The 72,089-nt window shown below is 42.4% G+C and overlaps 1 protein-coding gene across 2 annotated transcripts; it reads right to left on the reverse strand.

Moving 5' to 3' along the window:
• Positions 1-4,282: 4,282 nt before the first annotated feature.
• On the reverse strand, positions 4,283-51,013 carry ST8SIA5 (ST8 alpha-N-acetyl-neuraminide alpha-2,8-sialyltransferase 5). 2 transcript variants are annotated; one of them, XM_023944140.2, is made up of 8 exons: positions 50,022-50,992; positions 34,812-34,919; positions 23,889-23,981; positions 21,368-21,454; positions 17,952-18,096; positions 15,593-15,705; positions 12,069-12,161; positions 5,465-11,127 (listed from the first exon to the last, which is right to left on the reverse strand). In XM_023944140.2, the coding sequence occupies exons 1-8, from the start codon at positions 50,150-50,152 to the stop codon at positions 10,665-10,667; spliced, it is 1,233 nt and encodes a 410-aa protein (XP_023799908.1). In that variant the 5' UTR covers positions 50,153-50,992; the 3' UTR covers positions 5,465-10,664. The 2 variants fall into 2 exon arrangements, with proteins under 2 accessions (XP_023799909.1, XP_023799908.1); XM_023944141.2 differs by lacking the exon at positions 34,812-34,919 and having other exon boundaries at positions 4,283-11,127; positions 50,022-51,013.
• Positions 51,014-72,089: the final 21,076 nt, after the last annotated feature.

The raw sequence follows: 72,089 nt of genomic DNA on the forward strand, positions 1-72,089 counted from the left end.
TGCATTTGTACGTGTCTTATCAGCTTCTTCTCTGTGACAAAGTTTAGCATCCGCCTAGTAAAATGTCTGCAAATCTATTTGGGTTTAATATTTGGAGTAAATAGTGCCTATTGACAGGATTTCTTACAGAACACGTCGTGTGTCTGTCAGCGTCTGTCAGTCTCACCCTTCTGCCTTCCAACTCTGGTGCTAAATTTCAACCAAGGCAGAGAACAAGACTTAAACTGCCAGAGGGCAGGCCCAGCTGGGATATTGGCAAGGAATTGCTGGCTGGGAGGGTGGGCAGGCCCTGGCACAGGGTGCCCAGAGCAGCTGGGGCTGCCCCTGCATCCCTGCAGTGGCCAAGGCCAGGCTGGACAGGGCTTGGAACAACCTGGGACACTGGAAGGTGGCCCTGCCCATGGCAGGGTTGGGGCTAGATGGGCTTTAAGGTCCCTTCCAACCCAGCCTATCCTGTGATTCCATGATATTTACCACCACACATCAGCACTGTCTCATGTGCTGCTGCCACAGCCCGTCCTGAAGCAATGGGAGGGCCTCGTGGCCTCTGCTCCCGTAAGGATGGAAAATCCAGGGATACCCCTTTGTTCCAATCACCTGCCTTGCTGTGTACAGCTCATTGTAAAAAGCTGCAAGGCAAGAAAGACCAAAGAGCCATGAAACTGTGAGTGCTAAGAAGAAAAAGAAATACATTTTAAAATGCATTTTCTGCTGAAGGTCAGAGAAACCTGCTTCTGGGACTGGTCTGAGAGTGATGCAGAGTGATGTGCAGAGACTCTGTCCAATTCTCCTGTCTCCCTTGTGCTTCTGGGAAGAAAAGGAATCAGAAAGATTCCCTCAGGCCATAATTAGCAGCCTTGAGATTGCTGTGAACCAAAGTTTTTCCAGAGCAGTGTGCTCCAGCAGAACTACATCCATATTACCTTGTAGAGAATGCAAACAAATTCCCAGAAAAAGGCAGGAGGAGCAGTGAAACTTATCCCACTGGAATAGGAGAAAGGAATTGGTGAACATAGCAAGCTGTACTGTGATATTTAAATGTTTAGATTGGGTACTATGAAAAAATGTTTCATGTCAAGAGTTGTAAAGCACTGGAGCAGGGCATCCAGGGAAGTGGTGGAGTCACCACACCTGGAAATGTTCTAAAAATGTGTGTGTGTGACACTTGAGGATGTGGCTCTTGGTGACCATGCTGGTGGTGCTGGGTTGATGGCAGGAATTAATGCTATTGAAGGTCTTTCCCAACAGTAATGATTCTATGATTCTATATTCCCTTCAAGGGGCTGTGGTTTAAAAACAACAGCAAATCTCAGCAGGAGAGAGGGGCACTTACATGTCCAACAATCTGGACTCAGTAGTTCTGCAACAAGCAACTGATTGTCCATCAAGGACAAAGAGAAATATCTGAGGGTGGTTAATTCTCATTCTCATCACCATCCAAAGAGCCTATTCAATCAGTTTCCACATAAGGAGAAATTGAAATTCATCACTGTTACAAATCCTTCCCCTGTGTTGCCACATGAAGGGAAGTTTGTGAGAGATTTATTAAAGACGTGATTGGGGAGACAGATCTGAAACAAAAAAAAACCCAAAACCCATTCTGAGTACATAGTACTTTATGAAACACCTATATGGGAAGTCAAAAATTTCATTAATCTCTTCAGAGGGAAGGGACACATATTCCATATTTACCATCCTGCACCACATGCTTATGGAAACCTCCAAAGAGCAGGGCATTAGGGACTCAGTTTTTTCATTTTATCGCCTGCTGGAGTCTGTGTTGAGCAGTAAAGATGGCAAATTACTTGCAAAATTATCAGGCTCCCTCAGTGCCTCAGCACTGCCCAAGGGAAATAACGTGCTTAGAAATACAGATGTCACCAAGATTAACTTCCAGTGCCTGAAAGGCATTTGTCTGCCTGACCTGAGTGCAGACCATGGCTTTGCCAAGTGCCACTCAGCAAACAAAAACGCTCACGTGAAACTCCAGCTCAGGCCCCTCAATGGCATTTCTCTCCCCTCATCTGGGGGAAGGGTGAACTTCCCCCTCCAAAACCTGACTCTCAGCCCAGCAAGGCTGAAAGACTGCTAAAACTGACACTGTTTGTAGGGCTGACAAAATCTGTTCCTTGCAAAAATAAACAGAAGTTGCCCCACAAAGGGAAAAACGGTGGATTTTTGCTCTTACTATTTCTAAAGATGCAATAAAACCCGGAGAAAGCTGGTTTGTGTGGATGAATTTTGTCACACTCTCTCAGGCCTGGCAGCACACCTTGTATCTGTATCTTGCATCTGGAAGGCCCTTAGTTCATCAGCGTGGCTGGGGTCTCAAAAGGCAGAACTGAATCCCAGGAATTCAGTGGAATTCCAAGACCCTCTTGTCCTTCCCCTGTGGGACCAGCTACCCCAACAGCAAGGACCTCTGTACAACCCAGAGGTTCTGTTATTGTCTCTGAGGTCTACAGAAGTCTATATTCATCTGCAACAAAATTCTCGTGCTCCCAGCTCTGGGTTAAAACCTGAAGTTGCTAAATCAAAAGTTTTAAGGTTCAGAAAAAAGTGTGTGGGTTCTGAAATCCTCCTCATAGGCTGCTTTAGCATTGACATCCTTGCAACCAACTCCAACTAAAAAGGTGCCTGTGGCAGCACTTAAACACACTTAATGTAGGGTTTTACCTCTCTGTGATGGACAATAGCTTCTTTATGGATTACAGTGTTCATTCTTCTGGCCAGATCCATTGGGATGACTAAAAAAAGGCTGAAGACGTAGAGGGAGAAAACAACTAGGTGATAAAATTATAAAATTACCTGACTGCTAGCACTTCACCACCCAGTAGAAGATTTGGGTTAGCAGTGCTAGGGAAAAAAAAAAAAAGTTTAAAAAAAAATTTAAAAAAAATAAAAGGAAAGCAGAAGATAAATGAAAATTCATAAAACTTCCATTCCAAGAGGTGCTCCCTGCCATGCCTGTGTTGGGAGAATGGAGGTCAGTACCCGCCCTGGCTCCATCTGGCAGGGCCCACAACCCAAAAACTTCTTGCTGAGCTTCCTGGGAGCTCATAAAAGCAGAAGGAACCACTTCATCACGAACACACAGGGCTGAAATCTGACACTCAGTACCACACAGCACTGCTGAGGCCAAAAATACAAGCTGTCAATACCAGCCTGAGGGAATACCAGCAGAAGGGCCATTTATTATTTCCCCTGTTTCTTCTGCTCTTTCCCTGAGTGCCCACTTCTGGGCACTGTCAGACTGTGGTGAAACATCTCTGTAATTCACTACAGCTTTTTATGGAGACTCTCGGAGCCAAGGCTGCAAATGCCACTGAGGAAAATGACGGATGCTGCAGGCTTTAGGAAATTAACCATTCTTTGATTGCTTGCTTAGCTGAGCAATTTGCAATGTGATAGACAGAAATTATATCATCCAGTGTCAATTTGTCTATTCATTTTTCCCTCTCCACATGCTTCCTCTCCTTGATTGAATAATCACTAACAATAATCACAAGCATCTGGGGGAAGGAAGTACATCCATCAGTTTTAATGTCAGCAAGAATGAGGGCTGGTTCCTTCAGCATTCACCACAGCTCTGCATCCTCAAAGTCATTTACATTTTCCCTATACCGGCACTAATACCCAGATTGTATTATTTCTGTTACGTACTCCCATTTCAGTTTATAATCTAGGAACAATAGAATGGCAATTGGGAAAATACCCAGTTTCAAAAAAATAGATGGTTGTTTCATCTGCTGTCATACGTTACCACAAATATTTTTATATCTATATTTTAATTCTCTGAGAATACTGATGGAAGTGTAAGCTTGAAAGGCTGAGGCTGAATAAGCCAGACCTGATCCAAAGAAGATGATTTTATATGAAGGATGAAGACAGTAAAGGATGGAGCTGTTAGGAAGGTGTAAGTAGGCAAATCCCAGGGATTGCAGAGGCTTTTCAAAGGCTGCCTGTGCACAGATTGCTACTTCCAGTAATAAATTACCTTTGTGTGTCTAGATATTTTATAGACAACAACCCAGAACATTCAAAATATCAAATTCGCAATTTGTATGGTTGCATAACCCTAAACATCCTTTTATATATATATATATATATATATAAATGGTGCTGTATCATAATATAATTCCACAGTGGCATTCTCTAGTTTTGTGAACCAATTTCTACCAGCTGAGCTTCCAACACCCCCTGTTCAGAGACACAGAACAGCAGAAAATACAAAATCAGTTTGAAGGCACAATAAGTGGCCCAAAGATTGCCTTTCCCAGAAAACTGTTAAAGTGGTTTGTTTATTCAATAGAATTAAACCATCTTTCAAACACAGTGACACAGACCAAAAAAGAACCAAAAACCCAAAAAAACCCTGATTACTGTTCTAGTTATGGCTTACAGCAATTGATAGGCTTTCTATCACAACCATAGTACAGCTACAGAAACAATAATAAGCCAAAATTACAGGGTGTAAGGTTGACAAAATAAAGGTCAGTCAAAGGATACAAGAGATTAACATCATCATAAAACCAACATTACTCTGCATGGATTTCTCCACCCCCGCTGCCCCTGGCTTACAGAAACAACAAACATAAAACAGCTTTATTTTTGTCACAGCCCGAGCTCTCCTAAAATGAAGACACGAAGTTTTGCTCCAGTATTCCCAAACTAAGCATTTGTTTCCCACCAGGTGAAAACCAGGGGTATATTCAAGAGGCAGCAGCTGTTCAGTACACTTTACATGGGCTCAATGCAGAGGCTTGATCAGGAACCTCATGGTTGAGAGCAAGGCCCAAAGATGAAGCAAAAATCACCAGATTTGAGTCCTGTCCCAGACAGGGAAGGGAGTTTTCCTCCTTTCCTTATCTCTAAGGGGACAGGCTCTAATGCACAAGAGTGTGTATCACTTGGCCAACACAAGGTCAACAAATAGGAATTAATTCTGCCTTTTCCACACTGCTAAGGCAATATCCAGAGTCTTCACAAGTCATATGGAGCACTGGAGATACTTCAGTGTCTTGGTCCATCAGACAGTTCCAGGTACAACAAACATCTCGAGAAGCAGCCAACACAGTATCTGATTTTTCTGGCTTAATTTGTCACTGTTTTACATGCTAACAGATTTTACAGTGATTAGTACAGTTAAAAATGTACATCAGCTTACCCAAAGATCAAACACTGAGAACATCTATGGCTTCTAAATAGAAAGTCAGACACATTGGTAACATATTTACATCTTTCAATCCTTGAAGCACTGAGGCAGATTTGTCTTTCTTTTGGCTTCCCACTATGGCCCAGTCCCTCACTTCTGACATTTCTTGGATGCTCAGAGCTTTGGGGAGCATTGGAGGTGCTGACAGCCTGGGACAACCTAACGCCTCTTGTACATTTGGATTTATCTTAAGTTTATTTTAAAAAGCACTTAAGTACAATTTCAATTTTGAATAATTTTTTTCCTTTCTTCTTTTTTTTTTTTTTTTCTGTTTCTTTTTTTTTCTTTTTAATACCATGCAGACAACACAGGATGCCAAGCAGGCTCACCCACATTAGACAGGATGATAACAAGACACAAAATGATGATAATCTGGGAGGTTTTTTTGGGAGATGCAGGTCACTGTCTTGACTTACAAGCACAGACATAAGGCTTGAATTCTCTTTCTGCTGAACCCAAATGTGAATATTGTGGTAGCTTCAAAGGTAGTGGGCTGCATCCTGCCCTGAACACATTCATACCACTGACAAATTCCACGCTGGTATTTTAAAGCAAGCAGAAAAAACCCCTCTTTTCCTGAGGCCTGTGGTTTTCACACAAACTGTCAGGTACAGAGGGCTCATGTATGATTTACAACTACCACGATGAAATGCTTTGCATAGATGAGTTTGAAAAGATAAATTGATGAAATCTGGGAGAGTGACAGTCACAACACTTCTGCTTCCAGAGAAGCTTGTTCTTTACTCACACCATTAAAAACGTGGTATTGCGGCTGCACTAAATGTCTCTATTTAGTGTTTAGAGACACTTTATGTCTCCAAAGCATATTAAAAAGTGTGTCTGAAATCAAGTGAGGGGGAAACAAGAGGCTGCTTTTCTTGCCCGTGATTAAGGCCCATTTCTGGAGCACACCAAAATTTCCACATGCTTCAGTGGATTTTGTAAAGGCCCTAAGCGTAAAAACTGACTTCTCTGGAGTGAACTGAAACCTCAGCTCACTCCAGAATTTCCCAGGGAACTTGACCCTCTAGGGATTGCCGAATTTCACTATTTCCTTTTTCCTGTACTTACAAAAGCTCCAAGGCTCTCTGCACACTCAAATGCGAGTGAGGTCAGGAAAAAGGCCCATTTCAGAGCGCTCCACGTTCGCTACCCAAGCAGACAAGCCACCTGGGCTCAGAAGATCAGAAAGGACAGATTCCTTCCCTCTCCACCTCTGTGCTTTTTGAAACCTCAGTTTCCCTCCCAGACAAAGCAGAGATTGCTCCTCACTGCCAGGGAGGGCTGAGCACGGGCAGCCCACCCACGCAGCTGCGTCACCACCAGCGCTCCTGCCTTCAAGGCTTGAGCAACACTTCCACTGATTCACCAAACTCCCACAGCGGGGACTATTCTCAGAGCTGGTTTCTTTCCATCTACTACATCTGGCCATCCCGAGTCACCTTTAATCCACCATCAGCCGAGGCTGCAAGAGGGTAGATTTTTGCAGGACTGGAGGAGCTACCCCTGATTGCTGCAAGCTGTGAAAGTTCATCTGTCGTCTGTGCCGTGTTATTCCACAGCACTAAAGGCTCTGGAGCAGCTCTGTGCTTGCAGTCTCCCATGCTCCCTGCACATTGTTTCTCCAGGAGACCACAGGCCTACTCAGCACAGTGCCTCTCCTCTTGGAGACAGCAGCAGGAGGAGCTGTCACGGCGTGGTTCTCCCTTTTGCAATTCATGAGCTGGCTTTGGCAGCTCTGTTGCAATCACAGGAAATATGCTAAAATATTATAATGGCCCTATCGCCATTGATGCCGCTCTGTCCGACAGCAAAGTTGGATTTCATAAATCAAAAGCAATCAGCTAAACTATTCCAGCTAAATACTTCCTTCCCTTTGATGACAGCACTGCCAGATTCATAAGCCTCCTCTGTTGACCTGACAATAAAGTCAAAGCAATCCTAGTTATGAATTCCAACTGAACTTGCATTGCCAGTGTACGCAGATATCAGGAACTTCTTAAGGGATTCTCCTAAATAATGTGAGGAATTGGGGATTAAACTACAACATTTTCTCTCTCCCTGTCTCAGGCTTCATATCCTCAGGAGCAGAGCTGAGATTACAGCTCAAGCTCAGGATGTGGTACCAGACAGCTGACAGCCTTTCTTCATGGACAGATCAGAATTATTGGTGGGGGGGATTTCTCTGCGGCCTGAAGCCTTTCCTCTGGGAAAGCACAAAGTGCTACAGACATCCTTTACTTGCAGCAAACACACCTGACAGCAGCAAAAACACACTTCTTATCAGTCAAGTGTCCAGTTGTTCAAAGGCTAGGATTGGATATTTGGAGCTTTGACTGCATGGGAGAAGGGAAAACAAAAACGGCCCCAAACTCAGACAAATGCTTGACTCAGTCGAAAGAAAATTTTCTTATGCTCTGCACAGAAAAGAATGATGGCAGAAAACAAGGAGGGTCCTTCTTTCTGCAAAAGCCCTTCTGCACATGGCATTTCTGACAAATGCCATAGTTTTGCAATCATTTTTTGAGCAACACCTGAAAAAGGAATCAGAATGTGAGCATGCTGTGATATGCACTTCATCTCAAGGACTATTTTATATATACATTTCATTAATCATCTTTCTGGCTTGTGAATCACTCCTTATATCTAAATGTACACCTATGTACACCTTCACAGAAATATCTGGGCCTGTTTCTGCAGTCCCTACACAAATAAAATACCCACCCACCTGAATGGGGGCTCTTTTCAGATAAATGTGGCAAGATTGGGCCTTTGGTGCATACGTGCAAGTATCCTGCACACACTTCTTAAAATCATTAAAAAAATATAGTAGCTATAGATTTATAAGCAATCAAAATCTAAACACAGTAAGACTGCACTTATTACAGTGAATTTACATTGCTCATCTACATGAAGCAAACAATGGAAAGGAAATGTCTGTGACCCTGTAATTACAGATTAACTGTAAATGCAGTTTTGCTTATCCTTTTGTCTCTCCAAAAGGATTTCTTGCAACTAAAAAGAGGGATTTGCACTATTTCTATCAACATATGGATGCTCCTCAAGTGCTTTCCCATCTTTTTTGAAGTGCCTTTTGCAATGTCTCAAACTCCTTTCAGTTGGTTTTGTTCACTTCAATCACCATAGTAAAGAAATATCTCTTACTAAAGAAGGTAACCTTAGCAGAGCAGCAGCAGCAAAGCAAACCTGAAGTCACTACTAGTCCCAAACTCAGGCAGAGTAAGGAGTAAGGGCTCTAAGTACCAGCTTCAGTGTCATTAATGCTATCATAAAACTTAATGCACAGCGAGACGGCCAACCTGCAGTGTCACATTGCTCTCTAAAAAGCACTTTCATCACAGCACTTCATTGTCAAAGCCCTTTGCACACAAATTTACAGAACACAGCAAAGACAAAGATCTCTTTTGCATATTGAATCAAGGAAACCATTTCACCTGCAGGTTCTTGGGTGTGCTGCCTATTTCACAGGTAGACAATACGAGGGGGTGCTCAATAACACGCAGTGTAACTCTAAGACCTAAAACACAACACCACAAATAATATATTAAGCTTAAGCACTGGTCCTTCCCCTGCCCCTGGCTGGTGCTTCCCAGGTGAGTTCTGACACCTTCATCAAGGATATGGGTTACTTCTAAGGCAATCAGACCTTGGGAGTCTAGTGTAAATTAAATACACTCTCACACACCATCCAGGTTACTGCTGGCCAGCAGGGACTTTTGAAATGGTGACCATCGTGCTTTCACTTCCTTTGTGATCATTTTATCTGTAGTGTGAGCAAGTTGCACAGCTCTTAGCACAGCACAGACGCTTTTAAAAGAAGCTTTGTGCATTCATGCATTGCAAAATCAAAATCCAAGCCCACATTTGGATTTAAACCCTCTCCCCCCAGCGCAAAAAAGATATCCCTCATACAGAAATCTAAACTTCAAATCCTTGATCAAAGATCTTGTAATCTACATAAGACAAGACAAGGCAACAGCCCTAGTGCTTCAGACTAAGAACTTAGACAGGGAAACTCTGTTCATTTGACTATGCCAGCACAGCTGAAACAGCAAACCTCACCTCCTGTGTATGCCACCACACCAGTATGAAGGGGCACATACCGGTGGGCTACTACAATAAAATAAACTCCAGCATCCTTATGGCATCTTTTCTGCTTCAGGATTTTGGCAGCTGTAACAGGTGAAAAATTAGCTTTGGCATACCTCACAGAGCTACACTGATGACATTTAAAGAATATACCCCCAGCCCTTTTACTATCCTAATAACATTCTCAATATACTAAAACGCCACGTTAAGACATTTGATGTCTCAAGATGCATAATTTTAAAATAAGCATCATAATCTAAGCCACAAAATAACTTCTCTGAATCTTAACTTCATTTCCTGACATCAACTTATTACAGATACCTGAAAGTGTTAACTCCACCTGCACAACAGAGAATCAACATTCAGGTACTTTTACAAAGTCTTCAATAAAAATCAATGAGGAAACTGGTTTTTTTTCTATCTTATGCTGAACCGAAAAATCAACTTGTAAAATATAACTATGTAATCCCCTTGCTCTTCATCTCAAGAAAACCTTGTGAAGGAGCTTGCTTCTTCAGCAAAGACTCCAGTGTGATGCTGAGATGGTGGCTGTAGGAGGAAGTGCACACACTGCCATGTGTTAGCCAGAAGGAAAGCATCACAGACAAGGAGAAAGGAAGCACAATCAGCAGAGGAGAACAGAAATGCAAGACGCAAGAAGGAAGAAGAAATAATCTCTAAAACAGTATCACAACACGATTCACACAGTTACCTGATGCTGTGAATGGGAGTTCAACGTTCTGTTCTATCCTGACTGAAAAAATTCATAAAGTGATTTTGTTTATTCCTAACGCATCTATATGCTATTTTTGATCAACACTTTGTGACGTTACAGAACAAAGATTTTAAGTTATATATCCCCATTAAGCTATAATGCTAAAGAGTATTTTCAAAAACCTAAAGGCCAGAGAACAGAGTGTTCAATAAAATCTGGCAATACCCCAAGGTACTCGATTCAGAAACCTATGTAAAGTCATACAGTCTATGCTAAAATCCTCCACCACTGTTTTTTCCTCAAAAGTTTAGTGCTTTTCTCCATAGTGAAATGATAAATATATTAATGTGCACTATTTATCCCTAAATGTATTGTAAATGTGCTTCTAATCTGATTTGCTTTCTAGGACAGCGTGTACCCTGGGGCACGGGAGTTTTGCTTCTCCTACACTGTTATGGACCCAACTCTGCTAGCAGGAAAGATGCTGGTATCCTAGATCTTATGGGATTCAATGCCTTGAGGAAATTTATATCAAACAATTATTGCATAATCTCGGGGTGTAACAAAACCTCCTACACCTTACACAGGCCATCGAGCTCCCGCCACGCTTTCTCAGTGTCCCTGTCAGCTGCAGGTCCCCGTGTGAACCCGCAGGATCCCCTTGCTGTGCATGTGGAGGAAATTGAATATTTCCGAGGGCATGGCGTGGAAGCCGGGGCGAGGCTTCACGTTGTCGTAGTAGTGGTGAGTTATAAAAATCCCTGAGGGGTTCATGGGGAAGGCCCAGAAGCCGAAGAGGTGCACCTCCTCGCAGAGCTCCATGGCCGCAGTCACCAGGATCAGCCCGGTGCTGACCCGCTTGGCCCGCACGCCCTGGCCGAGCCAGTAGCGTGAGACGTTGATGAGATACTGGGGGTGGAAGTAATAAACAGCCTGCTGGGACTCGAAGTCGTCCAGGACGTACTTGACCCGGATGGACACGTCCGTGTTGCGCGTGTTGTAGAAGGCCGGCAGCAGCACGGACGCGTTCTCGTACACCTGGAGCACGTCGTAGAAGGGCTTCCTCCACTTCTCCAGCTTGTGGAATCTGAAGGAGAGAGGGTGCGAGGGGTGGTCAGCCCATTCCCAGCAAGAAAACCCCAATGGGCTTTTAATTGAAATATTGCTGACACGGAGGTAATTGAGATGATGCTTCAGTTATATCAACGGGAATGTACTTAGATTTGTAGCTACAGCATCAGCATGAAATGCAGGGTGAAAATTCAGGCCATAAAAAAATTCATAATAACCTCGTGGGCATTTCTGATCATGTCTCAGTTCTCATGGTATTATTAGAAGTATGTAATTTTTCCATGCTACGTAGTGCACCATGCAGTGCAGAGCTGTATAAAGAAGTGCTGAACACCAAAGCTAGCATTTAAAATATCTAACTTTAACATTTTAAATAGAAATCCAAAATCAAAGAAATTATGTTGCTTGAGAAAAGAAACGTATTCCCCCATCAAGAAAGGAAAGCAGTCATGGGCCCAGATATGTCACAAGGTAGCACTGGAACATTAACAAATTTAAAATTAAAATCACCTAGTCAGTCTTGTCTACAGTAAAGTTTCACTGACATTTCTTTAAAACATGTGACAATTTGTGCTACTTTATTTACTTCATGATCTTAATTTTCCAATGTTTATGACTCTGATTCTATGACTTCAGCATTTCAGGTGGGATCCAGTTTCTTTCACCCTGAATGTTTCTAAGACATTTGACTGGGACTTGCAAACAGAGCAGTGGAAGGATGGATCTGTTGTTTTAATTTTAGCTCATTGCCTTTCCATTTTCTGTCATCAAAGTGCAGGTTTAAGTGTTTAACACATTACTACAACTTGTTACTTATTCAATTCAGGATGAAATGTATGATTCATAGTGATGGTATAAAGTTGGATTTGGGAAAAAATATTGTGCAACAGAATTAAGTTAAAGGTAAATTTGGGAAAGCAAGAGAAATGGAAATAATAAAAAAAATACAGAAATAACCTCTCAGTGATTATACTGGGATTGACAGTCACGACATCTGTCTTCACCCCAACGTCCATGAAGTATTTCTCAGATATAGGAGGCAAATTGCATCTATAAAAGAAAGAAATTAGTAAGAAAGTTAAAAATTTCCTTTCCCCTTTTCAGGACTAGAAAATATAATTTATTTAAGCATTTCTGCCAAGCGACAAATCTACAAACAGAGTGAGAATTTAAAATTGTATCAAAACATGCTGATGCCCAAACTATGCAATAAACTAACAAATTCTTGAGGGCTGTGTGAAGACCTCTCTTTTTCCCTCACCACTGAGAGATGACCCCTCTTTGCAGGTGTAGCCAATGCTCATTTTGCCTCCTAAATAGCAATTTACCTATTTACTCTGGCAGTTTAGGATACAAAATGGATTGAAGTTCCAAGGCCAATCAGCCCATGAAATCAAAGGATTGCTCTGCAGTAGCTGAGATGTATTCAATAATTAATAAACTATATCTAAAACACTGCCTTTAAGATGTTTTGGTTTATACCCAGGAGAATTTAGGGGAAATGTTCCACAAGAGACAAATCAATCCAGACCTAATTAATCCCAAACTATCTGCTTCGTTTCCTTTTCCATTTATAAGCATTTCCCAACACGGCAATAATAGCAGCAATTCTGACTCTACAAGTTCACCACAGGACATCAAAGTTATTGGAAGCAAACTGAAGAGATTTACAAGCCCTGACTTTGCCCAGCCTCCATTCACCTTGGCCTTGTCCTAAATACAGCATCTCACAGAATTTAGAGCATCCCTCAAGAGATACTGAAGTTACTGAAACTCACACTCGCAAGGTACCACACTGTCTTTGCTTCCAAAGGAAATCCAGCTGAGGAAAAACATCAGCATGTGCTTTCAGGGATAAAATATGTGGCCTGGAAACTGGTTTTAGACTCAGTTTAAGCTCGAGTTAGGCACAGAGTAACATTTTGAAAGCTTTCTGAAGTGATCTGCAAGCCTCCATTAAGACCATCACTGTTAAGAATCCCACATATCAAAAATACTGCTGTGCCTAATTCTCAAAGTTGTCCATATTTCTGAAGAGCAGGGCTGAGCAAAACAGAGAGAAAACTGTGATGGTATTTAGGATAAGAGATGCTTACTGTTTTCACAATACCACAGTTCAGCTGGCAGGATAATATCTCAAAGAGAGAGGACAGTTTGGAGAGCAGAAGAGTGCACAAAATTCCTTCAAGGTCCTTCTCATGCTCAGAAGGTTCACATCCACCTTACAGGTAGTCCATCTTTATCAGGTCAGAGAATTGTTTTTGGCTCTCCTTTTCACAGACAATACCATTTCTAGCAATTTCCTCTGCTGAAATTCCATTTCTTGGGCACCCAAGCACGGGGCATTGTGCTTATTAGATTGTATTTGAGGAAAGTCTTCAAATAATCAGTTTCAATATTTCTGAACAGGAAATTCACAACAGGATTGAGAGTGACTGAATTTTATAAGGCATTTTTCATAATGCCTTATAAAAACTGTCCCATCTACACAAACTGTACTTTTCTCATAAAACTACAAAATCTCACCCCCTCCAGGAGGAATCCCATCTCTAAATTCACTCAGTGTTTCACCACAGAGCTCTGCTCTGGCCAGTAGATGGAGACAGACAATAACTACTAGTAAACACAATTCTAGTGTGTATTTTATACATTCTATTGTAGTATATCTAATTGCTTTCAGAATTTACTTCCCAGAACAATCCTAGCTGCATGCTGCTAGCTGCATGAAAAGATTTCCCCAAGTGTCCTGAAGGTATTGCTGAATGTAATCAGGGCTGCATAAGCAGCTTGTGAAACGTTTTAAATTATTTCACTGGTGACCAAGATGATGATTTCTGATAGTTTGTCAAGTGGTGACTCGAAAGCAGATGTGTTCAGACCTGACCTTGAACACAAGCTTTACTTTAAAACTGATGTCAACAGACCTTGAGTTTTAAAATACTGGCACATATTTGTGTATAATCCACATTTTGGAGACGGCAAACCAGGGGTTTTTTTTTATAACTGATATATTTATTCATATTCCAGTTCTGACTAAACCCTCTATTTAATTATTACTGTTACCAAACACAACCAAATTTCTAAGTTCTGTAATAGTCTCCTTTTTTTACCAGTTTTGATACAGTTCAAGGAAGAGTAGCAGTAGTAAAGCAGGACATCTATTGAAAGTCCTTAAACATAAATGATATTTGCCAGACATATTTCAGCTTCTGCTTAAAAACTTGCCATCTCCATGTGTCACATGGGCTGCTCTTTTCATCCATACTTATGGTTGTGGTCCAACACAACAGCAGGGAATCCACAGTAATTATTTAATGCATATGGAGTACATTAGGCTTTTAAGAAAAAGAGTTACGTGAAGCCTGGACTTTCCTGCAGACTTTTTTTTTTTTCATTGAAAAGTAAGGTAATAGTTTTCTCTACAGTTGAAGTAAGAGGCAGACACAAGGGTCTGAAAACAATGAATGCTGAATGTAGGACCTGTAAAATTTTTCATATGATGTCAAATTAAATTAAGACTGCACTGAACCAAAATCTGATCTAATTTTTGCTGGTGTGAAGTCAGAGACATTAATTGTTTAATGCATAGTTATTCTAAACTATGACAACAACACAACCAAGATCAGAAAATAGGCCAACTGAAATAAAGAGATTTTTCTTTTCTAGAGAGCAAGTCATGAATCTGTGAGCTAGCGGTCATATGCCATGACCCAGGCAAAGAGCTTAACAGGATTTAGAGAGAGATTAGTCATGCATATGAATAATAAAAAAATCTTTCTCATATATATTAAGGATTATAAAACTGCTGCTAGACTCTCTTATCCAGGGACACTCATCATGGGACATCCCAGTTTGTGTAAAACCTGGATAATTCCACATATAGTGAGGAGCAATGAAGGCTCTTAAGCTTTAAAGTTATTCTGGTGACTCTGGAGGCTCTGGGTTGATTATTGATTACACCAAGTCCTGTTACTGAGCACCTGAGCTCTGCACCAGTCCAGAAACACACCTCTGAGGCACATCAGCTGTGAGCTATTAACATCTCACCAAGCTGCTTGTCACTCAATAGAGGTTGTACCTCTGGCTCAGGTCTGCCCCAAAAAATTATGCCCAGGTTCATGGGACATTGCTTATAGGCTAATATCCATAGAAGGATAAATCCACAACCTCAGTGGCAGGGGATATCCTGAAAGAGAGCAACACACTTTGCCAAAAAGTCAGTTATTAGCCTTATGAAGTTAGGGTAGGAATTAATTCCTCAAAGCTTAATTTTTTTTAAAAAATATCATAAATTAAGATGATTCAGAGTTTTTTGGTTTTCGGGGTTTTTTTTAAAACATGGCTTTTTGTACAAGAAGCAAGCTTGACATAGCCAATTTAGCAAATGTCATGTTTCCAAGTGAGGGAGAATAGCTTTTCAATGTTCTGTTGTCGTTAGGAAAGGCAAAAAAAAAGGAGAAAACTGGAGCTGTGGTGGTTACCGAAAGACGAAGTCTGCACTGTCAATCTCCCGGCCACATCTGCTGTTCTTCAGAATTCCTCCATTCCCAACCACTGCACATCTCTTAAACTGGGAGCGGTGGTACGGCATGTCCTGCAACAGTACGGCAAGGAAACAGTTAAAGACCCCAAAACATGCAGCCAGAAACTCTCTTTTTCACTTTTTCCCATTTTTCTTCTGCAGCTGCACCTTGATGCATTCACCACAGGATGCTGGCACTGGTTCTGGGGTGCAATATTGCCTGTACACAAAGTGATGGGATATTTTGCAGCACAGGCAGCAAACCCGAGTGGGAAGAAACCCATAACCTGTTCTATTTCCCCAGGTTCAGTAGCATAAGGAGTAATTTTAGACATTTGTTTTCCCCTTTGATTTCCACATCAGGGCACAAACCATAAATTAGTGTAGTTCAGCTCTTTTCTGACCTGCTTGCAAACTGCTGGCTCCTCAGGCTCTGTTGTCCTGCTTTTGGGAAGTCTGTGCACAGAGCTTCAGAAAAGCCCAAGAATTCTGTCAGACAGCACATCACAGAAAGCAGCCCAAATTTTAGTGCTGACCAACTCTAATTGCACTGACAGCATTAATGATAATTAATTAGCATTTGCACTACCAGCACTTTGTTCAGGCGCCTTTTTGGACTCGTGGAGGATGCATCTTCCTATAATCATTGGGCAGAACCCTGCCTTTTACACACACAGAGATGCAGCTGCTGCCGAAGCCAGAGAGAGTGAAAATCACATCTTGAGAACAAACTGGGCTGTTAGGGTGAGAGGGCTGTGACGCAGAACTGAGCCACGCTACACCTTATGAATATGTAGGGATGTGCTTATATAAGCATGAGAGTGCTCGTTTTTGGTACATACATATTTTATCAATAATCTCATGCTGCAAACTACAGAGGGATGCAGGAGTGGCTTGACATTTCTGGGTGATTATTCCCAGGATCTTTCCACGGCATCCATAAGCCATGAGGCAATTACACCTGTCTGAGGAAAGCAGCAGCTGTCTGGCAGAGAGGAAATATGGAGCTGTCTGTGCTTTATGCAGTGATTTCTTAACACAAAAGGTGCCTCAGCAGCCCTGGAAGGGAAATCAGAAGCCAGGTGCCCATGCTTAGCACAAGGCTTTTGCCTGTAGAGCATTGCTTCTGTGTTTTCAGCCCTTTATTTCCTACATGTGCCAGGCTGCAGTCCTGCTCCTGTGCAGGGAGGTGGCTTTGGTCACTGCCCAGTGACTCCCAAAGGCATTTTGGCATGTAATGACACCTTCACAGCATCCTGATCACACCTGGACAAAAAACACATCAGCTCTGGCAAATTCCTAGCAGATCTCAGGGATTCAGACTTTCATGCACTCATCTGCCTAATCAGGCAGGGTTTTGAGGATGATACTCCTGGACTTAGATGCATCCATTATTTGCATGTCTCCAGATGCCAAAGTGCTCTCCTGGATCCGAGCCTTCCCCCTGCTGCTGCCCCAGTTCCCCACGTGCACGTTCAGATAGCAGCACTTCCCTGCCTCTCAGCAGTGCTCGGAAAGCCAGAGGATTAGAAGTGGTTGCACCCTGAAGGACAGGTTAAACATCACAAATCTAACTGCTTAACCTGAATATACATCTGACTTTTCCACAGGGATAAATTTCAGCTAGCCCCTCCAAGTATGCTGCTGCAAATTGAAGGGGTGTGCCTTGTGATGAAGCCACATCAGCCCATTCCTGCATATTAGTCACTATGTGCAGAGGGAACTGCCCACTGATTATAACCTTGAATACCCCTGGAGGTCAAGTGTTATTTGCTGGAAAGGTTTTGAATAATAATGATGAATACATTTAAAAATTATGAAGCCTGCTCACAGATAATCTGCAAACAGAAGTATAAAAATAGTCACTGTGAATACGAATTATAAAATAAACATGCCAAAAAGAAAAGCAGACCTACCCCCAAATGTTGGATTTATTATATGTGAATATTATACTTCAAAAGAGTTCTGATCAGTAAGTGTCTCTTTTATTTAGCTTTCTTATTTCATTATCCACTTTGCCTCTAAGTCAGCAATATTCTGTAGGAAATTACACACACACACACACACACACACACACACACATATATATATACATGTATGTATGTATGCATTGTATGTATATATTTTGCAGATGACCACCAGAAAACAGGATAAGCATCTAAAGTATTTTATCAAAAAATAAAGATTTTCAAAATACAAGCAGTGAAAAAAAATGTCAAACAAGTTCTAAATACTTGGCTATAGGATAGTGCCTAATGCACTAAGTGTCTAAATGCCTGAAGTACAGTGAAGCTGATGCTGCAAATGGGCAGAGGCACCTTTGGAAACATTTTGAAGATTTCCTGGTTGATATGAAAGATTCCACTCGTGTCCACTTCATATTTCAGTTTAGTTCCCAAAGGAGTATTTTTCTGGGTGGTGAACAGAAAGGATGGGGCGTTGCAACACCTCGACAGAGTAGACCTGTGAAATGAAAAAGAAATAAGATCAAGGAGCTGATGGCATGATATGGGATTTGTTGTTACTCCTAACAAGGTATTTTTCACTAAAAAGAAACTTTTAGCTCTAGGATGGGTAAAATGGTGGTTTGCTGGATTTTCATTCAAAAAACTTCAGATTCAGGGAAACTTTCTTTGATTGAGAAAACTATGGCAAAACAAAAAGAAAAGAGAGTAAATGAGACACCTCACTTCTCTCTTCTAGTCTGTGGGAAATACATGTGCAAATTCTGCCCTGCTCTAAGTCCCTAAAGATGAGCTTCTACCTCCTGGCAAAACCACCTTAATGAATTAATCCCTCTCTACCTTAGAGGTCTTCAACATTTTATAAATCATATACTCGTCACTGGGCAGGAAATGTAGGGGGTTAAAGAGTCCCTCTGGGGGTGTGGAAATATGGCAGGGCAGTATTTAAACACAGCAATACCCAAAGACACTGCCCCACTTACCAGATTGCTGTGGAGCACAGCATGCTTTGATTACAACAAAAAAACTTTCAAATATCTTAGTTTTGCCCTTGGCCTTGCACATGTGTGTATCAGGAAGGTGATGTGGCCCCAACAGATTACAGAGTACCAGGCAAACTGGTCATGCCTAAAACTCGAGATTCTCAGACAAATGACCAATATTTTCTTCGTCCCTGGGACAAAATGGAAGAAATTCCAGTGCAAACAAGAGCAGAACAAAATCTCAACCACGGGATTCAGAGTAAGAGAGAAAAAAACATTCAGCTCTGATCCCTTTGCCCTGTTCCATGTGAAATGTTAATGGGAAAAGCAGTTTTGCAGAGAAGATTCCCTTTGCCAGGTTCCATCCTTCCCTGAATGCTTTAGTTCTTTTACTGGTGGCACTGAAAGCCCTGACTTCTGCTCACTCTTATTCCAGAGATGGTTTCTTTCTCAGTCAACACATTTGATACCTTTAATGAAAAATACGTGTCATGGTGAATGTACAAGCACGTGAGGACAAAGCCAAATGGCTCTCAAATAACCCAGATTAAATACCTTGCCTCTAGGGTGTGTGGCCTCATATTCTAAGTTGGAAGAATAAGCCAGTCTTCTTTACGGGCTTTATTACAAGCACAAGAAAGCAAATAGAGAATTATGCAAACATTTCTGTGATGTCCAATTACTCTCAGATACTTGAGTCATGCAGGATGGCACAAAATGACCGTCAGATCAAGGCAGCAAATGAGACTGAAAAAGTCAATGAGTAATGTCTAACAGCAAAAATAATTACAAGCAGATAGTGGAATTGAATTGTTATAGTTGGGATATGAGAAAAACCTCATCACTGGCTGCTCCTTAAGGAATTGAAAGAGATGTTCTTCCTTAATGTCCAGCTGGTTTTCCAGAGGCACAGTCCTTTATGTGAATGCCTAATATCTGATGGAAGAAGACTCTCAAGGAAATTGCTTTCCTTAGTCTCCAGATACAAACTCTACTGTCACTTCTGCCCTTCCTCCCTCTCTGCTGCTTAAGCAGCTGTCATTTAAAATCTGCTGGATTCTCCCCATCTCCTGTGATGGTCCAGGACTGGCAAAGCTCCAAATCCCACAGCTCAGAGGGTTACACGTTTCAGCCTCCTCCTAAAGAACCTCCAAACTCAGAGACTTTGGTTTGCATTTTTTAAGGGACAGCAGCTTCCCCACACATTCACACACTGATGTCTCTGCCCCATTGAACACAGATGAAACAGACTTTAGACATCTTTTTCTTTTTAATTACAAGCACTACTGTTCCTGAAACCAGCTGACAAGGATTATGTTAGATCTGGGTGCCAGTTCCTGGAGCAATGATGTATCAGTCAGGCAGGTACAGGCAGTGACAGGAGTCTTTCATCTCTTTTTTCTTTCAGTGCACAGGGTGGAGAGGGGTTCTTTGTTTAATGTGCTGGTGTTGGTGGCCTGAGATAGACTGATGGTCTTCCTGGTGGTCTTTGGATAGTTCTTTCTCATTGCTCCCACCTCTGCTCTGGCCTCCAAACCTCAAAGGGCACTTTTCCATACCTCAAAGTGCTGCTTGCTCTCTGGGCACAATCATTACTCCTCTCACTCCAGCTGTTTTTTAAAATAATGAGCTATAATCCTGAATGACTCCTCTCTTTAAAGTGGCTCTGATAATTGCCTATCAAGTAATTTCCAGGAAAAATACAGAAAAACAACAACAACGACAAAAAACCCAACCAAACAAAAAACCAAAAATAAAATAAAACAAACCCTCCTCCTCTCAAAACCCAAAAAATTCAAACAAAAAACCTCGAACACCTAAAAAACTTAGGTGTGGAGATCATGTTGGAGAAACTGTTATAAGCCTGAGACTATACATGTTATTTTTAAAGATGTCAATGACTAACTTAGCACATGCATTCTCACATTCTCTCATTAACTCCTGACAGCTATTTCCTGGAATCACGCAAGAGAATTTGGGATAAAGCTGTGGGCCTTATTATAAACAACAGCTCTGAATTGTACCACTGACTTGCAGACTTCAGTCTACAGCACTTTTCTTGAAATAGTGTGTTCTCTCAAAACCTACTCAAATATGCCACTGGAATATTTAACATTCAAAAATTGTTTTGGCTTCAATCTACCATTGCCTTCACAAGGCCAGTTTCAAAAGCTGTGTCTTGAGAGGATGATGGAGGACCTTCAGCAGAGAAGTCACACAAAGAAAGACAGAACACTACAGAAACAAACTGAGAGGTCTCTGAAGACCAGAAAAAATATGCAGATAATCTGTGAGTAATAGCTGAGAAGCCACTAAAATAAAAACAAAAACCAGTCAACAAGAGGAAGTCATTAACAAGGTCTGACAGTACCTAAAACACCCAGAAGAAAACCAGTTTGAGTATTTTGTAGGCCAAATTTTCAGTATCACCAGTGCTTTTACCATTCTAAGCCAGAGTTAGGTTGACATGTTAGGTGCAGCCATTGAACCAAATCTCCATCCTCATTGTTCACCCAAATAACACTTGAAAATTTTCTCCACACCAAATTCCTTGCCTTTCCTGGAAGACTGTTCCATATGCCAGAAAAGCATTCTTTTAGTCCTCCTGCTGTTTGGTTTTTTTTTTAAAGTAGGGGGAAAAGTCTACATTTATTCAAAAGGATGGTACTCCAAATGTTGTCATGCTTACTCTTGCTATCCATAGGAAATTTTGATCTCTCTCTGCAGGAAGCTAAACTCCAACTAAAGTAAATTTTAGTCAGTCCCATTAATGTGAGTTATTCTTACTTGAATAAATTGGCTTCTGTGACATTCATCTCCCATTTGCACATCTGTAGGCTCTTCCATCTGTCAAACAATTCAGTTTGTTTCACCCTAAAATATAAAAAAGAAAGAAAAACATAAAAAATTAGTTTATTACAAGGGCTTAATTTCCTAAAACAGCTGCAGAGAGAGTACCATGCAAATTGATGGGGCAAATCAGTCAGTCTAGACAGTGCAAAATTTATAATTTTTCTTCCTTTTTCTGCTCAGACATAGCCACTCTAAGCCCCATGTATGCAAGAATTGATGTTGGGGACTGATTTCTTCTCCCTGAAAGGCTTTCTCCATTTTTTTTCAGGATAAAAAATGCAATATTGAGCAAGAAGCATGTACGTTACCAAAATCTGCTGGAAAGCAAATGGGTTTAGGAGTAAAGGTGCACAAAGCAGAAGAGCCCAGGAGGGGATTACTAGAAAAGGGGATTAATTTGGCCAGCACATTTTGGTGAGGTATAACTTAATCTGTGAGATCCTACAGCACAACACTGTAGGTAAATTTATTTTATGAGCAATTTATGAGCTGACATGCAGGGATGAGTCTGTGATAGTAAGAGGAAATGAAAAGCTCTTTACATAAGGATCTCTACCACCTCCCCTGCTAATCAATATACCTGTAGTCACATTAAAAAAAAAAAAAAAAAAAAGGGAAAAAAAAGAGAAGAACATTCCTATTTCAGCTAGGCTGATACAGGATGACTCATTTTTTGATGATATCACCAATTCCAAGAACTTCCACACTGAAGTTCGCACATATTCTTGTGCGTTTGGACAACAGAGATAATGAAGGCTTTGCAAATATCTAGAGGTAGGAAGCAACTGCATAATCTGGCTAAGAAATTTGGAAGTCTGTGATTTCTGCTAGATTGATAGGTCTTAATGAGTTCTCTTCAGGCTTGAGGGCTTTTAATGTTTGAATAAAGCAAAGACTTTTAAGATAATTATATATTTAGTGTGAGTAGAACATAGCTTTTCCCAGGCTGAGGAAGTTACAGGAAAGAATTAGGTCATATTGTACTTTCTGTAGCCCACCAGAGCACATTAACTTGGAAATCTTCCATTACCATAAGGGCTGACTTGGGAAACATAGCACATTTGAATCAAGAACATCAGAAGAGACCAGCAGGGTAGAAGAGTTTAATGTCAAGTGGCATCTACTGTGGAATTAACTCGTATCTAGCTGAGCAGGACTCCACAACTTTCCTTGGGCCACTGGGTAAGGCTGAATTAAAACTAGGAATTCTCTGTGTCCTCTGATAAGTATGTGAGGGGGAAAAAAAAAAAAAAAAAGCAATTCAGAACTCCCCATCTTCAGCAGAACATTGGCAGAAGTGTGACATTCTCACCCCTCCTATTTATTTTTAAGTGCTGCTAGTCAGCAAGCAGTGCAAAGTGTGTTACTCGTGTATCCTTCATCCAGTGCAGAAGGCAAGGACATAACCTACATTTTGCTGTGCACAAAGTCAGTGAGGGAGACATGCTCAGATTCATGCAGACCTGGAGCAACAAACTGCATTTTCTGTAGCCCTGGCTGCTTAATGTTAAGCACCTGTGGAGCTGCACTTTGAACTGACATTCCCAATGCACTTTGCAGACCTTGTGTGTTGCCTGTAACATTACTAAACCACTGGCTTTAGACGTGGTGAGGGATTAGGCACGATGTAAGCACCTCAGCTCAGTGAAATGCTGAAAATGCAAAAGGGTAACACTAAAATTACCCAGCTGTGCACTGATGAACTGGCAAACTCACTTTTTTCACCCAATTCCTTTGCTTTGACTTCACGTATATATCTTATTCAACTTATTGGCTTCCTGACATGCTCATTGGACTACAAGACACAATTTAGAGATATTTTATTGTTTCCCAGAATCACATTTTCTTACCTTTTCATTGAGGGGTTTTGAGTTGTGAAACTCTCTGCTTTTTGCAGAGGTCAAAAATAAAAATACTAAGAAAATATTTAAACAAATTAATAGAAAGGTCTATTGTCCACTCTGATTACTCCACTCTGGACTCCTTCTACCAGTCCACAAGTCCCCATGCCAGTATTTGTTATCAAGAAGGGCTGAGAGTTTTCTTCTTTTCTTCCCCTTCACTACTGGCCACTGTCAATGAAAGAGCCTTAAGCTAGATGGACACTTGCATGAGTCAGTCTGGCTGTTCTTACTCTTTTATTACTGGAAATATGATCTTACAAATGCTGTATTTAATTCCCAGCAATAATTCTGGGCCTGACCAAAATGCCTCAACGTATGGGAAAAGCTTTTATGTTTTGTAAATGCACCTCAGATCAAATTCAAACACTGCTTGCACAGGAAAGAGAAGGTGAGGGATCCCTTCTGAGGTCTCTGTTGATGTGATCTCTTGAGCCTTGAATCTTTTGACAGTGTCATTGTAAGATACCATTCCATCCTGCCTCAGAATTAACATTTTTAGCGATGCTTTTATTGCTAAATACTTCTGCTTTTTACATTTAGTTCATACTTACATAGACAAGACCTTCACCTCAATGATGTCCTGCCTTAATTCCAGGCATTTCGTAGAGTTGTATTCCAAAGGCCCTTCATAAAACTCAAAATACCTGAGGAAGGACAAGAAAATATATCATAAATAAGGTTTAGGGTAGAATAATTGTCCTGGACATCAACATAATTTTGCTGAAAATTGTCATTTATGACTTCTGCCAAACTTGAGGCTGCACTGCCTGTCCCACAAGTAGCTTGTTCCTTCACAGGAAAGCACAGATGACCCTGCTGGGTCCAGAGCAGTCTCCCATGCCCAGTTTGTCCATTCCTACAGGAGTTCACCTATCTTGAATCAATGACAAGGACCAGCTACCTTTTCCAGCAGTCAGCACTTGGCAGCTGGAACTGAAAGTCACAGCAAAAGCACTGATCATTTAAAGAACACCTTTCCCATCTTTTGGGACCTGACTGTGCTGGGTTGGAAAAAACACTACCATAAAAGTGGAAGAGGTTGTATTCTGTCAGTGGAGGCTACTCCATAGCTCCTGAGCTTCTCACTGGGATTTACTCCTTTGGTCTGTTTGGAAGGGAATGGAAACAGGGATTATATTCTGGGAAAAAAAAATTGAGAACAAAAGGATTTGAATGCTCAGACACAGCACAAATAACAGTGATATTCTAGATTAAAATATAGGCATAAATATTTACTTTATTGGGTAATTTCTTTACCTTAGTCACTGGACTGAAGGGGAAGAAAAACACAATGTTTTTACTCATGTTTAGGGGGAAAAAAAAAAGCCCAAGCTGTCAAGTAAACTCAATGAGTCTATGTTGAAATGACAAATAAGATTTAGGGTTTAATCCAAGCTCTGCAGCAGTTTCACTCCTAATCATTAGAAATCTGTATTAAAACCTAATTCCTAAGAATATATACATATACATACCCATAAAGTACTTGAGAGGACAATGAAAACTTAAAAGAAGATGACCTGGAGGAATAGGTAATATGAACAAGGCTAGAGGAAGCTCTTTTGATGGATCCTTTAAAATCCTGGAACTCATGAGGTTGTAACTCTAAGAATTCCATTTTTGAATCTTCATTGAGAAATATAAGATTTCTGGAAAAGCTTAATTTAAGCCATCACTGGAAATGCAATAGTTGAGGTTTGTGTCAGTGCAAAATAATTTCAAAATTCGTGTTTGACCCATGTGTGACTTGGAAAATTCCACAAGCCTCCCAAAGCAATTTGCTTTCAACTGGGAATGTTTCTGTCCTGCCAAATGCTGCTTTAGAAAGTGTCTCCTCCAGCTCTCCCTAAGGTTTTCACCACCTCAGCTTTGTCAAAGCCCAAATCAAATATTTCTGTGATCCAGTGAGAGGCACAAACCTTGAGACTGAAAGGAGGAAGCCCATGCTTAACAGGTGGAAGAAGTAGAATAAAAACATTCTTAATAAAGAAATCAGAAAAACCCAATGGCTCATCTTTAAAAAATGTGGCTATTTGTAAATGTGTTTGTATAGCCTTCTAGGCAATAAAAATGAATTTTTATAAGTTTTGTAGAGTAAATTATGTAGTTAAAGTCTTCCAAAATCGATGAGAACTCTATGGAAATACTTTCTTAGCCTGCTGAAGGGAGACCTAACATGAATCTTCACCTGGGCTTTCCAAAAAGCTCCCACTCTCCCTCCCTCAGCTGAATTATTCACCTGGACATTCAGCAGTTACTGAGGGGAAACTGAAAGCCACTGCCCTGACACGTCTCCCATGTGCTTGTCTTGTTGAACAGGAGCTGAGCAACTTGTGAAAAGGTTTCAACTGGATTTGGATGAAGAGCCCACCTGCTTGCACCAGGCCAAAGCCCTGTGTGGATGTACTCCATGTAACTTCCCCAAACTAAACCAAAATATCTCTTTAGACAGCACCAGACAACTTCTTACTGATCAATATGATGTTTCACAGAATTTTCCAGGGCTGAATGATTCTCTGTTGGCTACCAGTACAGACTACAATTTAATCCTGTGAAATAATAGTTTTTCTGACTTTCTTTTGCAGTATCAATCCTTTTCTTTGGCTCTTTGAGTCAGACAATGTGGCACCCTGGATGTGCATGTTCTACACAGTAACTAGGGGGAGGTCACACCCCCACACAAAACTCAGCACCTTACACACCCCTCCTGCTTCAGAGGATGTGCAGAAGTGAGCAGCGCCTATCAGCCTCATCCTCACCTGTCACCTAACACTTCATTTCAGTACCTTGAATGCGCCTCAGGACAGATAAGCGGAGCAAAAATCTAGATTAACATTTATTTTTATCTTTCCTGTGCACTTCTGGCTGTGCTGCTAAGTTAGAGAGCTGCAGCTCAGATGTCAAACAGCACATGCTGTCACGTGGGAACACCACAGCACGGGAAAAACTGCCTTCAGCCCGTGGCATTGGAGTCAAATATGTCATTTTACGAAACGGAGATGAAATTTCCTGCGTCCCAGCCATTCCCTTTGATCGTTGCCTGTTTACTCAATCCACAAACCAAAAATAGAAATGAAAAATGATGTGTTACCAAAGCAGCAGAAGGTTAAGGAGGAAAGGACTGGGTCAAAAATAAACCACTTCTGGATCTGAAAGGAAATCAATCCATGAAACAGCACTGTGTTTCTAGGAGAGCTATTCCATGAGCCTACAGATTGAGAAAGCACAGGACTGTCCTGCAAATCTCTAACTCTCACACCAGCTTCAGCTTTCCCAACAGAGGCACTAGGAGCACTGAATTCACCATTTTCTACCTCGTGGAAGTGCAGAGGGAGGACCCATGGGCCAGGCTGGATGGCACATCGCTGATGGGACACGTGCAGCAAAGGCAGGGGACACCAATGGCAGTGTCACTCTGCGCAGAGAGGGGAGAAGATGCTGCTGGCCATGGCTTCATGATGACTGAAGCGAGCTCAGAGATCCCAAGCCATTGAATAAACATCCTTTGGGCTGTCCTCCATCAGCCCTGAACCTCACTGGAGCAGACAGACAGCCACTAAACCCTCCTTATTCATAATGCCACAGATGCCCCCGCACGTCGGCTGCAAGTGATAACGGTGCTCCAACAGCATTAAGAATTTTTCAAGACAGTGGCTGGTCAATAGACTCAGGGAAAAAGGGTTCCTCTTTTCTTCCCATGAGTGTTCATGCTATTTATCTGCTTCAGAGAGATTCCTCCTGCTGCAGACATGGTGGGATATTAGCAGAGGCCATTCTCTGGAGCACTGGACAACCTCCTCCCACAGAGGTGCTGCACATTATGCTTTCCTAGAATGCAGCTTTTGCACAACACCAGGCCCTAGCACAAGCAACATGGGCTCTCTCAACCTCCAGAGATGTCCTTTAAACCCACGTCCTCATCTTGCAAGGGTCTGGTCCTGCAGGGAGTGTTTGGAGATCAGGCCCCCACACTTTCCCAGAGGAAGCATCAGTCTCACCCACTCGCTGGTCTCTGAGAGCTCTTTCTGCCTATTAACTCCCACTCTAAAACATGTAGTTCCCTGTGAGCAAAGATACATTTGCCTGTCAGAAAGCTTAATTAGCAGGAATGGAGACTGTCCTCCCCATCATCCTCCTCAGTCTGATCTCCAGCTAAGAAGCAAGGGTATAGTTCAGTTTATTTTGATTTATGTTCTTGACTAGATCCAAGTGACAAACCTGACTGTACACTTACTCCTTTTGCTAAAGAAAGGGTCTGTGTTTTATCTTTACAAGAATGAAAGTCAAGTTTTATTATCCATAAAACAGAGTTATCTGTCACCACCATAAGGTCCTCTCCCTGCATTTTTCCACTTCCCCTGATGAAACATAAATAACTTCTATCCCTTTAAAGGTCACAAGCCTACAGGAAAACCAATACAAAAATTCATGATACTTTACCTTAAGACCACAACTGAAAATGAATTACAACACACAGTTCAATTGCATTGTGAATTCATGTAGAATTGTGCTTTCCCAGGGCACTGGGCACTAAACACCTCTCACTGCTCTGTGTCCGCTCGTGTCAATCGTAGCTTTCAAACCTAAAGCACTTTTCCAGGATCAAATCCTGTGCCTGAACACCACACAAACTGAAAGTGTTTAGAGGGGACTGGTTTTTTACAGCCCACTGCACTGAGTGCCTTGAAATTAGATGCTATTCACTCTGTAATTTTCCATTTTTGACTGACTGAAACTTTGTTCTTTTCCAACCTTCATGTCCCCTGTTGCAACCTCACCTCCAGCTGAGCTGCCTACTGAGCTCACTAGTGAGAGACACATTTGGTTTCTCAGTACATCAGCTAACACTTAGGTCTTTGATCATCTGCAGTTGGGCTGCTCCTGCTTTGATCAGAAGTAAGCTTTTCTTGATCATACTACACGAATTAAAAAGCCCAAGACTTCAATCCTGCCTTCAAGTGATGCTTGGGTTGAGACACTGATTTGTCTGATATACTGAACAAAGGTTTTAAAGTATAATTTAGTTCAATGGTCAGGCATCTTTTAACCAGGACCATTTTCTCAAGCTGCCTTCCCATTCATTCTGCCTGTTCCTGCAGTGCCAGCTCTCGGCACTGCAGCGAGGCTGCAGCACTTGCGTGGCAAGAGCATTGCAGGAAGGATTCCACCTACCCTGCAGGAAAAACAAAGATCTTTCCAAAAATATACATTATCTAGTGACTAAGAAATGAGAATAAATGAACCAAGCCCTGCAGGCTTCTACTAAATGCTTATTAAGAGTGCTGTCCAATTAGCAGTGCCTGTGCTCATCAGTATGGGCTGATCTATGACCAAACTTGGATCGAGATTCACCTTCCTTACCCAGGAACATTCCAAGTGTGCCAGAGCACATTCCCCAAACACAGGAGCCTCACATCATCTGGCAAGGCCTTCACGGAATCTTCAGGTCCCTGGAGCAAAAATACTGCTGGGGTGGAACCTACCACAGCTACAGAGGCCCTGGAAAATTAATCCAGAGTAGAACACAGTAGGTGTTGACTTCATCAGAGCCCATTGTGAGAGACCAAATCTCTCTGGCCTTTGCTTCTCTTAATGCTCCTTTGTGATAATATCAAAACTCACAACAGCTCTTCTGAATAAGAAGAAGCTCTTCTTACTGCATCCAGTCCTGACATTTCATCTTTGGGAGTTTGAGACACTGGTGAGTTACAAAAGGACCTGCAGAAATTATCTGGATTCTAAAAAATTATGAGAGGCGTGTGAAGCTTAATCTAAACATATGGTGACTGAGTAAGGAGATACTGCACCAGGAAGCAATTACCAGTGGCAGGAAGGTTCTCAGTACAGTATAGCAAGGAAAAATAGTATTCAACGCCTGGAAGCTAAAGATAGAGATGGCATCTTTAGTTGAAGACTGGCTTTCTTTCTAGAAGTACCAGAGTAACTAAAAATCAGGATCTGGAATTCTCGTACAGGGACTCAAGTTTTCCAGGGGATTCTTGTAGCTGAGGTTAAAAGTCATTGATTCATGAACCCAGTGATCATTCACTTAGGATATTTTGATATGTTTAGTCTTACAAAGTTGTAAGTTTTTCTGGGGTTTGATAATAGATGATATTAGATAGGTCCATCCATCAAGACAAGGACTGTTTACCAAGATACTGTGCCTGTCTTCTAAGTTAAAATTTTTGCTTTCAAAAAAACAAAAGTGCCATGGACCAGCCCTAAATTCCTAGGTTTGGTCTTCTGCAGAGGAGGAGTGGCTTTTATATTTCTGTCCTTTAAACGCTGTTTATGGATAGCTCACTGAACATCCCCAGAAAAGTGGAAAGTGCACAAATTCTTTTCCTCAGAGGTGCTCCTTTTCTGGATACTTTTTTTGACCTGCTCCCATGATTCCACAAGTATCTTACACATCTGTGCAGCCAAGATGACGGTTGTAATGACCTGAAGATATATTTTTCATCACAACTATGGAAGCTCCTGTCAAACTGGCACTGCCCGTTCACTGCCATTCTGATTATGATCTCCCATTTCCAAGTCTCTACTCACACAGATCGTTTGGAATTGCTTGGCTCTGCTTCTCATTACCTCATTAGCAATGTGAATTGACCAAGCATCCTGTCAAGGCCATGTTGATCCCTTCCAATCTGCCCACTGATTTGGGACACAAGCCTCTCCCTGGTTTCAGCCAAGCACAGCACCACAGTTAAGTTGCAAAACACAGCTCCACTGCAGCAGCCGTGGGTGTAGCAGCAGGAGCTCCAGCAAAGACAGCCCTAAATGGCACAGCAAAGTCCAGGCTGCCTCCTGCTTCTCCCTGGAAGAAAGCCCACCTTGCAGTCCACCAACACCAACACTGCCTGTGCTTCCCAGCTCCTCTCTGACACAGACTGACACTCATCTTCATTTAGAGGTTTTCCCACTGTGCAGTGTGTGAATGATTTATTGGAGATTACATTGAAATCGAGTTTCTTGTTTTTCACTGTATCAAGCCAACGCTGTCTGCTGACAAGCAGCAGTGGAGCATGCTGCAGGAGGCCCTATTTTCCCAATTTCAATTCAAAACTCTCCAATTTTTAATAAGCTGCTACCTGGGTGTTTTAATCAAGCCCTTTCCCATTCACTCTGACTGAAATAATCTGCTGATGTTGTTATCCATATGACCACCCACCTAGAAGGCATAGCAAAACTCATGACAACACTTACACATCTATGACATCTCAAAACCCACATTTTAGCTTATTGCAAGCAACTGCTTTTTTTTTTTTTTTTTCCCCTTGTGAATTTTAGATTTTAGGATCTTTGTATGTGGAACTCAGAAATGTGACTTAAGCAAAATTCTAAGCCCTTATATTCACTCTAGTAAAATATGTATTTGATAAATCAAATTGATTCTACTTTTTATTTTGTAGTCAGTGGGGACAAAGCTTCAGATTTTTCATACTGGAAAATTCAGTGTACAAACTGACAGGCCTGAAAGTATAATCTCCTCTCACCCATCAAAGGCTTCTGTGGTGTCACCACAAAAGCTCTACATTGAATCTTGTCTTCAGCTCCAGTAGACTGAAGAGAACACCAGAAACCAACTAATATGGCAGATAAATCATCCTGTCATTAAGGCAGCTTCCTGCCAGTGAAAAATTATTTAAGCATGACGACTCACAATCTCAGTAAGTTGCAAAACATATTAAAAGGAGAGCAGAATAATCAGGGCTCTGGGAAGGGGTTGTAGATATCACTTCTCATAACCAGCATTAGATAAAACCCTTTACCTGATTCTCCACAAGGATGCTGTAAGGTTTAATGATGATTTGCACAAAGTAAAATGCAAAAGATAGAAATATGATTAATGGGTGGTGCACAAGAATCAAAAATATGCCAGTGTTCAACAACTGGTTTTTATTGCATCTGTGTGAGTAGTCATCCTTTGGTTGAAATACCTATGCTTTTGGGGGGCTCCTATGTTTCACTTTTACTTCTTGCTAGTATTCACAATTTCCCTGCTACCTTGAAGGCCCTCAGCAATGTAATCTGAGTTGAAATGAAGGCTCTGCTGCCCAAAAAGACCCAACAAATTGACACCTGTCAAGTGTCTGACCAGAGCAGTATTAGGTGACACAAACAGGATCCACACTCTTGGGTGCAACACATACATGACATAAGATTTTATTTCCATGGGCTGCTTCTACACAGTCTGAAAAACTGTCTTAAGCACTCTGATGAAAACCTGAGTTAGCTGAGTTATCCCAGCACAGCAGAGCTGTCAGAGCAGGGCTCAGTGACACAAGTGTGTTTGATTTCAGACCTCAGCCACCAGAGAGCTGGAGCCCCTGTGCTCTGGAGGCAGCCTGGGAGAGCTGGGGCTGCTCCCCTGCACAAGTATTCAGGCTCCAGGGAGAGCTGAGAGCCCCTGGCAGGGCCTAAAGGGGCTCCAGGAGAGCTGCCCAGGGACTGGGGACAAGGCCTGCAGGGCCAGCACCCAGGCAATGGCTTGCCAGTGCCAGAGGGCAGGCCCAGCTGGGATATTGGCAAGGAATTGCTGGCTGGGAGGGTGGGCAGGCCCTGGCACAGGGTGCCCAGAGCAGCTGGGGCTGCCCCTGGATCCCTGCAGTGTCCAAGGCTGGGCTGGACAGGGCTTGGAGCAGCCTGGGACACTGGAATTTGTCCCTGTCCATGGCAGGGGATGGCATGGGCTGAGCTTCAAGGTCCCTCCCAACCCAAACAATTGTTTGTGAGGAGTGACTCAGTGTTTACTGAAATCACATTACACTATAATCTTCATCTCTTTCTTACCTGATCATTTTCATGCAGTGTTTAATCTTCACTGTTCACTGGTTTCCCCTAAGGCCACGATTGTCATGAAGTTCGGCTGACTTGCAATTCTAATGCACTCATTCTTTCAGCGTGCCTTTGCTTTGAAAGCCCCTCATTTTCATCTAAAACTTCACTCCTACAGGATGAGTTGTCAGCATCTCTACACCCTGCATTAAGTTATGTAATTAAAAGATAAAGAGTAGTTCTAGAATATGTTCGAGTTGATACCACATATGCATGAATAAACATGTGTCTCTATATATAAATGGTAGAGATTAATGGAAATCATATTCATATCTATTTCAATTAATATCTTTAATCACCAAACCTTTGACAAGAAGGTGATGACACAGAAAACTGCAGAGCTGTGCAGTGAAACATATTCTCTGTGCTTATGCTGATATACAATTAGTTTTGTGCACTTCAGACATCTCTCTGGAGTCCTGTAAATATATACAAATAAAATCAGTTCTGTGAAATGTACTCTGAAAGTTTTCCATTCAGTGGAAAGAATTATTCATTAGAGGAAGACTTGTTTTCATTTTACATCAACAGCCTAAAGTTGAGCGTCAGATTAAGATTCTCAGGAGATGTCTGGTGACAACACAGTCTGAAAGGTGATCAAAGATAAATAGTAAACAATTTTGACAGAGCTCTGCAGTAGTCACCACACAGTCTCACCTCCACACTTACAGAGTACTTTTTTATTTTCCTATATTCCCAGGTTTCATACAGTAGACAAAAGGATAAATAATATCTCTAACACCCTTAGGTGTGAAATATGTTGCAGGTAGACTTATCCCTGACTGAAAAGGTTTCAGCTCCGCTGTTAGTAACACAGAACCATGGAATGTCCTGAGATGGAAGAGACCCACGGGGATCATCAAAGTCCAGACCTGTCCCTGCACAGACCCCCAACAATCCCAGCCTGGGCACCCCTGGCAGCGCTGTCCAAGTGCTCCTGGAGCTCTGGCAGCCTCGGGAATGTCACCATTCCCTGAGGAGCCTGGGCAGTGGAGACACAGCCACTAACATATCACATAACACAGGCTTTGAAAGACACTTTTTTCCCCCGGTAATATTATAACTTCTTCCAGTTTCTGTCTAGCTTGAGCAGTTTGTTTGTGTAAAAACCACTTGTACCTTGAACCTCTTTCTCTTTGAAGAGGCTGAAGAGAATGAGAGCAGCACTGTGCTTCAGCCCCTCATGACCATGTCTTTTGTATTCAAGGGTTTTGACTCCCAGTCATGAAATCAGTGATGGTTCAATTGTCTCAGTCAAAGGTGTCTAGAGGAGGAAATCTATATTTGTTTATTTCCTCATGCCTTCAAGATGATGTGTGGCTTTGTGTCACACTGAGTTCTTTTATATGCCAAGTGCCTAAATTGAAGACTTTGTAAATACAGACTGTATAAGCAGTCTATAAAAAGGCAACAAGAGTAGAAGATAAGATGATAGATAGATAGATAGATAGATAGATAGATAGATAGATAGATAGATAGATAGACAGACAGACAGACATATACACACAAACCTTTCTTCCCCCTGCTCTAAGTGAAAAACTGCAGTGGGGGTTGGTTGCTCTTATAAAGAACCTTTACAAGACCAGCCAGCAGAGCAGCAGGCAGCACTCATACAGGATCACATTACAGCAAGAGCCTGAACAGGAACTGCAGCATTGCTGTGGTTCAGTGACAGGATGATTTCTGGCAGGTTAGACTCTGCAACTTCTGCTTGCCTTTGAAGTGCTATCAGCTCCACAGCTGTAGCAGTGTATGGTTACAAAATGATGATATTTAAAACAAAATGGGAAATTTACCCAGAGGTTTTTTTTATACACAAGTATTAAGTGTAAGGTTCTTTTAATTGCTTTTAGGGTTTTTTCTTTATTTTACAGTTCTTTCTAAGATTTCCCTGCTGCTTATTGAACTTGATGCTACACATGACTCATGATTTTTAACCCCTGTGACTAGTGTTCCAGGAAGACAGCCCAAATATCCAGTGCCTGTGCTGGTGCCTGGATTTGTGCAGATGGCCTGGGATAGCTGTGGAGCTCTTTAGGCACAACTGCTGCCAGTTTTCTGAGTCTGCACATGACCCTGCAGACATCTGAGCCCATGTCAAGCTAGGAAGAACAAAGAGTGCAGCAGCACATCAGTGCTTCTCACATTGCCAAATACTGTAAATAAAATAAATACTCCAGTCTTATCTTGACAGAAAACTTTACCCCTGCTAGGCCCTGAAAAGAATTCAAGTTAAACTATGTTTTCATGGAATACATGTTTTATTCTAAAGACCACATACCCCAGTGTGCTCTGTATGCACCAATACTGTCATGTTGGGACATTCTCTGCTGAAGTCCCATTCTCCCATACCTTGACACACAGCATTGGTAGGGAAACAGCAGAGGCTAGGACAAAGCAGCCACTCTCCTGTAGACTTCATGGATGCTTATGGCATATTCCAAAATGTTCCCAAGGCTTGCAAGGGGGAAAACAGCACAGTGTTTGGACATCCCTGACATCTTCTGTAATGTGGGGAGCAGTGCCAAGAAGCCAAAGCACACTGCAAATCTCATTTTTCATACAGCCTGTGCTCACATTTGTGGTTCATACAATGAGAGAGAGATCTCTACAGTCATTCCCTTGGGTGTTGGTACCTGGTGCCTGTGTCACTGCCACTCTTCACTGCTCCGTCATCCGTGAAATTAAAGGTGCCGGTCCAATTTGCCAATTCCTCTCCATTCTGCCAGCTAAACTGCAGCCCTCTAGCAAGAAAACGAGGCAGTTGATATTTGATATCATTCATTAGGTTAAGTCTATCAGCATGAGTTCTCATGTCCTATTTCTTAACATACAAACGTGACTATGACACATTCATCAAAAACAATTAAAAGATACCAAGAACAACAACATATCACCTTACTAGGGTAAACAATTAATTTTTACTTCCCACAGACTCTGCAAGTCCTTGCATGAAAACAATACTAGGCTCCCCATACAAAACTGAAGGCCAGTAATTATCTGTGCTCGTAAACAACACACACATATGAGGAGGCAGAAATTTCATTCTACAAAACACAAGGGCAAAAAGCAGGAGACACGGAAAATCACAGGGCCAAAGGAGTAAAAGCTCCAAACTTCAGTTTTACATCTACAATAGTTGCTAAATGTGGTGGGCACTGGGTCCTTTCTCTGTTTTGTTGGCTCTGCTAGCAAAGGATGTGTCATTTGATGACATATCTAAAGTTACAATATAATGCTTCCTTTGCCTGTTGGGAAAGACGGCATTTTTTAAGCCTATGTGTAAACACAGTCATCACAAGTCTCTGTTTTCCAAACTCTCACAGATTTGTTCCAATTCCCATGATGCCTGCAGTCTTCTGGAAACTACACCAATAGCAGGGTAGAAATTTAAAAATGCTGGGGAAATATTTGACAAAACAAGTCAAAACCCTTCCCTTATCTCAGAAGCCAACAAGAAAGGATCTTGCAGATTGCTATTTTTAAACTTGTCCTTTTTAACCCAATTCCATTATTTCAGAAGCCTGGCAAGCTGAGTTGTGAACATTTGGTGCTGCCAATACTGAAAGTTAACTTCCCAGTTGGGGTATGTGGGGACAGCCAGGAAGCAATCTGCCAGCACGCTTTGTCCGAAGAAAAGGGCATCCAGGACCCCAATAGTTTTGCTGGTCACCAGGCTAATGACAAGGGCTGGTAAATCTCACATCCATCCTCTAGTCTAATTGGCAGCAATTATTAGCACAGGGAATTAAGAAGGAACAACATGGGGTGTTAAAATATGCCCAGGGGAATCTCATGAGGTTTAACAAGGCTGAGTGCAGCTGGGTCAGGGCAGCCCCCAGGATCAATCCAGGCTGGGGATGAGCAGAGGGAGCAGCCCTGGGAGAAGGACCTGGGGGTGCTGGGGGGGGAGAGCTGGACCTGCCCCAGCCCTGAGCCCCCTGCCCTGGGCTGATTCCCCAGCGTGGGCAGCAGGGGAGGGGGGATTGTGCCCCTGTGCCCCTGTGCTCAGGTGAGACCCCACCTGCAGAGCTGCCCCAGCCCTGGGCAACACCAGCACAAGGACGTGGAGCTGCTGGAGCCAGCCCAGAGGAGGCCACGCAGCTGCTGCCAGGGCTGGAGCCCCTGTGCTCTGGAGGCAGCCTGGGAGAGCTGGGGCTGCTCCCCTGCACAAGTATTCAGGCTCCAGGGAGAGCTGAGAGCCCCTGGCAGGGCCCAAAGGGGCTCCAGGAGAGCTGCCCAGGGACTGGGGACAAGGCCTGCAGGGCCAGCAGCCAGGCAATGGCTTGCCAGTGCCAGAGGGCAGGCCCAGCTGGGATATTGGCAAGGAATTGCTGGCTGGGAGGGTGGGCAGGCCCTGGCACAGGGTGCCCAGAGCAGCTGGGGCTGCCCCTGCATCCCTGCAGTGTCCAAGGCCAGGCTGGACAGGGCTTGGAACAACCTGGAACAGTGGAAGGTGTCCCTATCCATGGCAGGGGGTGGGACTGGATAAGGTTTCTTCCCACCCAAACCACCCTGTGATTCTGTGATTCGTATCAGAGTGTGTATACATTATGCTAGAATGGCCACAGGGTAATGCAGTGCTCTGGATTATCAGGCAGTCCCATAACTTGCATTTCTCTGGCAATTTTTAATCAGCTGATCTGCTCGAGGAACAATTTATGAGTGGATTATTAGTGTGAAGAAAACATAAGAAAATTACTCAGACACCCTCACTTTGAGGCTTGTTGAAACAAACACTTTTGGTTCTCTCCCATATATACCACATTTATTGCCGCACTGTAACTGGTATAGAAACATGGTTTCTTCAAATATATATCTTTATAAAAGACATTTAAGTATATAGCTGTAAAAATATCTTTTAATCTAATTTGCTAAAGGCATCACTGAAGGATACATTGGGAGAGAGGATAAAAGTGGGGGGAAACCAAGCTGGAATTGTGCTTTTTATTTGGATTTAAATTCTCTGTTTGAGGCTTAGATATTTGGTTGAAAACTGAAGTAGAGAGCTTTAATCCAGATAAATGGCCGGTGTTGGTGTGTCCTCCACAGTTGAACTCTCCTACACCGTAGCAAAGATTCAGGTGGATTAAATGAAGAATTAAAACCTGTAGTAAAGTCCTTTCCCTGTGTCTTTACTCTGCATATAACAGCTGAAGGGAAACCTAAGTAAATGTTCCAAGGGGAATGAATGAGTAAATGTTCCAAGGTGGAGGGGGGTGAATCTGTCCATCAGGCAAAACAAATTGTAAAATCACCCTTTAATGCCTCCCTTTCATCAAGCTGTTTTTGGGGAAGGGCATGCACCACAGCAGAGGCACCAAATGTAAAGGACATTCACATTTTGGGTAAGATCCAAGGGGAGATTGGAAGACTAACCCTGAGGAATGGCAGATATGTCTTATGATGACCAGCTTAATATACTTAGCTTTGAAGTGGCAGCGTGGGGATCTAATTGAGGTACAAAAATATTCTGTGGGGGGCACTTCTCTGTGGTTAAGGACAAAGTACAAAGCTGTGAGCTGAGCTTAGGGTCAGACAGAAGTTAAGTGTGCATCTCTGAACCAGACAGGCCACACGCCTTCTTTCAACAGGTACTCCAGAGATTAACAGAATACAGACTTATAAATACACAAAACATCCCACCAAAGAAATTTTGCACTGCTTGTAGGGCTGTGTGCCTCACTGTGGCTGTGTGAGTCTGCAAGACTGAGACCAAGCTGCTGCTCTGCATTTTTTGCAGGGGTGGTACAATAAATGTCTTTCTCGAGAACAACTTCCATAAATAATGGTTTGTAGTATTAGGACTGAGTAGAAACCAAGGCTGAGACATTTAAAAACGCTGAATTTATTCTGTTGCTAAACAGGATTACTGAGAGCTGTACCATTGATTTCAATCAGCCTTGAGTTGGGAGAATTTATTTTTTGAAATATAACATTTTCTAATCCTCTCAGTTTTGAGTTGTATGTATCCATGAAAATTGTCTGGCCAAATGTGCAAACAGCCTGAGAAAAGAGAAAAGATACTTGAACCACTTCATCAGTGTATTTGTTTGGTATTCTATTTCAGTCAAATTCTACCATGATCACTCTCAGCACTAACTGCATTTAAACAGGTAAACAAATTAAGGTTCTGTGAATAGAACTGTAATACAAAAGCACACTCAGGATGGAAACACAGAAAAGGAAGAGGAAAAGCATCAGAGCAAAAACAAGAGGGTAAGAAATGATTAAAAGAAGGTGAGGAAAGCTGAGGAAATTATTTAGACATAAAGGTCTACTATGTAATTTACATAGTTTATGTAAATTATAGTTAAAAAAAATGAAAGTTAAAAGAAAAAGTAAAAGAAAAAAAGGAAAAAATAAAGAAAGAAAAGCTAATTTTAAACCTGGAATCATTGCCAATTATTGCCAAGTGGAACTTTGCCATTTTCTCAATTTGCCCTAATATAACAAGTTTTAAAATTGGTATGTGTCCCCAGTGTGTGATGCTGATGACGGCAAGGAAAGAATTCATAAAAGGTAATAACCAGAAAGTCTCTTAGTGCAGAGATTCCTTGTTTTGCCCATGCATGTAAGCAAATTGTTCATCAAGGAAGATGTACGTCAGTTATGGACACCATTGATCACAAGAGTAACCCCTAACAAATAAAAGTATGAGCAATGCTCTGCCTTGAGAAACTCCGTGAAGTTGGATGTCTTAGCAACAGAGACCTTCAGTTTCAGGTAAATGTCAAAGCAATATCTTGATCCTAATTGGTAACTGTAAGTGTTGAATCAGTGTGTGGTCAAATAAACATCAGCGTAAAATAATAATAGGAGGAGGGGGTGAAAAGCCAGAAAATTAGCAAAGCAGCAGTGACTCTGAAGGGCTTGTCAAAACCTCTGTCAGGAAGCAGCAGGAAGCAAAGACTGAAAGCCTGTTGCTGCAATCCAAACAAAAAACAACTCCTACACAAGAAGAGGTTTTAATAGCAGAGGATGTCAGATAATTATGAGGTTTTTGAACTACAAGGCAAGAATGAGCAAGCGGATGAATTGCAGAGAGTGGCTTTGCACCAATCCTGCTGTCACGCTGAGATCCCCCCTCAGCAATGCCTATTGTCCTTCTGAAAAGGGAAGGGAAGGTGAAAATTCACTTCAGACCAGAAGGCAAGGCTTATAAAAGGGAGCTGCTAAATGAAGGAGACCCAAAAGTCTCCAAAGCCCAGCTGGAGGTCATGCCTGGGCTCTACCCAGAGCGTGGGCCATGACCATGAATGCAGCAGAATTTGCTCAGGACAGATCCATGTGTTTTCCAGGCACAGGAGCAGTTTGGTGCAGGTGGCACACTCGGTTTGCTGAGTGACACAGTGATCAGCACCTCTGGGTGACTGTGACTGAGTGGCAGCAGGGGCATCACTCCAGCCACAATCTCTTCCACACATACCACCAGTTCATCCCGTTTAATCCCAGGCAGCAGGCGATTTCCACTCATCTTTAGGAGGTGACAGCTACCGCTACCCTCATTTGGCATCTACCACAGCCAGACTAAATCCAAACCCAAGCAAAACCAGGCAGAAAGAAATATTTTATAATGGTGAAGCTAAGCCAAAATCTGACTCAGCTGTTGGCCTACACAGATGGGCAAGAAAGGAGAAGCAGAGGATGGGAAGGAAGATATGGATGTCTCCAAGAACAAGGCAAATTATTTAATTGTCCTTCTGAGTTCCCTCTTATTTGTCTTCACTATTCCTGCTTTTGCTAACCAGCAGTTCTCATATCCCTTCTCTATATGCACTCTCCCTAATAAAGAGGCCATTAGGAGGTGACAGGAAACCCAGATTTTGTGACTCTGGTTCCTGTCAGAGTTATAAGCATATTTTATATATATATATATATATATATATATATATATATATATATATATATATATATATATATAATATTCATTAATTCCATATATATCATTAGTAATTTTATAATCCTATTTCTGCAGGCCTGGTCATGGTGCTGTGCTTCCCTGTTACACACTATTCAGATACAGAAGCCACATGCAGTCCCTGTTCTGATGACCAACAGTCCAGGCCACCTGGCCTAAAGTCACTGGAAAATCACTTTCACTGTACCTCAGTTTTCCTGTTTTGTAATCCTTGTGACCTTGAGGAGGAAGAACTGAAGACTTTCGTGTTAAATGATCATTCTGCTCTCTCTGGAAATGGAAAGTGATGCCCCTAGCCTATTAACAGGGATGTCACAGAGGTGTTGGAAAGTCAGATGGTTAATCTTGCTAGAGATCCAGTTCCTTCTTTCTGCAAAATGAGGAAACTATGACTCACTGTGTCCACAGGGTGTACGGAAAATAAAACTAAAACCGTGGTATGCACAAGTGACCTGCAGATGAGAGTGATTGGAAACACTCGCTAAAATGGATCAGGGAGTGAGAGGAGCTTGGGTGAGGGGAATATCAGGAACCTCCAGCATGTCAGACTGCTGCACAAGTGAAGAGAAGCACAGCAGCCTGCAGAGACAGAGGTAAGAAGAGTTTTGGAGCAAAAACAAGGATCCCTTTCCATTTTGCACAGGCCAGAAGCAGCAAGTTTTTTTACACTGCCCTTGAAAAGACATCAAAGGGGCCCAAAAGGAGTAAAGGACTAAAGTTACCACAGGGAACAGTGAGACACTGAGATCAACAGTGCCTAGCCTGTGTCCACAACCTTTCTCCTGACAAAAGGGCCAGACCTAGTCCCTGAAGACAATGAAGCCAGATGACAAGAACAAGGTAAATGCTTACTTGCATAGTTAAATATCACTTTAAATACCCCAATCCATTTTGAAATAAATATGCAAGGCACAACAAGTTAAAAGATGCATCACAATGGGAAGGGAAGGGAAGGGAAGGGAAGGGAAGGGAAGGGAAGGGAAGGGAAGGGAAGGGAAGGGAAGGGAAGGGAAGGGAAGGGAAGGGAAGGGAAGGGAAGGGAAGGGAAGGGAAGGGAAGGGAAGGGAAGGGAAGGGAAGGGAAGGGAAGGGAAGGGAAGGGAAGGGAAGGGAAGGGAAGGGAAGGGAAGGGAAGGGAAGGGAAGGGAAGGGAAGGGAAGGGAAGGGAAGGGAAGGGAAGGGAAGGGAAGGGAAGGGAAGGGAAGGGAAGGGAAGGGAAGGGAAGGGAAGGGAAGGGAAGGGAAGGGAAGGGAAGGGAAGGGAAGGGAAGGGAAGGGAAGATCTGCCTCTAGCAGTCCAGGTCCAATTCATCTATATGCTTGCTGGCATCTTTCAGTCCAGAATCCAGGGCCATAAAACTTCCAGGCAGGGCACAAATAAATAAAAAGTTCCTGGGTCCAGTTCATGTACTTGATCAAGATGCTCTCCTTCTTATGTGAGTCCATAAAAAAAATAATATTTTTCAGTGGAAGCAGTGCTGAATCTGACCAGTTAAGTTTAGAGAAATACTTATTTTTGTGGAGAAATTAGCAAAATACAAGTTTTAGAGCTGACACAAGCCAACATGCTTCTGCTCACTGCACTAATAGAGACCAACCTTTGTCTCAGTGACCTACAGCTTTGCAAATTGACTGACAGTGAGTAATTACTGATCTGATCACTTGCCATCTCACAGGGACAAGATTATTAAAAGGTTTTGAAAATTGTATGAAAATATGTGAAAGAGCAGGAATGGTATATTCACAACAAAAGGAAGAAATTAAATAACACAGGCCCCATGAAAAACAAAATATAGATGGAGGATGTGGGAAAGGAGCATGTCTGGTTTCACCACACTCTTGGCCTCACAGAATTATACCAGGGACAAGTTTGGCTCTTTATGTTAGAGGGAAATAATAGTATTAAAATGGTGGAGGAGTATATTTTGACTAGTACAAAAAGCAGAATTGGAAACATAGGTGGGAAGCTTCTGGATTATAACCATTATTACACAGAAAAGAGGTTTTGTTTCACGTAGCACATTTCACATTTGGGTTAAATCTCGCATCAGATATTCACAAGCAATATCTGAAAAAACTCGGTCTAAAATCCCTTCCCAGGAAGGATAAAACACATTCAAATAGGTGGCTTAAACTGGACTTAATGTTGACCAAGACATCAAGAACATCAAAGGATACCTTCCAAACCATTACAGTCTTACCTTTTCTCATTTGTGACTGGGAGATAAACATTTAAGGAGTAATAAATAATCTCTATCAACCATACTGGTAATAATTATTCACAATTTTAGTTAATTAAAATTATTCATAATTGAAATATAGTTATTTGTAATACTGAGGGGTAGCACAAAACCAACAGCAGAATTAAATGATAGTGATGCAGGAGGTTTTCAAGAAAAAAAAAGAAAATAAAAACAACCAAGCCTTGGGCACAGAGACTCACAGGAAACGTTTTAAGATACCAGAAAATTCTGACATTTGAGATGGTAGATGCCTGATGCAGCGTGGGTTCCAAATCTTACCACACCACAAGAGATCTGACTAAAATAATTGCACTGCATCTCAAGTTTCCAGTATTAATATATTCAGCATCAGGTCAAGTGTCCCTACACTGCCCTGAGGGCTCATGCTGAAGAGCAAAATGCATTCACAGTCAATGAGTATGTACCCAGTGCCAGGCACAGGAGGAGCAAATATTCCCTCTCTCCACCTCCATTCCATCTCTCCAGGAGTGGATGGCACAGTCTTCTCCTGCCACTCACAAACCCCTCCAAAATACTTACAGCCTAAGATGCTCAATTAGGACAGTCAAAAGCCTGAATTTGGCTGTATTTGTACCAGTGAGAGAGGCTGCTTTTAAGGTTTTCACCCTGAGAACTGAAGCATAAACCCAACTAAAGAAAAAGGACATGGAAGCGACTATCTGCTGGGCTGATGGAAAAGCAAAACGGATGCAAGCAACAGAGGGCAAGCATGCCCCAAAGAAATGAGTGGTTAAGTCCATGATTTGCCTGAAGGAGACATGGACTGCTGAGCAATGAATACACTTGAATTAAAAATTGAGAAATGAAATGAAAAAGCAATCAGGGGTAAGAATGAAGCACAGTGGAAGTAAGAAAATACAAAGCTTTGCACAGTGATTATGCCTGAACCAAATCCAGCAAGTGTAAAAATGATCAGGAAACTCCAACCGGGTCAAAAATAAAAGACCAAGTGACCAGGTCATCAACACTGGCCACAGAGGTCAGTGGTCAAGGGTGTGATCCATCACAGCTGGGGCTGTGGGGAACATGGGTGGAGAACAACCCAAAATGGGAGCACAGAGCTCTGGGTTTGGCTTTTTACAAGTGGAGGCAAGACTGAACTTTGTACCTGCCCACACACATAGAGGCCAAGCAGGTAATTATTTTCAAAACATCGTGAAACAAGTTGATGGCATTTCTTCTCTAAAAGAAATGTCACAGCAGTTAAATCACATTGGGTGAAAAGGTGCTGGATGCTGGGCATTGATGGAACTCAACAACTGTTTTGTCATACTGAAGCAACAGATCTGTGTAAAATGAGGATTTAACCAAAATATTCAACCAAATACTCAGGAGGAATTGTTTGCATGGACAGAGGCAGGTCTAGATCTTCACACAACCAAGTTAGACTGAAGGAGGCTGGTACTGGGTACTATGTGATTAGAATCAGCACTGAATTGTCTGTATTAATCAGTAAGGACAATGGCCACTTTCTGGCTGGTAAACAGGACACCTATAATTCACTGCTGCAGGGCAAAAAGTTTCTGGAGACCTCCTACAGCCCAACATGATCTAAGCCAGCAGCAGGGTGGGCTTGTGGACATTGGCCTAGGAGCTGCTGGATGGCCACAGCCACAATAAAAGGGGCAAGTGTCCAAAGGCCACTCTGTAGTGACACATCCCTCATAATCTGAGGTCAGGAAGGACCATGGTGTAACACACCAGGGTGTGACACACTTGGGATAATGCAATTTGCATATGTGAAACACTGAAATAACAGATGTTAATTACCTTCATTTACTGCCATCTGAAGGGTGGAGAAGGACTGGCAAGTCACAGACCAGACCAGCAGGTGGTTTTGCCATCTCAACAGCAGAGGTGAAACAAAACAGTGCTAGAAATACAGCACAGAGGGAGCAGGGATACAAACCCTGCTGGTTGTCTGCATCAGGGCCATGCCAGCGAGCACAGTAGAGGAAATAACATTTCCTCATATTCTAGTGCTAAAACTCAGCCAATTGATGCTCTCCTTTAAAAGCAAATTAAAATTATGGTTAAAAATTCTCAGACCTTTAAGTAGAAGAAGGAAAAAAATTTGGAAAAATTTTTTGATTCAGGAGAATTGCCTTAAGCAACCAACAGAAGCAGTGTAAAAAGGAATGGGATAACCAGTGGGATGGGATGACTGCATCCAGCTTCTGGATGGGGGAACATCAGTGTGTTGGAGCCAGTACAGAGGAAACCACCAGGATGATCTGTTAGGAGCAGCTCTGCCATGAGGAAAGGCTGAGAGAATTGGCATTGTTTAGCCTGGAAATGAGAAGCTTTGGGGTGACCTAATTGTGGCCTTTCAGCTCCTGAAGGGAGCCAACAAGAAAGATGAGAGACTAGGGCCTGTAGTGACAAGAAAAGGGGCAGTGGCCTCAAATTGACGTAGGGTAAGTTTAGGGTAGATGTTGGGAGAAATTGTTCCCTGTCAGAGTGGTGGCACAGGGTGCCCAGAGCAGCTGGGGCTGCCCCTGCATCCCTGCAGTGTCCAAGGCCAGGCTGGACAGGGCTTGGAGCAGCCTGGGACAGTGGAAGGTGGCCCTGCCCATGGCAGGGGGTGGGACTGGATGAGCTTTAAGGTCCCCTCCAGCCCAAACCATTCAGTGATTCTGTGATCCCATGACTTTGGGGATGGCTGAATTAATCTATCAGCACTCTGTTATTTCTGCCCTCTCCACCCCATTGCCAACAGGGATGCCTGGCATCCCATGAAATGGTCCTGGGAATACCCTGTAGCAGGAACAGCATGGCAGGAGTCTCAGCTTCTCAGCATGGCAGGAGTCTCAGCTTCTCCTGCAGTGCTCTACTAGATCTGGCCACTTTAAGGTGATGGCTGTATCCCATAAACATGTTGGGGTTTTTTGTGATCTATATTGTTTGAAGACTTTGCTTTGTTCTGAAGTTCACAACACTCTTCTCTGCATAAAACCTCCCAAACCCAAGAGCTGCCCAGTGCCTTGTCAGGGATTCATCCAGATGACTCACAGGATACATGTAATTTCTGTGGGGTAGTAATTCCCTCTAGCTAGAACTGGATGCATAGAGCTGTGTGACCAGAGAGAGATGACTCACTAGACGACCTTCAGATTACGTCTCTTGGGGAAGATATTTAAATGGAAGAAGAGTTTTTGCACAGGAATAGGAGGTCTTAGGTTATGGTTAACACATCCATGGGGTGTTATGAGCTGGCCAGAGGAGCGTGTGCCAGGGATGGGGCAGGAGCTCTCAAGTGACCTGAGCTGGCTGTAGTTAGGACAAAAAAACAGTTTAAGACAAAATACAACTTGGGTCACATGTAGCCTCCATGTCCCCATTGCAATTTCTGATGTCCCTGCTGTAAGGAAAACATGATTTTAGGGTACAGACTAAATAATCTCTGAAATGTGTGGCTCAGGTTTATTTTCTCTGGGTTTATTCCTTTAGTCCATGCAGTGTAGGTGATCACAAATAATCTTGTAAGGAAAGAAGTAAAGATGCCTGGGAATTGACTTGCAGCTGTTGAATAAAAGCTGCCTAAGATATTCAAAAATGGTGGGCTTACTTCAAGTCATGAGATTCTGATATTAGTAAAAGGGCACACATACGTGAGAGTGATGTTTTAGTCTCATTTAGAAGGTGCAAAGCTTTCAGATAATGCAGACTGCCTGCATGGGAAGGTTTGCTGACTCTTGCTGTGTGATTCTTTGAGATCTTTTATTTACCCTCTGGCAGGCCCTGGGGTAATATTTGTTTAGAGTCTTTAATAGTTTTGGAAATGTGTTCTCCTCACTCAGCTGAAAAAAAAAAAAAAAAAAGGAGTTTTAAAGGTGCAGATTGCATTCTTCAGCTGACACTTTTCCTGTGCAGAAGTCAGTCTGTTAAAAATTTAGTGAATTTCCTACCAACAGAATATTGGTATATAGCAAAGTATTGCTCTGATATTTTTCCCTTGCCAAAGGGGAGGACTGTCCTATTGATCTCTCCCATGCTACAGGTTGGGAGATGAAGACAGATTTCAACATTTTTTTACAGTAGTGGCAGTTTCCTGATGTAATCCAGGATTATTCCCTGCTGGCCAAACAAGAGCTGACAAAAAAAGGCCAGCCCTCAGCCGAGAATCTGATTCAAAAGAAAATTCAGCTGAAAGGCGAGCATTGGAAAGATGAGTCAATACAAAAGCAAGTGGCAGCTCTGGATTTAAGCAGAAGTCCACAGCATTTAACCTACTTTAGCAGATCAATGCAGCGGATTTTTAATCATCACATTAATCCTAAAATAAAAATAATTACCCCAGAGATCGGTATTAAAGCCCCTTAATTATATCTCATTTCATCATCCTTTTCACTCGGGATCAGACGCTACAGAGACCAGAGCTTCCCGATGTTATTTCTCCAGCCTGCAGTTTGACTCTCCTGTTAGGACTTCAGCTGCAACTACAGGGATGAGGCATTGGCCTTGGTGAGAGCCCCACATCCATCCCACCTGGGAGAAAACTGAAAAAGGGCAAAAAAAAAAAAAAAGTTGGGCAGGATTCTGCTGTCCAATGACTGTACAAAATTGCAAAGGAAGGAGTGGAGAATATTACACAGTGGGTGAAAAATGTGTGAATGCCTAGAAATTAGATCTCTGCACTGTCCCCTTCTTCCAGCAATGCCAGGAGCCCATTAACATCCCATAAAGGGAAAGAGAGAACTTTGACCAGGGGCTGGGCCCCTTATCAAATTTCACTGAGCAGCTTATTTCCTGGAGCATCCTTTCCTGTCCACAGTCCTGCCACCCCCACAGAAGCTCTGGGAACAAGCCTAGGGGCAAGTGCAGGACCCCAAGCCTCCATGGCCCCCTCCTCAGAGGGGATTTCATGGCCATCAAACCAGCCTGTTCCCTGCTTGTAAGGGCAAGTGGCATGGCACAGCTTACAGCCACACAGCAAACTTTACCATCTTTCTCCCAGAACAGGGCACCTTTCTCCACTCTGCTCTTTGGGACCAGTCCTGGGTCTGTGCTGTCACCTGCATTGTGCCCAAGCTGCTTGTTTTAGATCACACTTCCCTGCCTTGCTGGCCTTTGCCCATTTCCACCATCTTCTATCAGAGGAAAGAGCTACCCTGGTGTTATATTTAGACTTAAAAGCACTGTACATTTACTGAAATAGTACTTTAGGGCAATTTTCAGGTTTCTCCAAATACACGGGGGATTTTCTTCCTGCTGCCTTGGGAAGTGGCTGTGGGGCCTGCTGTTGCTGCAGGTGTTGGGATGCAGGGAAAGGCATCCCAAAAAAGGAGCACATGGAATCCGAGAGAGTAAATGGCTGCGGGTTCAGGGAGCATCCCCAAGCTCCAGCTTGGCAAGGGGCACCAGGGCTATAAATACCCCACTTCCCCTCTCCAAGGAGCCTCTCCAAAACCACCAGGTACAAGTCACAGCATGTCCAAGGAGCCTCACAGCCGGAATCAGCTTCTAGCAGGGGGCTTAACACCGGAGGTTTGTGAAATGCAAGAGTAAATAAAGGTTACAGCTGCCCCTGCACGGAGCTCACTGGCAATCAGACTGCCCTGGAATGCTCACCAGAAGGTACTGCAGGGCATTAAGAGTGAGGGAGGGAAAGGAAAGCTAAAAGAAAAGGTACCTTCATAATAATATTGTGGTGACAACGCAGGCTGCTGCTTAAATAACCTTTCTGTGTCCAAAACCTTACAGCCACATGCTGCATTTTTATTTCCATGGAAAGTGGGAACTGCCAATTCCCAGCAGAAAGGTGCTAAGGTGCTTTATTTTTCCTGTACTGAGTTAGGGGAGCCCTCCGTGAGATTATTTTCACATGATTAATAAAAAATAAATTTAAAAAAAAAATCATTGCAAGCTGGAGCTAAAAAAAAACAAACAAACAGAAACAACAGTGTTTTCCAGTCCAAGGGGCAAAATATATGGTCATCTCCCTGCTTGAGAGTTTTTCATGGCAGAGGGCTCAGAACAAGACTTTCCCCTAACCAGACTTTTTCCTTGCAATCCAGGGAATTGAATATCAGCCCTTTTTCATTCCCTGATGATGACAGGAGAGGTTCCCAGGGTATGAGGCAGGACAGAGGCAGGCCACAGAGATCACTCAGTGGAAGAGTTTTTGGTTGCATCTTCTCATCATTTTATCTTTACTCTGCCATTTTTCATTTCAGTTTGTACTTGGGATTTATTTTTCCTCTCTCTAATCCTCTTGCAATCATTTTGACTTGAAAAAGCAAGGATTGGTAAGGCTGCCACACCTCCAGGACAAATGAGAAAAACTGGGAAAATAAGGCAAGATGAGATCTCAACCTGGTCATAAAGTAGTATTCTTAACACTGAGGAAGCTTAGTACTATCCTTGTCCACCTACCACGTTTCTGAAGCCCCCCAAATATGGAGATTTTATACCTCTTCAGGTAACTATTTTTTTTAAAAGTTCCCCATTATGGTTAAATCCAAACCTTTCCTGCTATAACATTTTGTCACTTTGTGAGTTTTTACAGAGATGTATTCATTGCATTCTTCTTCTAAGATTTAATTTAGCTATTTCAAGTCAGTTATCCTTTCTCTCCTCAATTTTCTCCAAGCCAAATAAACCCTATGTTTTCTACACTTCTGCTCACTCCTGCTTCTTCCAGCTGAGGAAGTCACATCTTTCTGGAGCTGAGGTGCCCAAAAATCAGAGTCCCCCCGACAAGGCCTTGTGCTACACAAGACACACAAATTGCTCTGTGGATAAACAACACCCCTGTCTAAACATATTAATATCACTCTTGCTTTTCCCTCCCAGAGAGAAACGTTTGCTGATTTGCCAGCATTTTGCTTGCTCTTGGCACCAGGCAAACAACTACATGAGTTGCAAGCAAGGCAAGAACCAAACCATTGATCTCTCCTGGCAGAATGCAGCTTAATTCCAGTAAAAAATTCCACAGCAGCTGCCTACACAGCTGAAACACTTACCTCAAAGCATGTAAGGGAAACATTCATCCTCATAAAATCATGCAAGCTGTAACTTCTCAAACTAGGTTTAAGTAAAATAAACTCTGCATGGGTCAAGGGTAAACATTTATAGAGCCCCATTGGTGTTTGCTGTGAAAAGAACATTTTCAGATCAAAGGCTGATGTGCTCTACAGCGAAGCAGTCTCAGCAGCAATTCACAAGAACACAGCAGTGCAAAAATAAAGTGCTCTCTCGGTTATCTGGAACACTGATATTGATTTTAGGAGCTGCATCTGCATGTTTGTTTCTAAAGACATTGAAGTTTCAGCAATGAACGTGCTACCTCAATTCAACCTCTCGAGCTATTTTAGCCTGAACTTACACAGAGTGGGAAGCCTTGTAGGGCAGGGTCTGTGCAGGGGCAAATACTCAGGTGGCACGACTCTGATTAAGTTGAATTAAAAACCTGTATTTTTGCTGCAGTTGAGGATTGAAACACAATCCAGGAAACTCACAAAACATTATATTCTGCCTACCCTTCTCCTGCATTCATAATCTAACAGACATTACAGATGCTGGATGCACCTTCCCAGACTGACAAGATATTATTACCATCAGCAAAACACTGAGAGGTGGCTTGAACTGCTGTAATGGTTTGCCTGGAGCTCCATCTGAGCCGATAAACCAACTTTTCCTATTCCCTCTGATCCCCCCTTACCTCTTGAGATAGTTTCTTCCGTAGAGGATCTGCTGCAGCAAGGTGACCACGGCAAAGGCGCAGATGAAGATGAAGAACAAAGTTCTGTTTCCCAGCAAATCCCGGCTTGACGAAGGGTCAGTGTATCCCATCCTTCTTAAAAGCCACTGAAGCTTCACTGGGTAAAATTCAGTTCATCGCCACCTTCATGCCCTTTTTGCTGGGGAGCAGAGGGGAATGCCTGCTGGCTTATTTGTGACCAGTCCAAGGACAAGGTATCCCATTGTCTGGCCCTGCTGCCCCTTCCTTGCCCCTTTTGGATGTTAGCTCCAGGACTGTGCGCAATGGCTTGCTTCCATGGTAAAGTTTCCAGGAGATTCAGACGTGGGTAACATCTAAAATCATCTCTCAGAGCTCTCTCAGCGCAGGCAGCCTGTGCTGTGTGAGAGGCATTCTGTTCCCTCTAAGCCTCTCTTGAAAACCCGCTGCTAGCAATTATCTACTTCAATCCCATTTTCATATTCCAGATGGGGGAAGCTGCACACAAACCAGAAAACTGCAGCCAATGGCAAACACGGGGCTCCGGCAACCTGCGTTGGAAGCACATAGTCGTCAGCTCTTCTCTGCTTCTGCTCAGTGATTCCGACCAAATGTGCTCGCAAGGAGACGTGACTGGGGCGTGCTATTATTGAGCAAGCATGCAACAATCATGAGGATTTCATTCAGAACCCTGCAGGAAGAGAAAAAAAAATAAAAGGAAAGGGGGAAAAAAAAAAAAAAAAAAAAGAAAAAGAAAAAAAAAGAAAGAAACACAGCAGTAGCAGCAGTCTGGTCAGGAAAGCTGCATTCTGTGTAGCAGCGTGCCGTCTGTGCCGGGGCTCCGGTGCTGCTGTGGCATTTGCATGCAGAATGCAGAGCCTTCAGTCACACACCGCTCACTATTTGGGCTCCTCTGTTTCCCCTATTCCTCCAGAGTAAGCACAAGCAAGGTCACTGTGCATCCCTTCAAGGACAGAGCTCTCAGTGCCTGCACGCTGATTTATTGGAGGCTCTGAGTAGCCTCACAGCCGCAGAGAGGGAGCCTGCCTCTCAGTGCAGGCTCTAAGAATCATTCATTTAAAGAGACAAATATTCTGATTGTTCCTCCACTAGACACAGTTCTCTTTTGAAAGGGCAGAGCAGCAAGACCTTGTCCACAGCCATCATAACTCCTCTAAAAACCCCTCATTTTCAGGAGAGGCTCAATTCAGCTCGCAGGGAGTTTTGTCGCTCATTTCACCGTGAGCAAAATCTGCCCCAACCCTAAAAGAAGTTCCAATGAAATCTTTATCCATGAATGAAACATCCAGACTAGGAGGTTGTTTTGCCACAATAACAGATGGGAAAAGGATTTTGACAACAAAATGGGGGGGGGGGGGGGGGGGGGTGTGAATCCTTTGTCTAAGAGAATAGGAAGATTTTTGTGTGAATAGATTTTCCAACAGTTAAATCAGTGTATGCAAATTGCTCTAGCGTGCCAGCAGCCCAGCTGTGTGGAGCAGAAAACAGGGAGTGCTCGTGGACTTTGTTTCAGCTGCAACTGATGCTCCATGCACAAAAGGGCCAAAGGTAACTTTGTGCAACCCTTTCAAGACAGTCCTTGAAGAAAGGGTTAGTCCTCAGCATGACCTACAGCAATTTAGGTAAGCTTTCCCTTACCTAATTTTAAGCAACATAAGTCACAAAAGATATTTAAGGCATGAAGCTGAGTTCACCCTGAACTCCTGCAGGCTGGAGAGCAGCACTTTAGACACAAGTGACTTTGCAGAGAAGGTGTAGGGATCCAGCCCCTGATATGTCCTGCCTCCGTGCCTCTCACATCTCCCACACCTCTGTATCTGATTCCTGCTAAATGCTTCCATTATCACCTTGCATATAAATAGAGTGGAGACCCCAGGTCAGATCAAAGATTATCCAGGGACAAGTAGAGGCAGAGGGCAAGGACATATTGATACTTCCTTGGAAACACTCTTCTACAATTTTGTCATTCAGGGTCTTCCAGAACCAAGGAAAGAAAACCAATATTTAGGTTAGAAAAGTAACTCAGTGGAATGCACTGTACTGAGAATAATAAACATACCAGGGGACTGGAAGTTAAAGAAGTTTGATTCCCTATTGTCAAAGCCATCAGCTCTGGGGCCAAATGTGTTTCTTCAAATGATCAGTTCACATAAGCTTAATTATTCATTTAAATCATATAAGACTGTTCCATATAGGAACTGTACCATTTAGATGGATCTAACCATAAATCCTCTCAGGAAAAGGAAAAGCTGTATGGCCATCAAAATTCCCAGGCTGAGGCCCCACAAGATACTACACAGGCAGATTTGTATGCAGGAGCTTGGTCAAGGCCAGTAAGTCCGACATGAAGGAAAATTTACTGAATGATTTGAGCTGTTTGATTTCTACTGATAGCTTTGAAAACTCAGAGAAATTTGGCTCAGTTGTGCTGGGAGTCATTTTACAATGACAGTAAAGTATCAGAAAGTAGAAATTTGGCTTCCTATAATTTTCTGTAGGTGTGACACTGATTTTGCAGATTCTTGTATCACCTAGGTTTTGGTGAAAACACTTTCAGCTTTTCTACTTTTACTGCCCTCCATTCAATGGGATTTTTTTTTTTTTCCTTGAGATCTGTGCAGTAATGCCCCAAATTCCTGAGCCTAGCAGAAGCTCTTTCTCCTGGAGTGATGGTGAGCCTGAGCTGCAGCAAACAGCCCATGTATTCCATCAGTTAATTTTCTGTGTCCTCTCATCATTCTCTGCTATATCAGGACTGGCCAGAAAATGCAGCACCTGAGAGACCTATGAGCAGGAGAGCTGTGGATTCAAAGAGCAAAGTACAAAGGTTTCTACAAAAAATAGGAAAGGTTTTCTGTGCCAGAGCTTGCACAGGTATCATTCCTGATGTCACATGCAGAAGAAATCTATTTGCTGTACCTCAGCCCAGTACAACAATGCTGCAGAACTGGAACCAGACCAGCTCTGTGCAAGCACAGAGAAATAGGATGTCTATTGGCAAATTTTCACTGGATGTTCAAGGTTGCCTGCAATATTTATAGTGAGTGAAACACACAATAAATATTAGAGTGGAGAAGAAGGGCTGAAGAAGCAGTGTCAGCACTCATTCCTGGGCCCCTTTGACTTGTAAACTACAGGCCCCCTTGAAAGCATCAGCATTTCTCAGCAGAGAAAAAAATATATTTCTTTAAAATAATTTCACAAGCTGCATTTAAACAAGCAGCAGACAACAACAGAGTCTGAGAAGGATTGGAAAAGCCCTCTAAGACCATTGAGCCCAACTATTCCCCCAACACTGACAGGTCCACATTAATCCATGTCCCCAAGTGCTGCATCCAATTGCTTTCATAACATTTCCAGCATGACAGAAACAAGCTCAGAACGGGTATTCATGCATCCGTTCTTGGAGCACAGACTTCAAAGTCTAAAGCAAATCTGGCAAAATGGATCTCAATATGAAGCTGCCAGAAGCAGTCAGTCTTACACGTGTCTGGCCTTTATTTGTTGCATGTGAGCTGCTTGCTAAATATCACCAGAGATAATCTGTCACAAGAAACTCCTCCAGCCTGAGCAGCGAGACTCTGAGTGCTGTAACACAAACACAAACATGCTCCTTACAGTGGCACTCTCCAATGGGAGCTCATCATTTGCTCTTAGGGCCCAATGAACCAGCTTTGAATTTATTAATTTTTTTAAAAAGAAGATAACATTAAATCCCAAAGACAAAGAAGCCAAGACCATGCTACTGAAGCTCTATTTGAGGAAAGATGAATTGGCAAGAGGACAAAATCTGGTAGGGGTCAAACTCTAATTCTGTTGTGAAAGGAATAAGTTCACCCCTCTCTCTGTCAATCTCTCTCTCTCTCTCTCTCTCTCTCTCTCTCTCTCTCTCTCTCTCTCTCTCTGTTGAAAGGACAATACACAAACCTTCCTACTGAGCTGCAGTTTATTTTTTAATGCAAATGAACTAGAAAAATTCATTTTTGATAGGCAAGTCTGATTGGGAATTTTTTAAGTGTCTTTCACTGAACCTGTCATTTGAATCAGTGTTTGACCGATCATGCATTCTAATTTCAGCTGAAAGCAAGGGTATTTGGTGTCTGGGACAGCAGGTCTGTCTCTTGGTTTTTTAAATCACAGAACACATAACTGAACATGTTAAACACACAGAATCATACACGTTCAGGGTAAAACAAGACATGCTTCACATTCCCCTTCAGGATTTTTTCTCTTCCTGCCTGCTCAGCCACTCTCATCTTCATGGCTGTTATCCAGACCAAAGAAATTCACAGCCAGCATTGCAGACTACTATGGGCTGTAAACAGTTTGAGCAGAACATTTTTTACACCTATTTTCCCCCCCTAAATTAAAATTAAGTCATGTCTATTTACAGTTTCTACAATGCTTGTGTAAACTGCTAGAATCCTGTTTTTGCAAAGAGCTGGCACATAGGTGTATGGCTGGAAGGTTCTGCTGAACATGAAACTCATAAACATATGCTTATCAATATTAATTCTTTTGCAGATATAAAACATGAATTTATTAGCATAATCGAGTGCTTAACACAATGTCTAGTTCCCCATCACTGCCACAAATCCATATGTCTTAAACTGAGAAAGTGAAGGAAGCTGAAAGGATTCAGCTAAAATGTAAACACTTATTTTCTTCTGACTTGGGTTCAGCCACGTGGAGATGACAGTGGCTAATTTGGCACCAGTCTCCTACCTGTGAAGACAGCTGAATTAGAGGACATGTCCTGAACATAACATATGTTCTGTACCTTGGGTATACATTACATCATCTCTTTAATCATGACCAATTTTCTTCCAATTATGGGTCACATAGGGCCCCATATGGGGGAAAAAAATGACCCAGTGCATAACATACCCATTTTTTACCCTGCTGACATCATCTCTGTTGGAAAAGGAACAATGTCTTCCTCAAAGGAATAAGGTCTTCTGGCAGGAAGCTCTGCAGAGGCTGCCTTGGCTGCAGTACTGTACATTTACTGTTGACAGTTCCTTATAGCAAAGCCTGGTAAAATGTGCAGTAAAATGCAAAACTCAGTGCTGGGGGCATCTCTGCTTTCCCAGTGGCATTTCCATATTCCTAAAAAATACAGGAAGTTAAGTGTGATTGTTATGATCCTGTTCATGTTCAGAGCCCTGGAAGTAACTAAGAACAGTGGAAGCCCAGACTTTCTGCAGAGAAAAAGAATCAGGACCCAAATTACAGGAATGATCAATAATAAACATTAGTTTTATTTTGGAGCACTGCATGGGAGCCCTGGGTTTACCAACAAATCAAAGGGACTGAAATGTTGGCAGAACCACAGAGGGGCCAAAGGGTTTCCATGGCCAGCAGTTGCTCTCAAAGAAGAAATGTGATCCTGCCTCTATTCCAAACAAGTCATAACTTCAACCTAGGTCACCAAAACCACCTTAAAAGCCTCCCAGTGAAAGTCTGGAAAGTGCTGGAATTAGTGGTACTCACTTTAATGGGTAGTGAAAGATTGAAATTTCTTTTGGATGAAAATATTCCAAAAGCAACACCACAATGAACAAATATTTCCCCTGACCAGAATGAGGATCACACATTTTCTAATGCTGAAAACCACAATTTACAATTATTTCACTATTCCAATAATACATTTTTACAGCAAAAGTGAAAATGTTAATCTCAGATATTTTAAAAAATACATATTATGGCATATAAAGTCAGATTAATTCAGAGAGAGAGCATATCAGATTTTGGAATACATTTTGCTCTGTCAGTGAGTGGCATTAATCAGAATGGATGTAAACTCTGAACTATCAGCTAATTAAAACCTTCATATTTTTACACTGCTCTTATAATCAAGATGTAAAAGAGACCTATTATAGAAAATTATTTAGGAAAAGTTACAGGGGTAACTTTTTATCTCAGTTCTGCAACGATTTTGTATTCTAAGAAATGAAGTGTATTCCTCTTGAATTAACCATCAGCCTCAGTTCCCATGACCTTTCAAGTAGCCCAGACATTCAGGTTTTGAGCCATTTCTCATTCTACACTCCAACAGCACTAATTACAATGCTGGCTACACACATTACTAACCACTATTCTAACTGTTCACCTGAGATACTCTCCTAGCCAAAGCCAGTATGCATTCAGACACATCATAATTTTTAAAATAACCCATGCTAGTCCATGTTTAGTTCAGCCCATGACAAAAATTATTAATGTAAAAAAAAAAATAAAAATCCATCTGACTTCTGTGGTCTTCAAAAATCCCTGTTCTTCATGAGGCATATTTTATTTTGCTCTTTTGGCACTGTGAAAATGCCCACTGGAACCTGGACAAGGGACCTGGAAGGCAGACATCTCTACCCTTATAGCACTGTGACCAGACACATCTTTCTGCCCCTCCTGGGACAGTGTAGATTCTGCTCTTAAACCCTGCACAGTGTCTGGTCTGTCCTGAAAGTGGCCACAGAGGTGGCTATTAATAAAACTGGCAGCCTTTTCAAATTCCTTCCTTTGGATCTGCAATGTGCCATGAATGCCTTGTGCTTTCCTGTGTTAGGGTAGCAAGTAAAGATCATTCCTGGAACAGTCAGGCACTGCAGCCGGGCATCAGCTGAGTCAGCTCCTGCCACGGGCATTTGTAATTTACCCAGGCAAGAAGGAAAGGTGAGAGTGGGATTTATTAGCCCCTTTGGCAGACAGCAGGAATTGCAATTTGGAAGTCTTGTTTGGTAGCATGGAAACAGCTCAGCTTGCAAACAAGTGCAAAGCCAAGACAACAATGGTCCTTTTTGCTGACAAATGAGTCTGAGAGTCTCAAGGGCAGCACCAGCCACCCAGATGGATAAACTCCAACCACAGGCAGGGCCTGGATCAGTGCTTTTACAGCACTGTTACAGGCAGTGCTGGCATGGGCAGGGAGATGGAGGGCCACAGCCTAAAACGTATTTATGCATCTTCTACCTCTCAGGATGCTGGGAGTTAAATGAAAATCATTGTTTGACTCTTGGCTGCAGGTGGATTGTCCTGGGCTATGTTTTGAGTAAAGACTTACAGTGAGATCTTAAACTCAGCCTGGGATAGTGGGAAGTGTCCCTGTCGATGGCAGTGGTTGGAACAAGATGGTTTTTAAGCTCGTTTTCAACCCAAATTGTGATACTATGATTTATAATGACCCTTTTGACGGTAGCTATATTCCAGCTACTTCCAGTGCTGCATTCCACATATTTCTTTCTATTACAGGACCACCAGTACATCCATCAGTCAGAAAATTTTCCACTTTTATCCACAATCTTTGGTGGTGGTGTTGACCTCTTGCTGGAGATCCTGAAACAATTATTCATTTAAATAGCTGAGTACAGTCAATTGGAGGTGTTTTTTTTTTTTTTCTCTAAGAACTTAAAATGGGGAAGACAGAATGGTAGTTTATCCACAGCCAATATTAACATCTAACACCATACGGCCTACAGGATCCAGTGCTCTGCTAGCAGATATTAAAGAAATGTCTTTGACAGGGAGAGACATCCTCAGAAGAGTGGGGATGAGGAGAGGCAAGCACAGCATGGCATTCAGCCAGAATAGGCTTGTTTTGTTTTTTTTTCCAGAACATTCCCATCAGCATCACCTTTATTTAAACATCATTTTCAATCAGGTTTTTAATTTTCTTCCAGGTGTATCCAGCAGCTCCTCTGGAGCTAAAAAATTTGTGCGTGGGTTTTCTTTCACGCACTGTGGGTAGGAAGGTATGTGGGAACTATAATTCAGTCACTCTAAATCACATGTAGCTGAAGCTTGAAAGAAAAATAATAATAAATGGTTCAGATTGTCAGGCTCAGTGCAATTCTCAATCAATTAAAGCTTATTTTAGCACCAGGGCAGTTTATTTTTATAATGTTCTCCTGGCATTTTGATGCTTTCATGTTACTGTGTAGGTAAAAGGTCTTGCTGGGAACAAATTACTCTCAGTAAAGCCTTCTTTGAACTACAATTTCAGTTTCAATGATAATAAATATCAAATGATAATAAATAATATCCACAAGAACAAACAGCAGGAAGAAAAGGGGTACTGGCAGTGAGAGCAAAAGACTCTGGACCTGGGTGAAAGAGGAAGATAAACCAAGGGCTCAAGCACAATAAAACCATGGTTGTTTGGGCTCAGAGTCTACAAAGTATTCTTCAATGTACACTACTTCCAAATGTAATTCAAGATATTGAGACATTAAACAGTGAAAAGTCAGCAGAGAAGATGTTTCTAAACCAGCTTGCTGCTTCTTTTCATGAATGGTTAAAACTGAATACTTTGTCTGCACTTTAGATCTGCATTTTGTGTTGTTATCATGGTTCCTCTCTCACAGATATGGATTACCCAAATCAGAATTTTTCTTTTGCTACACTTGAGAATTTGAACCACAGTGTCAGAGACACACTGAAGGTTCCAGAGCTTCAAAAGTTGCTTAATTGATGAGGAGAGCTCTTCCCTAATGTGACAACAAAACCCATAGCTAGTACTGTCTCTGGGTTCTTGCAGTGCAAGGAGCAGATGGCAAACAAGAACAATGCTATGAGTTCACCTCTGCTGGAATCACAGACAAAATATCTGTTTAATAAGAGGAGCAATGATCACAATAAGGTGTTCTTTTCTTTTTTCCACTGTGGCAAAGGTAAAGATATTACAGGGGATATATCCTAAACTGTTGCACACTGTCTTTGTAAATTGATTCAACTTTTGCTCTAAGCTTTAGCAGGCAAGGGAATTAAAAGCAAAGTGGGAAGGGTGTGTGAAGAATGTCCCTTGCCCCTTTTTAATTCACAGATCTAGCCTCCTAATTGCTCTTGATTTTCCTCATTTGGAGCCATCCTTCACAATACATTGCTCCAGGTAGAAGTTTTTTTTATTTTCCTTCCCAGCTGGAAAAAATGGACCATATAAAATACAAATAATAGGAAAATTATGTCCTTCCAGGGCAGGAGGGAGCTATGGCAGGGTCATCAGCTTCCCTCTGGCAGCTCATGCTCAGGTGCTGGCCCCTCACCTTGGACACCACTACAGGTTTGGCTTGGAAATCCAAGGAAGCTGCAGTTCAGATCTGTACATTCAGCATCCTTCTGCTCTGGACAAAGGAAGGACAAACCTTTTTCCTCATCACATCTCCTTCCAGTTGATGAAGCAGAACCAGCTGGCACAGCAAAAATCAATGTTTTCACAACAAATACTGTGCTGTGACACATCACCTTAGCAAAGACAGTCACCTGCTCCACAGGAATACACAACTTGCTCTGGGCCACACATCTGGCAAATCCCTGCAAGCTCTGACCAGCCCGACACTGAGCTCCAGACTTGAGTTCACCAGCTGCTGCCTGGAACCAGCTCCTCACCTTCCCTGAAATAAGGCACTTTGTATCCACTTTGCAGTCTCCACTTCCCCTCACAACAGGTCAGTGCTCCAGAATTTAACATGTTCCTGTTAACATTTTTATCTCCCCACCACTACTGAAGAGTTAAACAGTTACAAAAAGTTATAAAAAGTTACAAAAAGTTCAATGTCCATCCAAGGTGATTTCAAACTACTGCTTCAAATGTTTCATACCCCATTGGCTTTAATTGGTAATTATATTAAAAATAAAAGCTTCAATTAAAGGATCATAAATGATTTTGCTACTTTTGCAGAACTATCCTGTCTTATTTTAATGTAAAACCCTGAACTTCCTCCCAGCAGGCCAAAAAACAAGTCCACCCTTATCTTCATTGGAGTGGGGATAACATCATCATATTATTTGCTAATTAGCTGTAGGTTTGGGCTCAGCTCCATGTTTTACCAGGCTTCCTTCCTGGCCTCAGGCAGAGCTGCACCACACTGCTGAGATCTCCAGGCTGGCTTGGCAAGGCAAGACGGGACTTTTGTGATAGCATGGCTGCTTCCAGCATCTGAACTGTGACTTCTGCACGCCGAGGGGGAGACATCTGCCACCTAGTCAGCTCACCCCACCCTCCACACACCGTGCAGGTGGGCATCCTTGCCCTCCTCAGCACCTCTTCCCTCATTTCTGAGCCAGCAATCACAGCATTTCTTGGTTTTGCAGGTGTACTGCAGAAGGACCAAGGACATCTTTCCACTTACTGCATAAGGCAAAAAAACCCAAAAAACCCTGCTGCCTTTTAACATATGAATTTGCCAGTTTAAGATTCTAAGATCTCACTCTTGCAAGAGTAGGATCCACCTGACTGAGCACAGGATCCACTTCCCTGTGCAATCCCATTCCAAACTCCTTGACATGTCTGCTGAAGATGGGAAACATCATGCACAGCTCTTGGAAACCAAGAAATCTTGGTGTTAAGAGGACTGAACAGAGTCTGACTCCCACAACCAATGAATGTGCCTACAATCACCAAAGCCCTCCAGGCACTTACCTGGGATTTAGTCAACACAATCTGTGGAGAATAAGAGCTCTTTTAATCCCAAAGTATCCCAAAGATGCGTCAAATGTGTCACATCCCCAAAACACCTTTTTCTTTCCTGAGACTAACAGGAGATTTGGATGACCATTTCAGCTGCAGGTGGGATGACAAGAGAGCCAAGTGTGAAAGCATCAAGGAAATGAGATGATGTCAGGTAAATAACTTTAGGAAGTGAGCTATGATTTTTCTCCCCCTTAATATTTAATCCACTCCAAGTGCCAGTCTTAAATCCAGTCAATACGTCACAGAAAATCGTATTTCCTGTAGCCACTTACCACTGAAGGGGGATGGGGCTACAGAATTTTACCCAGATTTCCACTTTTACTCTGGTTCTGTTGTTTCTCTCCCATAGCTGCTGTAGATGATCATCAGCAAATGAATAAAACATACTTCCATGTGAATGGAACAACATGTGCCAGCTTAGCTGCTGGCATTCTGTTCACATGACTAGCACTCCCCTTTGCTAACCCTTCTTCCCCCTTCTGCTGTTAACATTCCACTCATAGACAAAAGGAAAACAAAGCAAACCTTGGGTACTTCTTCCCCCTCAGTGACATCAAAAAATGGTCTGGGATGAGGAGATGGGGGGAGTTATATTTCCATACAACATAAGCGAATCAGATACTTTAAAATAATATGTCTCCTAGATCTGAAAGGTCTTTTAAAAACAAGTAAAATGAAATAATTTGAAACTATATAGAGGAAATTCCCAGTTATATAGAAGGTAGATTTTGGACCTCCCAGCCACAAGATGAAGTGCTTGCTGAGCTTCAAAAACTGCTCTGATGATCCATGCAAAGGGTAAGATCATTGACAGCTTCACAGACTGCATACAAACACCTCAGAATCACTGTGTGAGCCACTCAGACTTCCCTCAGCTCAGCTATTCTGTATTCATCTGCCAAGAAGGTGGGACACAGGGACAGCTTGCATGACCTGAAGCATTTATTATTCAATATTATTCTGTATTTTCATGTTCTTTAATAAGATGCCTGACCTCCAGGTTACCCCACAGGGATGGCAGGGAATGACAACAGGAATATAAAATGAAAAAATACTAATGTTTGCATAATTTGGCCCCTGGATGAAATCTCAGAGTGAAATCAGAGGATCTAAAGATTATTAAGAGAGTCTGCCCTGTTTTTTAGGTTATATTTCACCCTTTGGCCATCTCACTTGGCTGCAGAATAAATATCACCTGCTGTGGCAATAACAAATACAGTGTTCTGGGGCTAAAGTTCCTGGTACAGTGCTTTATTTGCCTTGAACACTTTAGGAAAAGGAGTTAGAATGCCAGCAAAAGAAATCTTCATTTATTGCACCATTTGAAGGCCAGCAGAGAAGCCATCGAACAACAAGCAGCTAACGTCTGGGTAAATTCCAGATTTCACTGAGCTGTGCCAGGGATGTATTTGGCCATGTATTTTTTTTTGTTTGTGCATCCCCCATAAAGTTGAATCATTGGACAAATTTTGCTTAATCAAGAGCCTAAGCCAGAATATGTTTAAATAAATGGGAGCCAATCTTGATTTGCAAGGGGGGAATGGGAACCTAAATCACTTTATTATCAACTCAGACTCACATTTTTGTTCTCACAGCAAAATCTATTGCTCAAGTGTCTTTAACCTACCCCTGTTACCATGAGTAATAGAGATCCTTAATCCAGCAAGTGGCCAAGCACCACCCACAAGCTTTTAAAGCCCTAGGGAAAGCTTAGAGCAACCTTGGGAAGCATCCAATACCATATTGGACTGATATGTAGAATAGCTATTTCAAGCTCTTTTCCCTATTTGTTACCATCCCAGATAAAAAGGCATTAACTAATTATTTTAATTGCACTTTTTGTAGTATTTCTCATGGGACCTGGACTGCAGCTGCCTCAGCTTGATCCCATCTGGCTGGGGGATGGGATGCTATTACAAAGTGCCTTTTCCCCAGAGTGAATGGGGCTTTCTGCTGCAGCTGTGTCGAGGTGGGGGAGTTACTGGAACAGGTGTGTGGCACAGAAATGCTCCCTGGTTTGAAACTATCTAATAGAAAGGAAAACTTCAGCCAGCTCCACAGGAGCAAACCCAGATGAACTCGCCCCTCTACCTTTTTAGTGGGGAGGAAAGCTCACAGTGATTACTTTTAAAAGAACAAACACCTTTGTGGGACCAATGCCTTGAAAAATATATTGATGTGACTTTTTTCCCAACCAGAATTTTCTTAAGTTTCTGAGGGCAAAATATTGCAACTGTCTGGAAGAGTCATGATCTCGCAGGCGATGGGTTTTCTGCAGCAAGATTCAGATCACTTACGGAAAAATATCCTGTTAGGAGAGGACTGAAGGAAAACATCTCCACAGAAACCTGATTAATCAAGTACAATTGTCAGTGAGCACAGAACAGAGATTGTGCTCTTTAGGAGGCATTTGTCCTGTTTTCCCTACCCCCATTCCTGTTTCAGGCCTGCTGGAACTGTTGTTGCCTCAAACCCCACACACATTTTTCTTGGGCTGCAGTCTTTTACAGGCTCTTGTTGAGAGGTAAGAGTGAAAAGGTCACTGGGATTTCCAATGAAGTCTATCACTGCTAAAAATCTGGGTTTCCTCCTGAAAATCCTTCTCAGGATAAAGATGAGTTAGATCAGTATCAGAGACACTGAGGTGGGTCAGATCCTGTTTTGCAAAGGTCCCATGGTATTGTCCTTTTCTAAACTTGATATTGGGAACTCCTTTATTCATTATTTAAGGGGGTGATGTTTTCCCCCAAAACAATCAGAATGTGATAACCAGAAATGGACATCACTCCTCTTCCATGTGTGATGTTAGGGAGTTAACTTTCCTCCCCCTCTGTTATTTCATTTCATTTTCTGAAAAAATAACAGACATGCCCAGAGACCAGAAGAGGAGCTTTGGGATATATTCCTGTTTTTTTCACTAAACAAATTCTGACAAGCTGAACATCCAAAGTGCAGCAGCTCCTTTCCCCTCTCTGACCTTTGCCTTCCAGCTTGGGGAGGTTGTCAAAGGCCTCTCTTCCTCCCCTCACAATCTCTGCATCTGCAGCTTGGTCTGTGCATTTGCTTGCAAGATACCCTGGGGTGAAACAGCATCTCCTGGCTCTGGAAGAGACTAAATTATATCATTATATTATATTTTAGGTGCAGATAGGGTTTTCTTTGATTCTCCTACATCTGCACAGTTGCTTAATGAAAGTGCAGCATCTGGTCTAATGGGCCGTAATTAAAAATAAAATAAAATATAAAAGAATACTACTTTCTCAAACAGTTCCAGCTAGCTGTTCCAGACTACATTATTTTATGGGAAAGTTCATGGTGTGCCAGGGCAGAATGGTTTTTTTAATGAAGGAAACATGAAGCTGCACCACTACAATCCCTACAACCTGGCTTGAACTGGAACATCAGCAGAAGAATCAAACCTGTCCTTCTCTCAGCCAATTGTGTTTGTTGTCGCACTGCTCCTCATCTTGTACAGCATGTACAAGTGTTTGCATGGGTTTTCCATGATTAACTGAGAGGTAATCCAGTTTATATTAAACCCAGCAGGAAAAGAATTTTAAAGGTTAGTTTTCAAATTGATCAGCTTCCCAGCAAACAAACAGACCCAGAAACAGGAGAAGGGATGCTACGCTGGAATTTGGAGATAAAGGGGTGAGAAGGCTGGATGCTGTTGGCAGTGGTTCTGCTTCCTGTCAGTTGAAAGTGCTTGCAAAGCGATGGCTTGAAAAAGTGACTTGTGGCACTCTCAAGCAAGCCCCACTGAAATCTTCAGACAGCATCGCATCTCTTTATTTTTGCACACCACAGGCTGGTTGTCCAACAGAGCCAGTTCTGTTCAAGCAGGCAGGAGGATAAACAAGTGTCACGCAAGTGTGCAAGACAGAAAGCCCCAGAGCCACAAAGAGATGGAGGATTTTAAGCACAGGAGAGCTGCTGCCTCGCTGTGTCCCCCCGGGAGAGGCGCGTGGCCTGCATTCCCTTGGGAAGGCGGTGGGGAGGGATGTGCAGGGAGCTGGGCTGGATGTTGTGTAACAGGGCTGGATGTTGTGTAGCTGCTCGTGGGCAATTATGTACAAAGTCACAACAGTGATGCTAGAAAGCTCCAGGCATCTTCACCAGATTTTGCTGGCCATTAATCCAACAGAAGGCTGCTAATGGCATCTGATCGCTTTCTTTGTGCTACTGCTATTTAAGGCCACTCTGAAGGGCAGAAACTCTTCCCTATTATACAATGTGAGATTCAGGCAAAATGATAACCCTGTGTTTCAGAAGGATGAGTTCTCAAAATGACAATAAGCTAACGAGATGTGAACTTTATTTCTTAAGTCTTCAGCCGTGAACTGGAAAGGAATCAACTCTTGCAAAGCAAGGATCTCTGATAATAAATGAAATATCATCTAGATAGAGGAGATGAAAAATTCACCCATGACATTCCATTACTAAAAACCTTTAGAACAACACTGTAGCTATGAACCTTTCCCACTGCAAAGGTCTATTACACTGCAACCCCTGCACATGCAAAACCACACAGCATCCCCTGGGAAGTTCAGGGCATGCTAGTGCATGAGGAGCAGAGGCTTTTAATGTGGATCAGAAAAAGATATGCCATCATAGGAAAATGGGCAGCCAGAGGTGTCCTTCACTTCATCCATGCAAAGAGAGATACTGGAGTAGGTTCAGGGTTGGGTGACACAGGTGATGGAAGGATTGAAGCATCTCCTATGAGGAAAGGCTGAGGGAGCTGAGGCTTTTCAGCCTTGGGAGGAGCTCCAGCCTAGAGGGGCCTCAGCCCTTGGTGTCCCTGGATGTCCCTGGGTGTCTCTGGGTGTCTCTGGGTGTCCCTGGGTGTCCCTGGGTGCAGGGAGGTCAGAGCAGAGCCCAGCAATGGTACCAGAGCAATGGGCAGGGACTGAGCCCAGGAGCTGCCCCTGCACAGAAGGAACAACTTCTGCCCTGAGGAGAGACCAGAGAGGGTGTGGAGCCTCCCTCCCAGGGAATATTCCAGACCCTTCTGGACACAATCCTGTGCCCTGCACTATGTGATGATCCTGCTGGAGCAGGGAGGTGGGGTCAGATGTGCTTCCCTCTGGTCCCTTCCAAACTTACCCAGTCTGGGATTCTGGGATCCTGTGAAACAACCAGACACACCAGGTCCAGCTGGGCAAACTTTCAACATCCAAGCTTATTGAGGCTTTCAGTCCATCTTTGCAGTGAAGGTTCTTTAGTGTGGTTATGCAATGGCCAATCCTGGCTATGGCCAGATGTTGTTATGATTTGTTCCCCTCCAGAAAAAATAAGACAGATAGTTCATTGTCTGACTGGGAAAGGGCTCACACAACAACCCACAGCCACTGACTGAGAATTGCCCAAGTGTTGGCCTCACATTAATAGATAATAGATCTTTCTCAAAGTCAGGAGAGTCATCTTTTATGAGCAAAAGCTGAGCCAAGCTGTTGGTAGAGGCAAGGACTCTGCTTATCTTCACACTTAGGCAGCTCCTTCCAGCCTCAAGGAAAGAGCTCACCTGGCTCAGGAAGGATGGTGAACATCATTTTAGTTACCAAAGAGAAGTAGTTTCCCTGTACCATAAGGCAGTGACATCGAAATTGTGTCACTCAGCAAGTGTCCCACTGCCTGCCTTCCTGCCTGTCCCCAGGAGGGACTAAGCCAGAAGCCCAGCATGGTCCCTCCTGCCCTGAATAAGGAAAACTCTGTGGGGAAAGCTGAGAGGGGGTAGGAGGGTACTGGGAGTCAGAGGCACAACCACAAACCAGCCAGACTGAAAAATCCCCCATTCTATTGAACCACTCCAACACTGGGCAAGGTTAGGAAAAATGACTCAGCTCTGTCCAGATCCCTTAAAAACACACTGAAAACACATTCTAAAACACCTATAAAATGGTTGGGTTTATACGGCTAGTGAATATCTAGAGGGAAATCTAATCAGCTTGTACAGCAAGTGAGTCAAATGCAGTTTTTCATTTGGCTTGCAGTCAAAAGAAGATCAAATGATGTACCAAATCCTACCTTCACAAGTACACAGGACAGCAGTGTGGTGAGAGCAGAATTTGACTGGAAAAAAAAGGAGTGAACTGGTCATTTCAATCCCTGCTGTGAGCATTCCTGATTAACACCAGCTGATACTTTCAGAATAGCAGGTCTGAGGATTAAAGTATTATGTAGGCTGAAAACACTACGTCACATCTCTAAAATTACTTCTCTTTGTATCATTTAATACTCTGCATTCTCTTAGGTTCAATTCTTAAGTCCTCATTCACTTAATGAGAACCTTCACCTCAAATCCAGTTAGCATTTAGGGTTACTCATTCACTCTCAGAGTCTTCTATAAGTGATTTTTCCTCCAACTCTGTTTCATCATATTTTTTCATTTTTATCCTTCAAATCCTACCTTAATGGTTTCCCTGTGAACCAATGGGATGTCCCATTTGTAGATTAAGGAGAACTACTATTTTTGTTTTATTCTGATAGTTCTTAACAGGAAATAGTAATGCAATGTTCATTCACTAATATATCTAAGCTCCAAATAATATATTAGACTACCAGACTACCTTCTGACAAAAAAACCCAAATTGCATTAAAACAAAAAAAAATTTACTCAGATCTTAAAGTTCACAATCCAAATGTCCTCTCTTCAGATCTTCAACTTCCAGAGTTCAGGCATCATATTTCTTTACCTGTCACTGTTCTGTTTACTGCAAATAATAGGAAAAAAATTTGGGATGTCACATTATTCAGAAAGACTTAGAAAAAAAGGGCATATTAAATTAAAAGTGGCAAATAAAAAAATCTGATTAATTCTCTATCTTCATATCATTATTACATATACATCTAAGGACATCCTCTGTGTTTTTTCTGAACTAAGATGTATAAAAATTGAGTCCAGCTTGAAATGTGCCCTGGTTCTGTTCAGAACATGACTGTGGTACATAAAAGCCAGAATTTCTCTGATAGATTGTTAACTCTCTTAGTGAAAGATCTGTAGAAAAGCTGTTCAGAAGACACATGCTATAAACAGCAGAGAACAGGCATCTCTGGAAAAGTTTCATTGCTTTTTAAGGCAGCTAGTCTGGCAAATCAGCCCTTGGGTGAGATCCTCTCTCCCCACTCATTATAGAAAGTGCTTAAATGATCAGTTTAGATATGGACAGCAGGCTGAGGGAGGGGATCCTGCTCCTCTCCTCCTGTGCTGAGGTGAGACCTCACCTGCAGAGCTGCCCCAGCCCTGGGTAACACCAGCACAAGGACGTGGAGCTGCTGGAGCCGGCCCAGAGGAGGCCAGGCAGCTGCTGCCAGGGCTGGAGCCCCTGTGCTCTGGAGGCAGCCTGGGAGAGCTGGGGCTGCTCCCCTGCACAAGTATTCAGGCTCCAGGGAGAGCTGAGAGCCCCTGGCAGGGCCTAAAGGGGGTCTGATAAAAAAGATGGAGAACAACTTTTTACAAGGACAGATAGTGACAGGGTAAAAGGAATTGTTTTAACCTAAAAGATGAATGATTTAAATGAGCTGTTAGGAGGATATTCCATCTTAGTTTTAATCTCACTTGTTGGAAAGAAGCTGGAGCTCTCAGCTCATCACAGAATCACAGAATGGTTTGGGTGGGAAGGACCTTAAGCTCATCCAGTCCCACCCCTGCCATGGCAGGGACACCTTCCAGTGTCCCAGGCTGCTGCAAGCCCTGTCCAGCCTGGCCTTGGCCACTGCAGGGATGCAGGGGCAGCCCCAGCTGCTCTGGGCACCCTGTGCCAGGGCCTGCCCACCCTCCCAGCCAGCAATTCCTTCCTACCATCCAATCTGAATCCACCCTGGCCACAGGCAGGGGCAATTTATTGAAGGCAGGAACTTCTGGTGATCCCCTGTTCCTGCTCAGTGCCATCTGGAGAAGGCCTACCCTGAATCTGTGGCAGTTTGCTCAGAGCCTTCTCCAGTGAAGGTCTGAGTAAGGAAACTCCGCAGTTCCTCCCAGCAGCTTCTTGTAATGTTGAATTAATGCTCCTGCTTAATATATTTGCCTTGAAATTCCACAAAACTTCAGTAATTTGTTTCAGAATGGATTTTCCTTCCTTTCTATCTATGTAGTGCTGCCAAAAATTAATCAACAGTGAAAAAAATCATATGAAAAATAGTTTGATTTGTGGCCCAGAAAATCTGGTGAGTGTTGTAGTCTAGGACTACATAAGCATATTTGCTTTCAGCCCTAAGTAAACCCATTTTTCTTTTGGGTCGGATAATGAAAAGTGCTGCAGATGGGATTCATTTACATAATTTATCTCTCATTCTGTTCCAGGCCTTCAGAGATATCAAAAGCTTAGGTGAAAAGCAGTAAGAGTCATGTCACTTGTGCTAAGCTCAATCTTTTTTGCAAATAACAACAATTCTGGGTTTTTTGGTGATTTTAATTCAAGGGCATAAGTCACCAGGAGCTGTAAATTACTCCACCATATAACACAGCAGTTTTTTTTGTTTTCATCATTAAGAATTAAACCTTCTTGCCAAACAGATCTACTGAGGTGTGGACAAGCATCTGCCCTGTTTTGAATCTGCTCTTTGAAACTAATATTTTTCTCATTAGCTGCCTAACTGGGAAGGGTATCAGTTTCAGCTGCAGGTCTAGGAAGCTGTCCATGCTAAGAAAATTTCACCAGCTGTTGCCTTATTTCCAAAATTTAGTTATCTATTGAACTTGAGGGGTTTAGTCCATATATGGTTACCTTTACACCAACAAGTACAAGCATATACATTCAGTAAAACTGTATGATACTTCTCTTTGCAGAACAGAATGTTGCACATTTGAAGTGTCATAAATTATATGACTTAAGCAAGGATGGACTGTTGATCAAGAAAAGCCCCTTACCAGGACACTGAAAAATATATCAGAATTGAAAAATTAAAAGTAATACAATTTTAGAATTAATTGTGAAGTGAGTATTACTGAAAAATAAGAAAGCTCTTTAAAAGATAGTGTTTGATAGCTTGAGAGATACAAAATATTGGCAGCTTGCCAGGATCCCATGGAACATACAGTCCCTCCAACAAAGATGGTCACACATATTTTTTACTTGCAAAATCACTTATAAGATATTGACAGGGGCAGCATCATAACAGAACTGATAACTGAGCACACAGCTCTCACATTGGCAGGAGAAACAGGCCAACAGCTATTTCCTTCTCAGATCTCAAGCTGGGATATATATAACTGAGTTCACAAACCAAAAACGCTCATCTGCCCAGTCTTGGAGGTCCAAAAAGTGGCATTTTGCTGAAACCACACAAGTAGCTAAGAACACCAAAAATATTACCAGCATCACACCAGAATTTCAGACTTTAAAGGTCAAAGACACTAATGTGAGATTTCATTTCAGAAGTTGCACTTCCCTTCCTGTTCCTGGAAAAGGGAGCAGGAAGCTCCTCAATGGCTTCATATCCTTGCTGGTAAGACCCAGTGAGAACAGTAGTGAGGTGGGGTTTTTGTACTAATTAAAGCTAATTTTCCTAACAGAGACTGCCTTGACAGTTATAATCAATAAATTTATATTTTACTGCATGTCCTAATATCCAAATAGTAAGAATGACATTCTTGAGAGCTATGTGATGCAATTGTATCATATTTCTTTGGGAAATGATTGGAAAGTTAATGAATGAACAACTAAGAGTTAGAGCTGACGATGATGGGCAAATGCAATAAAAAGCAATTTTCTTGTTCTGTGACTCTGAATCCCATTAGAGCAATTCACCTGCCCTGCATCACCTCCTTTGGCTCACTCTTTCCCAGAAATGAACTATTGATTACACCTCTAGTCTATCACTTTCAGTGACCTAGCAGGCCTCCCACACACCAATTTAAAAAATAGTTTCCAAGTAAAAGCTGTTCTGAAAATGAGATAGACGTAAATTCATCAAACTCAACAAAAAAGGGGTTATTCTAATTCAATCCTATAACAATATGGTTTTTAGAAGCTCTACACAGTTAAAACTGAGCTATCAGGGAACTTTGCAACAACTTGAGCTTGTCCCTCTCTTGATGCATGGCTCCCCAGGTACCAACCTGAGTGTTCTACCAAGGGTCAGAGAATGAACAATTGACTTATTTAATGAGATAGGCTGTTTTCCATTTTTTCCAGGATTTTTTTCCCATGCAAATCTCGGAGTTCTGAGGCTCCTGGGTGCACATCCCTCTTTGCATTCACTGTAGTCAGTGATAGATCTGTAGCTACCACACAACCTTTTCATCTTGGGCCACTTGCTATTTTCAAAGCACTACCATATCTTATATGGGGAAATAAAATATATTTTATTTGCAAAAAATATATTATTATAATATAAAATATTAATTATATAATATTATATAATATTAATTATATATTAATAATATATAATTATTATTGCAATTACTGACTATTCCCATTTTATCACTTTTCCTGACGAGAAAACACAGCTGGTTTTCAATACTTTAAAAACATTTATGCCTGAAATAGGAAGTAGACTCCTAAAAATAAGTTAATAATAAAGTAAACAAAAAACCAGCCAAGAATAAAATCACCCTGCAAAAGCAGAGATTCAGATTTGGAGGAAATTAAGACTGGTGGTCAAAAATCCCTGTGTTCCTTAAACTGCTCAATCCAAAATAGTTGCAGTCTTTCAAAATCATAATTCATACATATATTGATATGCTCTAGACATATCAGAATTAATCTAGAAACAGGTTTAGGTACTTCTGTATATTGATTCTAAACCAAGCTAATTTGGGGTCTGTCTGAAATTTGGATAATTTTTAAGCAAAAAAAAAATACTTGTTTGGTTACTGTTGATTTAAAATAATAATAAATAATAAAGTAATTAGTCCATCAATCTGATGTACCTGTGGAAAAAGCTTTTGAAAAGGGAGCTATGTGCATAACCCTCCTGGCCAAACAGTGCTGAACACAGGACCAGTGGGTGGCTGGGAAGTCATTTTGCTTTTGAAAACAAAGCTGTAATAGGCTGTGGGTGCTATTACAGAGGCATCATCCCTCTGTAGTGCAATTAATTGCAATTACTGCAGCCTGTGTTTGTGGCTTCTGACTGCTGCAGGAATAGCTGAGCATTCTCTTTTTGCCCATGAAACAAGCTGCATTTTCCCTGTTGTTTGATCTTTTCCCGGCCCATCTTGGTTTTGCTTGGCTTTTTTGGTTTTGGGTTGTTTGGGTTTTTTTTTTTTTCTTTTCGATCCTGGCTTTTATCTTTCTCTCTCTGGCATGCAATTAGAGCGTGTAATGCCGGAGAGGTGCAGTGCTGCTATCAGCCTCCCCTGCACGTGATGGAAAGATTCATTGCTGCAACCTCCCAGCAAACTGGTGGAAAGTGGATAACCGATCCTAGATAAGAGATTTACTTGAAACCAGAGAACAATATCTTAAATCTCTTTCTCCAAGGACAGAGCCAGTGTCATATTCATGGGGTCAGGTGCCAAGACACGGGTTCCTTTTCCTCCCATTCCCACCCCACAGGGGATCACCTGCCCTGCTGCTGGCTTGAAGGGGTCCTGTGTGACCTGCAGCCTCAGCAAACACCCT

Source organism: Cyanistes caeruleus, chromosome Z (genome assembly GCF_971803275.1).
Source record: "Cyanistes caeruleus chromosome Z, bCyaCae1.hap1.1, whole genome shotgun sequence".
Classification (NCBI taxonomy): Eukaryota; Metazoa; Chordata; class Aves; order Passeriformes; family Paridae; genus Cyanistes; species Cyanistes caeruleus.

Excerpts from the sequence above, each read along its gene's own strand:
- ST8SIA5 (XM_023944140.2), bottom strand. The coding sequence starts at position 50,152 with ATGGGATACACTGACCCTTCGTCAAGCCGGGATTTGCTGGGAAACAGA. Across the intron at positions 18,097-21,367 it reads ACAGAAGCCAATTTATTCAA|GTCTACTCTGTCGAGGTGTT; the intron begins GTAAGAATAACT and ends TTCATTTCACAG. Across the intron at positions 12,162-15,592 it reads AGTGCAGACTTCGTCTTTCG|ATGCAATTTGCCTCCTATAT; the intron begins GTAACCACCACA and ends TTTCTTTTATAG.